This window comes from Pteronotus mesoamericanus, unplaced genomic scaffold (genome assembly GCF_021234165.1).
Source record: "Pteronotus mesoamericanus isolate MK-2021 breed Mesoamerican mustached bat unplaced genomic scaffold, CSHL_Meso_final scaffold_174, whole genome shotgun sequence".
In the NCBI taxonomy this organism is placed as follows: domain Eukaryota; kingdom Metazoa; phylum Chordata; class Mammalia; order Chiroptera; family Mormoopidae; genus Pteronotus; species Pteronotus mesoamericanus.
In genome coordinates, this window is record NW_026555309.1 from 21,343,917 (window position 1) to 21,416,005 (window position 72,089).

General features: G+C 41.2%; 1 protein-coding gene across 5 annotated transcripts; it reads right to left on the minus strand.

Moving 5' to 3' along the window:
- Positions 1–18,334: 18,334 nt before the first annotated feature.
- Positions 18,335–48,129, minus strand: AZIN1 (antizyme inhibitor 1). 5 transcript variants are annotated; one of them, XM_054590350.1, is made up of 13 exons: positions 47,784–48,129; positions 43,554–43,691; positions 35,703–35,844; positions 30,543–30,740; positions 27,966–28,139; positions 27,273–27,445; positions 25,535–25,669; positions 24,318–24,399; positions 23,881–23,955; positions 23,164–23,326; positions 21,376–21,491; positions 20,867–21,081; positions 18,335–20,656 (listed from the first exon to the last, which is right to left on the minus strand). In XM_054590350.1, exons 4-13 carry the CDS (start codon positions 30,642–30,644, stop codon positions 20,545–20,547), a joined length of 1,347 nt encoding a protein of 448 aa, XP_054446325.1. In that variant the 5' UTR covers positions 30,645–30,740; positions 35,703–35,844; positions 43,554–43,691; positions 47,784–48,129; the 3' UTR covers positions 18,335–20,544. The 5 variants fall into 5 exon arrangements, with proteins under 5 accessions (XP_054446325.1, XP_054446326.1, XP_054446327.1 ...); XM_054590351.1 differs by having other exon boundaries at positions 35,703–35,865; XM_054590352.1 differs by lacking the exon at positions 35,703–35,844 and having other exon boundaries at positions 30,543–30,722.
- Between the last annotated feature and the right edge of the window lie 23,960 nt (positions 48,130–72,089).

Consider the following 72,089-nt stretch of genomic DNA (forward strand, 5'->3'; position numbering starts at 1 on the left):
TAAAGGCCACATAATATCCCCTCATGTGGGTATTCCTTATTTTAATAACCATCCCTAACTATTGGGCATTGAAGTTGTTTCCAGTAATTAGTTATTACAAACAATATTGAGATGAATCTCTCTGGGCATAGTTTTATCAACATTTTGATGACTTCCTAGAAGTGGGTAGCTGGATTAAAGGATATGCATGTTGAGCCCTGGCCAGCTGGCTCAGTTGGTTGGAGCACTGTCCCATACACCAAAAGGTTGTGGGCTCAATCCCCAGTTGGGGTCTGTACGGGGAGCAAACGATAGATGTTTCTATCTCACATAGATGTTTCTCTCTCCTCCTCTGTCTCGCTCACTCTCTCCCTAAAATCAATAAAAACATATCCTTAGGTGAGGATTTAAAAGAAAAAGAATAGGAAAGTTTTTGAGGCTCCTGATCGATGGACTGTCAACTTGCTGCCTCAATTTGCCCCCTCACAGGCACACAGTGGAACACCCCTGTATTGACTACCCCTCAGCCAGTGCTACAGCCTGTCTACTCTTACCAAGTATTACGTGTAAAATTGTTTTCCCTAAAAGAGACGTTGTGAAGTCCTAATCCCTAATCCCTAGTACCTGTGAATATGACCCTCTTTGGAAACAAGTTCTTTGCAGGTGTACTCAAGTTAACAAGAAGTACTTAGTGTGCGCCCTTATCCACCATGACTTGCGTCTGTAAATGGAGGAGAATGCCATGTGCCAGCCAACAGAGGCAGAGGTTGGATTGATGTGTCTATAAACCAAGGAATGCCAAGGGCTGTCAGCTGCCTGAGGTTAGGGCTCTAGGAAAAGACAAAGGGTTCTACCCAGTCTCTAGAGGAGCATGGCCCTGCTAATAGCTTGATTTTGGACCTCTAGCCTCAGTACTCTGAGCAAATACATTTCTGTGTTTCAAGGTACGCAGTTTGTGGTGCGTGGTTACGCAGTCCTAGGAAATCAACATACCATATGTTCCCAAATTGGTGTCAGCTGGGCCAGAAAGAGCTGCGGTGCAAACAGTTCTTCCTCCCTCTCTGAGGGGAGTCCAGTGCAGTTGGCTGATGTGTTCTCCTCCTCCCATTCACAAGAGCAAGAGCCCCGGGCCTGGCCCAAGGCTCTGGGTCCCATTACCCATTACAGTAGGGTTTGGTTTAGTGTCTTCCCTCAGAGTCACATCTCACGTGATGGAGGGGCCCACAAAATCTAAACTGTGACTTTTTCTTCAAACTGTTGGATTTGACTCAATGGAATAAGTATTTATTAGGCTCTTTCAACACCTCCTGGATTAAAGCTTCATTCAAGATGCTCACACATGCCTAGTGTCTGGGCAAAGGTCATCTTTGTCACTGATTAGGCCACAGATTGATACATATCAGGTTTCTCTCGGGCCCTATTGGTTGGTAGATTTGCTGCTATTAAATTCCTTACTTCTAGAAATGTTGGGGGTTTTTTTTGGTAGCTTCTGAAAGAATGACTTTTTCTTTCAGGTTGAACTTCTTGACCCTGGACAGAATCTGGATCTAAAGAACCCCAAGTGGAAAAAATTATGTAAGTGCAGGAAGTTGTTACCCGCATAGTTAGAAAGTCTAAAATATGTTAAACTACTTTTTACCGTGTGCCCACTGGGAGTCACCCCCTCTGGTCCTCACACGAGCTCTAAGAGGTAGGCATAGTGATCTCTTACTTTATAGGTAGAGAGACTAAGGCACAGGCAGGAGGCAGGTGGCCTCAGGTAGCAGAACTCAGGCATGGCAGGGCCAGAGAGGGAGCCAAGGTTTCCTAACAGAGTGGCCCCGCTCCCTGCTCCAAAATGTGCTCAAGGACGGCCCAAGGTTAGCTTCTCAGTGAAGCAGTAAACGCTGTCAAAGGGGTGCCAGGTGTTTGAGGGAGTCATGCCAAACCATTGAGGCAGATGTGCCCCGTTCAGCTCACTTTCATCTCCAACTTTTTTTGGCCTCTGCAATAATCTTTATACATGCCAGAATTTTATGATGGCCCCTGAAAATAATCTGATCCCTGCCAACTCATCTCCTAATCTGATATCTCACTTTCATCTGTTCCCAAAAAGTTGCAAGGAAAGTGAGCCCTCTCAATGCATATGAGAAATCTCTTTTTCCCCCACCTGAGGACATGCTTATTCATTTTAGAAAGAGGGGGAGGGAGAGAGAGAGGGAGGGAAGAATTAATTGGAGACTGAACCCACAACCTAGGCATGTACCCTGACTGGGAATCGAACCCGCAACCTTGCAGTTTATGGGACAATGTTCCAACCAAGCTGCACCGGCCAGGGCCATACGAGGAATCTTATAGTCACTGGTATGCTCTGAAAAAAAGTTCTGTGAAGCCCCTAATTTACTTTTTGCATGTATGAATATTTACACCTGATGCATTAGGTTAGCTTTAACGAGATCCGCCTGTGTTCCTGAGTGAGGATTTACACATAACAGGTTAGTTGTAGTGTGGTACACTGCTATTCCATCGACCCTCTGCCCGTATTTCAATTGCTAAGGAAGGGAATGAAGGCTCTTCCTGCTGAATGGCTGCCAGGAGTCAATCAGGATGATGAGCCAGGGTCTCAAAGGCTGGGCTCAACTGTCAGGCAAAGAGCAGGCTGGGCTCATACCCAAGAGGAGGCCTTCATGGAAGTTGACAGAGCAAACAGGAAGTCCCGGCAGACAACAAGGAAGCCTATCAGGCCACACATAGGGCAGAAAAGGGCAGAACTGACAGCTAATGCACTTCCCCAGGAGTTCCACCAAGACCGAGCTGAGAGATGAAACTATGGGCCTCCCGGGGGGCCTGTGGGTAGAGTGAGAAGTTGAACACAGCACAACTTCTCAGGCCAAGCACAGCATGGTAAGGCTATGCGGGGGTGCCCAGGGCCAAGTGCACTCTGGGATGGAAGAAAGCAGCTTCACAGAGAAAGTGGTAACTGATCTGGCCCAAGCCTGAAATATGAGAAATCAGAATTTGAAACAGTAGAGGAGGCAACTCCCACCAAGAGAGTTCGCAGCCTGAAAAACAAATATGAAAGTTGGGGATTGTGGCGTCTGTGGCTTAAGTATCTGGCCACAGCCTCCTCCTGCACCTGGCCTTAGCTCCCAGGATAATCCTCCCTGGTCCAGGCCACCAACTTCCCAGAAGGGCAACCACACAGGGCCACCGGGGACCTGCCACAATAACTAACACTTTCCATACCGATCCCTCGCCACTATTTTTGCCCTCTGATGTCACAGGGCTCTGCATCTTATCCCATCTCAGCAAATTAGAACCTTCGGTTTCCTAAGAGCTGTCATTTTTCACTCTTTTCTACAGAGGCCTGTAGAACAGGGCTTCCCAGAAGTCTGGTTCAATGCTATTTTGAGCTGGATTAGATTGGCAGAAATGAGCCACCCACCCGAACACTTGGGAATAGGCTGCCCAAGGAGATGGGATGAGAGCTCTTGCTCTGCATGTTCGAATGAGGGTCATATGGGGCAAGAAGCAGTGCGTGTAGTCTCTGTGGAGGCTGTGCTGACAAGTAGCTCTGGACAGATCCGGATGGGTTTTGTTCATCCAGCTATTGTGCTACTTCTGCCTGCAAGATGAGACACGGACACCCCCTCCCTGGGCTGGCATCACTTGTTGAGTCGTGGCTTTGGAAAGAACAGCCAGTCAAATCCCGGAAGGAGATTAAGACTGAGAATGAATTCCAGCTGGAAGCCCACCAACGACAGTTGTGTCTTGCTCATCGTGGGGGTCACGGGATGGTGGATGAGGTGGGATGGAGTGGGAGGGGTGGCTACCCAAGTGCCTTTGGAGGTTGGCTTCTGTTCTGGCTGTTCTGTCCTGGCTCCTCTCTCCCTTCCTTCCTGACTAGGGCAGGGAAACCTGGTATGGCTCAAGACGCTTCCAGGCACCCATTAGGCCACATCAGGTGGGTGCTCTTTAAAGGGCTTTTTTGCCCTCCTCCAGCACCTTAGGATCAGAGGATGCAGCCTCCCCAAATTGGTACTGAGGACTGACTCAGTGGCAGCCCAGGGTGCGCACAGACCTCATTTTGTTACCCACAGGAAGAAGCCCAGACTCCTTACATTCCTTCCATTTCTTTTTCCTCAGGGGGCTTTGGCCTCATTTCTCAGGTGGTAGGAAACTCACGTTTCCAAGGAATCCACTTCTGCCCTTCACAAGTGTTTAAAACTCTTCTTCCCTCTTTTTATGCCTGCTTCCTTCCTTCTTAGACACCACCCCCCCTCCCCCGCCCTTTCACTGGACTGGACTCTTGGTTCGCTGAGGCTCTCAACTCCTTTATCCTTGGACAGACCCTTTGAAAGGTGTGAGTCTGGGGGCGGGGAGAGGGATGGGGCCTCTGGAGTTGGGTTAGGCCAGTTGATTTCTCTAGGCCGCGCAAGACCCCAGTGTAGGCCAGAGTAACTCCTGTCAGAGGGAACCAGCCGAATTATCCACACAAATGTTCCCCGGTGCCTGGAGGCCAAGGATGTGGACCCTCGGTTATTTTCCTCCCCCAGACACTTGGCCTGGGGCCTTTCCCAGCAAGGGCCTCCCCCTCCCTCTCCCTTCCAAGTCACCCCAGGGCGGTCCAGCCACCCACCCACTGCCGGCTTCAGCACGTGGCTCCCAGGCTGCAGGTTTCCTCCCAGCTCCGCAGCTACGCAGGGTGGTTTTCACCCGCCCACACCTCCCCCCTCTCGTGACTTCTCGTAAAACCTCCACTCGTCCCTACCCACCCCCGCCCTCCCGAGGCTGCCAGACCTGGGCCGGCCCCCACAGCACCTCCCCCGTAGGCCGCGCGTTCTCCCCGCCCCTGGCAGCAGGCTCCGCTTCGGAAACTGTTGACTCAGAGGGTGGCCGGGAGGCCAGCGTCTGATGTCAGCTTGGAGTCGGGCCCAGGGAGCGGATGGGCGGGGGGCCGTGGAGGAAAGGTGCCGCGGGCACTGGGATGAAGGGAGGACCCGGGAGCGTGGTGCGGGGCGCCAGGCAGGGCCCGGGGGGCGCCGGGCCACGGCCAGGGTCTGCGGCTGCCTGGGCGCCCGTGAGTCACGCTGCGTCACCGGACCAGATGCCCGGAGCGGCTGGGGGCTCCCAGCTCCCGCTGACTCATAGAAACCCTTGCTGTGCGTCCCGAAGCGGGGGTGAAGGAGTGCGGGCAGAGGCCAGGCAGACGGGCCCTGGTCGTTTGAGGCGCTTGGGGTTGGAAACTCCCAAGAAAGTGGCTGCGGCAGGGGCGCAGCGGGGACGGCTAGCAGCTGCGGAGGTCACCTGCAGGGCTGACACGCGACAAAAGGAGGGAGCAAGTCCTGCACCCCGGCCACCGGCGACCGGCGACCCGCGTCTGGGCCCTACGCCCCTTCCGCAAGTGCTGTGCCGCGAGACCCGAGCCAGGGGGTAACGGGGACTGGGGTGCGGGAAGCTTCCTCTCCCGGTGTCTCACACGTCCCGCTCTCGGGAGAAGGCGGTTCCGAGGCACTAGCACTGGCCTAGGTAGCGCTCTAGTTCGCGGGGTCTCCCCCTCCTTTTAAAATTTTGGAACCGACTGTGGGAAGAGGCTGCACCAGTATGTGGAGCCTGGACATTTTCATTCCCGACCTCACTCTCTCTACCCCACTCCTCATGGTGGAAGCGGCACTGGTGCTGTAGACACCACGTGCTAGGTCAAGGCCAGGTCCCAGCTCTTTCCTGTCACTGCTGGCTGACCACAAGGCCCCCTGGCACTCAGGAAATGGAACCAAGCGCCAGAGAACGATCAGGAAGGGGCAGGAGCAGAGAGGATTTCTCTGTGTGACTGCCCACCCTGTCCTGGAACAGGGACAAATTCTATAGCATTCAATAACTGCGTAAGGCTCCTCTCTGCAAGGTGCCCCCACCTGCAGTGAGAGGTGAGTGAGGAAGGAAGAGTTGCAGAGGGGTCTGGTGGGTCCTCACCATTCCTGCCTCTACAGCCTGGTCATGGAAACAACCCAGAGCACTTTGAGCAGGGACAAAATGGGAAGGGGGCAAGGGGCGGGGGTGCAGGCAGACACAAGTCCTGGTGGAGGCTTCCTGGTGGAGCTGGCATTAAGGCAGAGGCCTTGAAGAAGAATGATTTGAACAGTTGGGGACAGGGCAGACATTCCAAGTGGAAACAAATGCCTGGAATCAACACCTAGAGGCTGGAAAGAGCAGAGTTCTGGGAATGGCAAGCAATCCGGTAGACTGGAAGAATGGAGGCCCACAGGATCCTCAGTGGCCTGGCCCAGCAGCACAGATGTGGATTCCAGGAGGCACAGTGGCCCAGAGGGACCTGGAGCCACAGGGTTACACCCTCTGCCCTAGGGCACTGAGTCATGCCAGTTCCCAGACAAGATGAGGTCCTTCCAAGAATTCCACAGTCCTGCTCAGTCACTCGTGCCAGATCCTCCTTGCCTTTCATGGTTTATATTAGTTGGTATTTAATGCAAATCCTCTTTTGTTCAGATTTCAAATACTTTCCTATTTTGTCCTTTGATCACGAAGTGTTTCTCCTTTAGTGTTTCTCAAGTCCAATGGCACACTGCAATTACCTGGGGGGGGGGGGGGGGGAGGGAGGCTTTAGAAAATAAAAATTTTGATGCATGGAAATGTGCTATTATTGGTGTGGGGTGGAGCCCAGGCAGCGTTCTTTCAGTGGGCACAAGGACGAGGACCCCTAATGCAGATGGTCACCATCGCCAGTGCTGGGGTCAAGCCCACACTCTAGCAGGGCCTCCTGGCCTTCACACTGCCCTGAAGCAGCCTTGGCAGCCCTCCAGGCGCAGTTGGACTCCCGGAGACTGGACTTAAAATGTGTTTCCCAGGCATCCGTTCTGCAGCTGAGACCAGTTTCCAACAGGAAGGGAGGGAAAGGCTTCTGTTTGTTTCCCAAGAGCCTAATGGCGTTTCAAGCCAGCGATAACCACCATGAACCAGGCATCAGCAGGAGCTGCAGCCATTTCCGATGGACTCTGCATACCTGGAAGGGGTCCTGGGTGGAGGGGGCACAATCTCCTGCAACACTGGCCCTTGGAAAGGGAAGAGGATCCAGCTAAGGACAGATTGGGAATCTGGGCATCAGGTCCTCTGCTTTCTTAGTGGCAAATGGAGGTGATGATTCCTGCTGCAAAGGTTCTTGTATGTGTCTTGAGATCAATCCCTCCTACATGGAGATAGTTTTCAGTGAGCTGTTCCTCATTTTGCCAGTAACTCCTTCCACAATTTGAAGGAAAATCTCCAAGTCTAGCCCTTTCAACTCTCAGCATTTGTCCACCCCCACCTCCCCAATCTACAGGCTTTAGGGAGGACCCTGAAGCCATATATGAGGCCCTGTGTAAAGGTCAGGCTGAGGAACTTGGCAGTGGCTCCCGTCAATTAACAAGGGGGTGACCAGCTGTCCTCTCCCTGGACTGAGCGGAAATAGGGCCTTCAGCCTGGGGAGGATCTAGAACTGTAAGAATTTCCTGACAAATGTCAGTATTGCCTAAAGGACTCATGACAGTCTGTGAAAGTCGGAGATTCATCCTGAACACCTGACCCCGACATCGCCAAACAGTATTGTTCCCATTTGACAGCTGAGAAAACTGAGGATGAAAGACATCCAGTAACTTGGTGAAGCAACCCCAGTGGCAGAGCTGGGATTGGAATCTGAAAGAGTAGCAGTTAAAAGTAGTGGGGACTTTTGACTCTAAGACACTGGGATTTTTAGTTTTTCATCTCAAAACTGCAATCAGAGTCCTAGAAAAGCCACACCTAATCCTAGGGTTTGGGCATTAAAGGGAAACCAAGTCACTGAAATGTTTGTGTCCTTTTCTCCCTTTGAGCCCCCATCACAAAAAAAGATACTGAATGCATAACCAGAGTCCACCGGAAGGTCTTTCCTGGTCAAAATGATGACAAGCAAGAGATGTCGGAGGCCTTGGGAAACAGAAGACGTGCCATGAGACGGTCCTTTCATGGATTTAGGGATGTACAATTTTGCTCTCCCTTGTAATCTCCCCCCCCCTCCCCCGCCCACCCAGTAGCGACACAAACTTCCTCGCGGGGAAGCCTGTGGAGCTACTGGTTCCCCTGGGATTCAACTGTGGCTGGATAGGGCTCCATAAACTCTCCCTCCAACCCCTCCCCCGCCCTGCCCTGAGCGAGGCCGGACCACCTACTGTGGACAGGCCTGGTAACCTAGCCGCCCTCCAGAGTCAGGCTCTTCCCCCGGCGCCAAGACACTGAGGAACAGAAGGCAGGCGGTCGGCGCGCACGCACACGCCGAGGCCAAGGGCCAGGGCCCAGAGCACGGGGAGGAGCCCATTTCCCGCCCCAGCCTCCCGGGAGCCCGGCGCCGGGGGCGGAGGCGGCCGCTGCCCCCCTCCCCCCCCTTTCCGCTGCGGCTGCCAGGTGCCTAGAAACGCGGCCTCCCCTCCCGCCCCTGTTCCCGGCGCGGCCCGCGTCTCGGCGGTCACGTCTCCCCATCCGGCTCCAAAGTACGAGTCAGCCGCGGCCCTGCCAACCCCGCGAAGGGCGGGGGCAGGGGGAGGGCGGCGCCGGGGGCGAGAGGGGGCAGGAAGGGAGGCGGCCACCTCCTCCCTACCGCGCGGCGCGGGCGGGTCTGAGAGGGACCCGGCCCTGCCCGCCGCGCCCGTGGTCAGCCCGGCCCACTGGGCGAGGCGCGAGAGAGGCCGTGCCAGCTCGGCCACCGCCCCTGCCGGGAGCTCCGCGGGCGGGGGAGGGTGGGGTGGATATAGCGAGGCGGGGCGAGGGGAGGCCCGGCGGGGAAAGCCGCAAGGCCGCACCTCCCCGGCGGAGCGCGGGCTGGTGTTGCTGGGGAGAAAAGCGCCGCCGCGGCCCCGCCCCAGCCCCTCGGGCGCAGCGCCCTCTGCTGGTGCTACCTCGGCACTACGCAGAGACCCACCCCCAACCCGCACCTTCAGCGAAGACCAGACTGCGGGGCAGGCCGCTCAGAAATTGCTAAAGATTATCATTCTCTTTCTGCTTCTCTCTCCCTCTTACTCCCCTCCTCCTTTCGTCCCTCCTCCGCCTTTTAAAACTAATTAAAAAATGATCCCTGAGCTTTGCAGGAAATGGAAAAGGAAAAAAAGAACAAAATCGCTCATAGTGCTTGTATTTATAAAGAAGCAGTCTTAGAATTAAAAGAAAAAAAAAGATTAAAAAAATTCCGGAGGGAGAGAGAAGCATCAATCTGTTGTCTCCCGGACGGGTTCGGGGACCTGAACTGGTACCTAGGCAGTGCCCTGACTGGGAATTGATTCAATTATCACGGCCTTTTGTTTTACAGGATGCTCCAAGGCACTGAGCCACGCCAAGGAGGGCAACATTTCAATGTTTGTCTGTCCTTTTCATGTTTCATATCTGCAAGCCTATGTGTGTGCGTTCTTTATAGAGTAAAAAATACAATATTGTCAGTTTTGTGAGTGCAGAGGCTTTTCTTTTTTCATTGCTTTACCCTCGGGGTCTAGAACACTACCTGGCAGTGCTCCAGGTGCTCAAAGCCATTTGCTGCCAGGATTATCATTTTTAGCAGGCTTACATTTTCTTTTATGATCCACTGACCCCATATATAAGAGGTTGATGGTAAAATGGACCACTAGCCACTTTAGCTGGAATCTGAAGGCCAGATGTGTTTGGCATTCAGAATTATTCAGCATATACATATAAGGTAACCCCCGCTTTGGGGTCTGGACAACACCCTGTAATCAAACATGCCACATTCCTGCTGCAAAAAATGTATGACTAGTCACACTAAGTAGGGTAAATAAACACTCAGGTCAGGTTTGCAGGCCAAATGAGTTTTCACCAAACTGAACAAAAAACTTTGGATTTCCAGAGCATTTTGAATTTTGAATTCGAAGAGACTGTGGGCCAGTATGAACCTCTGGGACATCCAAGGGTCTGATGATGTGATTGAGTTTCTGCTACAAGCCGCGCTTTTCCATATCTCAGTCTTTTACACACTTGGGGTGCATGATAACTCTAGGTAACTGCTGAGGTGCTGGCTGATTAGATGTGAATGAATGTGGGGCAGGGGGTGTGAAGGGATGGGATTTGGGTGGGTTAGACCTTTGGGTGTGATCAGGCCTCCTTCCCGACTCCCAGCCGGAAACCACAGACATCAGCACTTCCATGGCTGAGCCTTCCTCTTCCCGGATTCACTTCCAGGTCTGTGCTTGCCCCCATGAACCCCACCTGGGTATTTTGAAAGGAAGTTGCTAAACTCCCCCCAAAGACACCCAGAACACTGCTGTGTCCCAAAAAGTCACCACTGTCACTTCTTGAGCAGGGTATGGGAACCAAGACATTTATTCCACTAGCAGTTGTTAGATATGCTGTTACCCTATGCAGCCTCTCCAAGCTCTGGGATGAATATCCAGCCTCCCGCTGATATCCCCACTTGATTCCCATCCCAAATGTATCTCAAGTACAACATGTGCAAGATCACACTCACAAACCTCCCCTCAAACCTGGTCCTCTTCCACTGTGACCCATGTCAGTGGCTGAGCCCATCATCGATCCAGCCACACGAACTAGAAACTCAGAGGCATCTGCCACCTCCTTCTCCATCCTTATCTAACTCATATCAGTCTAGTCTTGCCCATTTACCTCTGAAACAGCCCCCCAACCCTTCCCTCTCTCCACCCCCACCCTTGCCTATCCAGTCCCGATGCAAGAGCCCAACCAGCTTCCACTTCCAACTCTCACTCTTCTCAGGTCCTTTCTCCACAATGAAGCCCGATGAATCCCTTTGAAACACAAAGTTAATTATGTCCTACAGACCCCAGGGGCCACCAGGAGCAGCTGCTCAGGTTTATGGTCTCACCTAGGATTCTACAGCACAGGACCTGCAAAATTGTGTGACAGCTGTGAAACACACCCCACCCCTAATTATAAAAACAGTAATGCCTCCTTCATCTCTCTTAAGATAGAAACAGAAATCCATAAAAAAGGCCTGAAGAGCCCTGCCTGGTCTGGCCCAGTCCTGCCCGATGCTTGTGTTACGAGCCTCTAAGATTCAGCAGTGCTGGCTTTCTTTCTCAGGCCCTTGAATTTCCATCCATGGCCTTTGCCCAGGTGGTCCCCCTTATGTGGACCACTCTCCCTCTGCCTCTTCATCTAGTTACCTCCTGCTTTTCATTCACATCTCAGTACGCCTATCATTTTACCAGGAAACCTTCTTGATCAAGCTAAATAACCATCCCACGCTCTTCAGCACCACATGCTGCTCCTTCACAGCTGCGACTCCTGGTAGTCTTACAGGTGTGGTTGATTTGATCCATGCTTGTCTCCCTCAGGACACTGTCATGTCTGGTTTGCCCTTTGTGTTGTGTCCAGCCTTGTTTGCTTGCCCCTGCAGTAATGTCTGTTCTGCTCAACCCCCTCAGCACAAACCTAGGAGGAGAAGTAGAAGCACAGAAAAGAGATGTTTGTGAGTTTGTTCATCCCTCCTACAAAGAGCGTCTGTTAAATACAAGGCTCTGGAAATATGAAAAAGATGCAGCACCTGTCCTCAGGAGCTACCAAGACAGCAAATTGAGAAGCCAATTGACTGCCTTCAAGATCTTCACTTTTAAATCACTAAAACAGACCCATTGACCTAGCAAAGAAACAGCCACACAGGGCACTTTCCCCACAGATAAAGTGTCCCTTCTTTGAGCCTGAACCAATCAGCAAAGGTCCCTTTACTCCCAACCAACCAGTCCAAATTCTTCCTTTGCTATCTGCTTCGACCACCTGACCCTTCAGAAGGTCCTCCCAAACCCTCTCAGACTGAGAGGCTCCAAAGGCTTGCCTGGTGTGTGGGTTCCTTTCATGCATCCAACTAAGTAAACTTCGCTTGGTGTGGCCATAGACATGTCCATGGTGGGCCTGGAATTCCAACTTGGAGTTCAAAACCCACCTGGAAAAAGCCACATCCCTTGAGCATCCAGGTGTTCTGGCCTTTGGCTCCACTGTCTCACACCCAGGTTCACACTGGGCTCCAAGCTCTGAAAGGTGTCATGATAACTGGAATCCTGTACTTTGGGATTTGCAGTGGCACATGTTCTTTCTGCTAGGAGTGGGTGAAGGCTGGGTGCAGGGAGTGAGGCAGGAATCCCCTCTTCCTGCTGGGCCCACCCCCCTGCAAAACTCACTGCAGCAATGTGAAGGACAGACAGGAAGGGGTGTGTGTGACCTTCAGAAACACGATAGAATATGTCATTTAACACCACCTGAAATCAGCTAAGTACACTGAGAAACAGTAGGCTGCGACTTCCGGGGCACTCTGAGCAAAGGTAATCCACAAGCTCCATCTAGTGGGAAAATAGGCCATTGCTGCCCACTCCCGAGTGAGCTCTTTTTGAGGTGCAACCCAGGAAGCCTGGCAGGTCTGAGCTCTTCCCACCATCAGGGAGGTCAGCAACTGCATGGAGCACTTGACAGAGAAAGCATTTTGAGTTTAATAGCCTCTGGCATTGAGAAATAGCCTCTGCACTGAGAAAGCAAGCTTCACTCATATCATCGGAATGCTTTGTGTTTTGTTAACATTTTTTTAAAAATTCAATTAAATGTATTTTTCTTTAACCCTGGCTGCCAGAAACCTCAGGCCCAAAATGGGGTCAACGTTTTAGCAGGACCTTATGATCGTCACTTTTGTACTAACTTCGCCTCTATTTTGTCTAATTTTTAAAGTTTTCTCCCACTTTACTGACCTTTTTTTCTTATCTAGTTTCTATCTTATATGAAAGATATTTCAAAGAATTTTTGGAAGTGGAGTCATCAGTATTTCCATTCAGGGTCTCCATTACCTTCTAAAACGTCTTTGGGAATCATCCGGAGCCAGAGGGTTCAGAGCCCAAGGACACATCAAGCCAAGATTCAGTGAGTGGAAGCCCGGGAGATAAAGTGGCTAACATGAGTTGAACCGTTACCATATGCCAGGCACTTTTCTAAGCACTCTAAGTGTAAAAACTCATTGAATTGTTGCAATCTTATTTTTATAGGTGAAGAATGGAGCTCAGAGTTTTGGGGGCAATGTGTTACTCAGCAACAGATAATACACACCTCTTATGGAATAAAAGGTAACTGAGTCTCAGAGATGTTAGTGACGCATCCAAGGCCACACAGTTAGTAAGTGGGAGAAACAGAGCTCGGATGCCCCAAGCCCATGTCTTAACCATTAGGCTCTGCTGCTCTTTCACTAGCCCTGAGTCAGGCATCAGTCCAGGCCAGAGTGGGGAAAAGAGGGGCTCTGTTTCAGGGTCACAGACTACAAAAGGAACTGGCCAGGAGGCAGAGCTGGGCTGGTGGCACAGAACTACCTGCGGTTCAGTAACCACCAGATGCCTGGGCTCCCGGAAGGCTGCCTTGATCTGGGCAGTGAAGGTTCCAGGAGCGAAGCGGCTGGCAATAGGAGTGGCTCCAGTGGCGACGGCAGCAAAAGCTGGTACAGCTTGCTGGTCAGTGTGCCTGGACAACGTAACACTGACACTGGTAGGATTTTCCATCGAGCTGCCAGCAGAAGCTGCCTCCGGGTTCTCTTCAAATTTGTGATGTAGATGCCATCACCTTTCCTTCTGTAGATGTACTGTCCCTTTTGGTAGTCAAGGTGGGTGCCACATAAGTGGGTTCCTGCTGCAAGGAATTTGAGGACATCCTCTTCCTTCATTTGTAGATTTCTGGTGGTCACCGATCCCAGGGCTGACCACGGGCCTCTCACAGAGGCGTCTTATGTTAACCTGGCTACCACTGCTCTGTGTAACACTGACTCTCCTCTGTGCTAAGTGGACATTGCCATCCCTGGCAACAAGGGAGCTCACTCAGTGGGTCTCATGCGATGGATGCTGGCCCAGGAAGTACTGTGCGTGTGTTGCACCATCTCCTGTGAGTTCCCAGGGGAGGTCATGCCTGATCTCTACTTCTACAGAGACCCTGAAGAGATTGAAGAGGAGGAATTTCAGGGTGAATAGACTGCTCTGGCTTGAGGTCACTGCTGCTCAACCTGAGGTTGCAGACTGGTGGTCTGAAGGCACGGGTGCCCTCCCTGCCTGTTTAGCAGTTTCCTACTGAAGCCCGGAGTGCCCAGCTGCCTTGTCTGCGGCCCCCCATGTGCAGGCCACTGAATGGGTAGGAACAACCACTGAGTGATCTTAAGCTATTTTGTACATTGTGAAAGTTTCCCTTTAAGTTCTGTGGGAACCGCCAGCAACATGGTATGGTCCCATCTGAGTAGCGTGGAAAAGGTTCTGGCCTTCTTAAATAGATGTTAAACATGATACAGAGCCTTTTTATTTTAACAACTGGATACAGAGGTACTACTCCACTCAGATTCTCTGCAGAGCTGATGGACCTATTCCCTAGCTACCAAGAGTACCAGCTGCTCACAACTTTGTTCATCGTGGAGCATTGCCCTTTGCCACAAGGAACTGCTTGTCCCAGGTTAAGCCTCCTCACAAGGTGCAGCCTGTAGCCAACAACTGGCCGATACTGGGATCCAGAGTCCCATCCCCCACTTCTCAATCTGGCTCAATTCTGAAGGGCCAGCCCAGCGTCAGAACTCCGTTAGGATCAGGTACGGCCTCCATTGGAACCTTGTTGCGGATTAGCTTCTCCCTCTGCCTGCTCCAGCCTCCCATCTCCCCAAGAGCACTTTCAATCAGCCTGAGTGCAGTTGTCTTCATTTGTGTGCAGGAATCACAGTCAGACACACAGACTTACCAAGTCTTAGGTTCAAATCCCTGCTCTAACACACCCAAGCTGTAAAGTTTGGGGCACATTTCTTAACCTATCTGGATCTCCTCTTCTTCAAAGGTAAAAACAAGGAAATCAGATGCAAACATCTCTAGGACACTTACAACTCCTTATTTCTGACCAAAGACTCATGAGGCTGTTGAAGTGTTGGTCCACGACTAGGTAGCTTAAGGCCAGGCATTTAGTTGCAATGTCTACATCCATTTTTGCTGTTTTGGCTCTATCGCCATCCAATTGCTGTCATTCAAGAGTTCGGGTTGCTGACAGTGAAGGGCTGAGTATAATATTATTGATATACTCAACTCTCCTCCCAACAGGGCGAAAATAAATGTTATACTACATTTATGCATTTAACATGTGCAAAACTGTAGTTCTGTTTCATCAATATTTTAATGTTGTATTGGCAAAGTTTGAGTGTTTTGCTCTGAACCCCATTTTTCCCCATCAGCCCCTTGTGCAATGGGCATTTCACACAAAGACTTTTAGGAGTGATCTCAAGTTATAAAGAAACTTACTGTACTTAAAAAGGAGGGGGCAGTAGCATCATGCCACTTGGGAAGTTAAAATTTTCCTCCTGAATGTGAATTTGTCCTATGTTCAGCTCTACACTTGTATACCCTTCCCTGACCTTTCCATCAGCCTAAAATACTTCTAAACCCAATCTTCAGAAACATTTTTAAATGATGCCTTTCTTTTGGGAACAACTGAAGTTCTCTTTCCTCTCCCAGTAAACTTTGTGTTGTTTATATTCTTGTAATTAGAGGAAAACTTTGAAAATGCTCTTTATTTTGGTGAGAACTTAGCAGTGAAGAAGAGAGGTAGGTTTAAGTCATGGAAAAGAATTAATGCAGGCTGCGGGACTTAGCACAGAAACAAAAAGTGCCTAATGTGCACTAAAATTGGTGTGTAGCCACAAAAGCTGTGTGTGTGACTAAGTATTGCAAAAGTTACAACTTATAAGCATGTCACTTAAACTTAAATAAATGCAGAAATTAAAACTCTACCATAGTATGTCACGATGGTAAAGGGCTGTTGGTGTAGCTGTACCAACAATCCACAAGATTCAAGTCAAATGTAGAATGTTGCCATATACTATTCCTGCAACCTTGTGCAAAAACTTAACCTTCCTCTATTTTGGATACCAGGATACCTTTAAAATTCCTCCCAAATAGGTTCCATGAGGCAGATGAAGATAGTTTGGTCTCCTCAAATCTGAAAGGTCTTTTGACACCAAGGTTATGTATTACACACCAAGGCATGTGGTTATGTATTAAGGGACACAGTAACAATGGTAAATGCCTATCTAGTCTTACGAGAGCAAAAACACAATAATGGATCAGAAGACATGAAAAATGGAAGCTGGAGAGTGGAGATTAGTAAATTATTTAACAGCTGGAGAAAATGAAGTCCCAAGAAGGCAGTGGGGAAAACAAAAACAGCTCAAATTCTAAAAGATGCAGGGATCAGCTAGAGCCCTGACCTCTGGCAAGGACAGATTGCCTGGAAGTGTGGACATTCAAATCCTTATTCCTATGCTGCACAGTTGGGTAAAAACCCTCATTTGAAAAGACTGAGCATTCATTGTCTAGGGAGGGTAAACAGGGCTCTGAAACGATGGACCCTAGGCACTGTTGGGGGTAGGGCTGTCCTACTGTACACTGTAAACAGAAGACCCCCTTGACCCTGACCTCACTTGACTTCTGAACACTAGCAGATGGCCCATCACCCTTAAGCAGAACATATGAAGGTAATTCAGAGAATTAGCAGACTTCAAAATAAAAGTTCCCCAACTAACCAGGACACATCAGTTTCAGCTGACAAAGCTGTACCCATCGCTTTATTACTTATTAGCTCCTTTGGTCCTCAGAAAGAAGGGTTACCAGACACCTGAGGAATACTTCTGATCATGAAAGACAAAGAACAATTCAAAAACAGAAAAGAACAATTTGGAGAAAACACTATCTAGACCTTGGGGGAGGGTTAGGAGAGAATGTCTTAAAAATGAGTATTCTCAGCTGAAAGATCCTGCACACTTAGCTTGAAAACTAGAAGTTGCAGAAGTGAAAAACAGACTTGGAATATGAAGCTGAAAGTTTAGCAATTTGAGAAACAGAAAATAGATGGAAGGAAATCAATGAAATGTCAAAAATACGAATTCCAAAAACTTTCCCCTCCTCTGCACGCTGCTGTTAAAAACTGAGTGGTGACAAAGTTGTAGGCACAGGGAGACACCAGATGAAGTCTAGCAACATTATTTAGGAAAAGCTTTAACTAGAATTTAGGACTACACTTAGAATACGATCATACTATTTTTCTGCAAGATTTTCTTTTCACTTGGCCATAACCCTCTTTGCTCTATTGTCAATGCACACTTCATTTGTCAATGGCAGATTCTTAACAATTTCCTATAATCGATCCACTGATGATTTCCTAAGCTATCAACTGCAAGAGCTGTTAACAGGCATGAGGTATCTCGGTAGAGTCAGAATTTGAAAAGGCCATTAATGGAATTGCTTTTGAAGGCAAAGTCCAAGACAACATACAAAAAGAGCAAGTTGGGTAGATCGGTCCTTCCTATTCGCTGCCATTAAAGTTTGCCGAGCCCTAGTTTCCAGCAGGTGAAACCCAAATCCTTTGACTGTGTGACGGAGTCAGAGGGCCTTGAGCCTGGAGTGGTTTCATGTTCCCCTACCCATACTCCTTTCTGAGGGAAGATACATATACTATGGCTAAGATACATGTAGCATCCACAATCTGTAGTAAGCAAATAAAACACTAAATTCCTCAGGACATTTAAGACTAGGAACTGTTCATTTCCAGGTTAGCTTAAACCTAAACTGCTTTCCCAACTTTGTCTCAAATTAGCAATTACAAAAAGCCAGGAAAATGTTCAACCCAAACAATCCATGACTCAAATTTGATTCCAGTCCCAGTAGAAAAAAGCCCCAGAAATCGTAGGTGTAACTTACTTTTCTATCAAAATACAGCCACTTTAAAGCTGGGCATTAAAGACCAGAGTTAAGGCCATTATGAAAGCGTGTACCTTTTAATATTATACCATACTTCCATTTTGCCTTCAGGATGGACAGAATTAAAAGTACTCGTAGGACTTATCACAACTTGAACGTGGAAGACTGTTACAGTAAGTATTTTTCTTCCAATTTCATACTTTCAGGCCAATCGAGCAAGCATTCTTTATTAGTGTTGGTTAAGTTGCTAACAACTACAGTGAGGAAATGGCGTATCAAAAGACAAAAGATTGCACAGTGTGACTTTTCAATCCAATATTTGCACCAAATGGTGTATCAATGCTCACATTTATTTGGATTATCTAGTTCAGTTTAGAGATTAATTTCATTTTGTCAAAGTTCAAAGCTGTCTGGAGACTGGTGAATTAACATGTCTAAAAAACATGGCTCTAAACACATTTTAGTGCTTACATCAAAACCTTCACGGTTCCATATATACTGCCCAGAATTGTTTTACTAAATTCAATTTGTTGTTTTGTAATAAAGATTCTTAAAGAATGCTTGTTGGGAAGCTAATATACAAAGCTGACACGTGAAACTTCAACTTTCACAATAGAAGCCATCAAAATAAAACGTGAGGAATAAAAAACATTTTATCTGTGTATTCAGAATCACATACAAGTTACCTTTACAGTTCAATTTACTATATAGAAATCATTTGGGTTTTATATTCAGTTAAATTCTGAACTGAGATTACAATATTGTAAATTAAAGAAAGATTGTTACATTAATTCAGTACTTTTTTAGCATACAAATTGAAATACATGAAGTTCAAACTTCAGCTTTATGGCAAACAGTCTTCAAATACAATACAGACATTTCTTAGTTACCGTATCATTCACATGTGAGTTTGCAATTCTGAGCTGCTTATACATAGAACAGCTCTGTTATGAATATGGCAAAATTGACATGCCATGAAGCTCAAAGCTGTATAGTCAAGCCAAAGACTCAAAACTGTACCATTTTTTAAAAGACCTGGCATTTCTGGACCAAAGCACAACACGTAAAGAAGATTTGGAACAATTCCTCCTCATTACGGTTAAAAAAAAGTTGCATGGTAGCTTGGAATTTTGCATAAAACCCCGTATTATATCTTGGGAAAGTCCAAGATACAAGATGACAATGGATTGGGGCCCTAAATGTTTTTTATTAGTAGAACCCATAAAATTCAAACGGGCATTAATCAAATCAAAAAATATCAAGCACCTACTGGTTTAAGAGATTGAAATTTATTAAAGAGATTCAAGATCAATTTCTTTCCACCTTGAAATCAAGGTGTAAAAACCAGCTATTAAGTGCATTCCAAACTTCTCCTATGTAGCACAGGTAGAATTTTCTGTCCATTGGCACCAAAGTGAAGTCACATTTCCTCTTGGGAGACAGAAATTCCACATCTGAACATAGAGTAAGTTAGGAAAAAATGACCCCTGGTGTTTGTTTTATTACTATTGTGATTCTGAGATCTAGGATTACTAATGTACTAGCAGTGAACAACACAAATTCCTGGCAACAATGGTCAGGTTAGTGACACTAACTCCCTCCCCCACAATCACCATAAAATTTTAGTATGCAAAGAATTAAAAGCAATTACTAAGTTGAACAAATGGGAAATAAGAAACTAAGCAATTAGCTAAGTAACAAAACACCTTGAAGTTTGAAATCATTGCAATTGAGAAATTGAAAATAAGTGTGTCTCACCCCCCTCCCCAACTCTGAAATTTAAATAATATTCCGTGCAAAAGAGCATCAGGTTTCTGGATATAGATGTAGCCCTTCTTTAAGTTTGTGCTGCAGAGTTTTCTGCTATTTTTATTTCCCTCCCCCCAGGTTTATTCAAAGTATTTAATAGACTCGTCCATCTCAGCCAAAAGATTTGTGATTCAAAGATTTACTAAGGTACTCTATGCATTCTATCTATACAGAAACACCTATTATTACAATTGGTTTATGCAGGATTAACATTTTTGGTGTTAAAATTGTTAAACATCATGCTTACTGCACATCAACTCTCCATGATGCATCTGAACTTCACAATGATTTACCAAACATTTTATTTAAATTACTAATTAAATAACTGAAAAAATGTACTGAAGCAAACTAAATTTAAGTGGGCTATAAAGAAAAATAACCTTCAAAACAGTCCATATACACATCTATTTCAAAACTACCTTTGCTAGCTAGCCCCTTTCCCAAAGTTTTAGCCTGAAAAAAAAAACAGTAAAATCTACACAAAATTTTATTGCAATCATACAAGGGTTACATTAGGTCAAATACAACAAATACTATGATGCAATTTTACATTTATTAAACTACAGTTCAAAGCACAAATTTACACATTCTAAATACACTAAACGTATCTAATGAAGTCACACTGGTCTTCCACTGACATTTGATATATCTGGGTGAAAGACACTAACTTTACAAGACTTTAAACACGAATCCTTAGTATAAAAACTGTGTACTTGTATGTAAACGATTTAATGGGGGAACCCAATTAATGGGCTTCCATCTCCACTAAGTCATCCATTTTGTTGCATATTTTAAACGCTTAAGGGGCAGAGCAAACTGGTAAGTTTAAATCTGGATACATTATCTAAATCTCCCAATTAACCCCCAATGAATTATAGATGATAGCTGATTTTGCCTGGTCCCAAATAGCTATTACTAATAGTCTGTTTCCAAGAGAATTAACAGAATAAGATTGTTTTAATTTTTCCCACGCTGGAATGTAGACCAGACAAGCTTAACTTGCAACTTCAGATCTAAAGAAGCGTTAAATGCCTGTTTAAGCTTCAGTGGAAAAGCTGTCTTCCTGGCTCAGCTGAATGCAAGAAGGCACAAAGAAGATGTTCTTCATCACTGTGTCTGCAGCAATTCCAGCATCTTGCATCTCATACCTACAGTAAGAAAAAAGGGCATAATTCTGAATTTATGTACAAAGATCAAACAACAATCTAACAATTAAATATAACTGTAAAATATCTTTCAATGACCCTTAAAAGATGAACATTTTGCTATTACTTGTAAGTTATGCATTCATTACAAAAATAAAATTAACATTCTTTCACTTCAAATACCTGATCTGTTTTAAGATAAAAACACCTTACCAATCGCTGAATGACATCATGTAATAAATAGCTGGCCTCTGAAAATCATTAAAAGCAGATGGTTCGTGGAAAGAATCTGCTCCCATGTTATCAAAGATAAGCCAATCTCCTACATTCAGCTCAGGAAGAAGACAGTTTTCCACAATTTGATCAAGCTCATCACAGGATGGACCCCAAAGGCTGCTTGTAAACAGAGGCTCGTCGTCCTTGTATTTCTGTAGAAGAGGAAAAATTTTACTCATATAGGTACTGATTTCAAGGTAGGTAAGAGCTTTTTTCACTATCTCAGACCTCAGTGCCAGACCCATGGAAGGCATGTCTAGAGCCAGGAGCGATGGTGCTCCTTCCTAACTCCATGTAAGACAATAGACTAAAGGGATTAGACTAAAAAGCCAGAAGAATGCAAAGCCTCAATATCACTCCAAAAATTGGGATGCATCTTAAAAATAAACACTTAGTTTATAAACTGCCAAATAAGCAGGTTTGGTATTATTTGTGCTAGAACTTGCCTTGTGAACCTCTGGAATGGTATTTAAGTCCTCAGACAATTTACTTGCAAAAGAACCATAAACACCATCATTCATATAGTACACGAAGGCTGGTTCATCACTTCCGGTTTTTTCTGCTGACAGAAAGAGGAAAATGAAGGTAAATTTATAGTAAAATGACTAATATAGTTATTATGCAAAGCCTATCAAATACATTGCAAGTTTACAGAACTGACTCCTGCTTTTCACATCTCAAAATATTTTTTAAACGCCCCCCCCCCCAAAACCCACTTACACTGAAATATCTTAAACAAATCCATGAGCCTAAAAAACATCACAATTCACAAAGGAAGATAACCAAAGAACAAGCAAGAAAGTGCTCTACATCACCAGGTAAATACAATTTAAAACTACAATGAGCTACCACCACCACACACCTACTGAATGGATAAAGGATAAAAGACAAACAATATAAAAAAAAAAGAAAAAGAATTCAATGAAGGTGGGAGAATAACCAAAACCTGCATAGTCACACTGCCAGTGGGAAGGCAAAATGGCAACACGACTTTGAAATCTCTGAAAACATCTATTCTGTGACCCAGCAATCCTTAGTCATTTACCCAAAAGAAATGAGAAGTGTCCACAAGACTTACACAAGAATGTTAACAGTTGTATATGTAACAGCCCCAAACTAAAACAACTAAATATTCATTAGCAAGAGAATGTAACTGTATATTCAGAATATTAACAATAAACATTAAACAAAATGGTTCAATCAGGTATTAACCAGGGCTTTCTTAAACAAACCAAAAAAATGCTATGATACCATTTATATGATGTTCAAAGGCAGTTCAAACTAGTCTATGTGGAAAATAATCAGAATAACACTTGGCGAGGTAACAAAACTGAGAAAGAATAATCCTAAAACATGAAAATTATATTTTGATAGAGATGTCACTCTATGCCTTCATTAACTCATCAAATTATATACTTAAGATTGTGCTCACTATATATAAACTTGGGTGTAAAAAAACACACACACAAACAAAAATCCTAAAGAGATACTGAATCTAGTTAAATGGTTTGCTGTTTTGCAGTGTTATGAGTTAGCTATTCCAGAAACACCCGTGTATTCTACAAGGAAGGCGTGGGGGGGGGGGGCGCAATGGGAGCTAGTTTTTCTGTTGGGAAGAGGGAGAAAACCAGAATGTACCCTGTGGTCTCACAGCTTTTGATATACAGATATGTTTAAGAAATTTTAAAAAATCAAAGGTAAAAAATACTAACTCTTGCTCATTTAAGGGAAAAAACTATAGGACGAAATAAGTCTCCTTATTGCAGAACAGTACTTCCTACACATTTTCCTAAAGTGATACTCCTATACTGTCTAGTGCTTCTTTGTTGGTTTGCCTAGAGAACAGATTAAAAAGGACTTTGTTGGCCCTTGTTATATAAGAAAGTATGGAGCAGAGTCTCTCCATGACTCATGTGACTAAGAGAAATTTAAGAGAGAGAATCACAATAAAACACTGCTTCTTAACAAGGGATGAGAATACCTGGGGGGAGTGTGTATAAAATATGCGTATCTAAACATCAGCATGAAAGAGTTGGGATTCAGGAAGTCTTATGGGATTGGCCCTTGGCTAGGACATTTTGAAAAGCTTCCTAACTGCTTATAACTGGCGGAGAACCATCCACAACTTTATAATGTCCTACAGTATAATTATACTTTAGTATCTCATAAGTCCATTTTCAAAATAACTGGAATTATCTACCAACAGGGATAAACTATGAACTTTGTTAACTTACCTCCAGAGGAAAACTTATCACTTTCAACAACCTTCTTTGCAATGATATTAACTGCAAGTGTAAATGCAGAAGACACGTAATAGCTTCCAGGTTCTGAAATTATCTTAATGCCAGATCCTTCAGGAAAGTAGACATCCAACAAAGGGCTGATAACATGATTGACCTGTGGATTTTAAATCCCACATTATGGTATCAATATTGGATTAGATAATTCAAAGTATAGACCCTGAAGCTTAGCTATTTAGCTGCTATTTTTAAGCAATTAGGCAGGCTTTTAAGTCATCCAAGTTTACCAAAATGGCAAATACCTACTGGTGATTATTTAGCCATGTTTCTGTCTAGCAACAAAGGGGCAAAATTTCAAATCAGTTTCTAGATAGTATAGAGTGTGGGGAGGAGGGCAGAGCAGGAAGGTAGAAGCGATATACATCTGGAGCTTAGGCTATCTAAGCTGTGAATTCATTTGTGCTATCAAGTAGTCCACAAGGGCACAACAGAAACCTTTTTGTGAAGAAGTTATTATGCTAGAGTTAAAATTTTTTTATTAAACTTATCAAAACTAGCTAGGTCTTCCCACTGCCTTAGAATCAAATTTTAAACAGATGTTATAGTCTTTTAGTTCCTGCCACTGTAAAAACCCTACTCTACACATCTATCACTTAATCATCAATGAATAAGAGATTATTCCAATATATCCATCCACTAAATAATGTTTACCTCTTCCAATTGAAATTCAGTTCCTGTGAAGCCTCCACCAATGTCTAAGATGTTCATTGTGAAGCCAAATTCTCCCTAGAGATGAAAAAAAAAGTACTTTAAATGTTTTCCCAAAGTGCAACAAATATAGGGACATTTTGAAAACTCACTTCTCCAGGGAGGTAAGTATCTGTTCTAACCTTTAATACAGCAAGTTTTTTGGTTTCCAACAGAAGCAGATTAATTCAATGTTATATATGTTAGCTGCCTGATGTTGTCTGTACTGTTTTGTAGACAAGTAAATTACTATTTAATCCCTTCAATCACTTAAAAAAATGTGACTGTATGAAACTCTGCTTACAGTGTAAAAAACTAAGATGTCAGAGACAGAAAAACACTGTATTGCAGTCTTAAACAACATTCTGGATTTAAATATCAAAATATAGGAAAAAACTTACAGCCATGTCAAACACACATCGAGCATCAGATAGAGCATGTACATATACTTGAGATTCTTTGCAAGCACTTGATACATGAAACCTGAAAGAAATAAAGTAACAAATTTAAAGCAGCAGCAAGTTTGAGAGGACTATTAATTCCCTTCAATTCTCATTCACCATACTGATACTATAAGTATTTACCTTAATCTTACCAAATATTTCAAGTATTAGAAGCACTAGCCTCAATTACAATATTTTACTATGAAATTAAGAGTCATGATTCATGGCTATCAGATTGGGGGAACCATGCCTTTTGTATGTTGTTAGTAAAAAAGCTCCACCAATAAAACTGGGTCACAAAACCTTTTTGAATGTATAATTTTATCTGACAAAATATAAAAATGTGTCTAATTGTGAAACACATACAAATGAACATCAGTTCAACTGAGTTATTACTTATGAACTGATATAGATTCAGAAGAGAATACTTTTTGAAGTATAATTCTGTATCCTGACCATGGCAGTGATTATATAAATCTGTTAAAAATCATAGTGTATACCCAGAAAGTCAATCTCTCTCTGTTGAACTTAAAAATAAAATTTGGTCAAAATACGGGAACTTAAATATATGTCAGTACTGCCAGCTAAGGTAGTGATTTAACAGTGGTTATTCTTTGCCCATCTTTATGAACAATTTAAAATGCAAGACCTTTTACTGTAGTAAGACTAGCAGTGAACTGGTAGCTCAGAAAATCTGGAGCTTTATGCTCCAATTTGACTGAGATCATAGTTCTGAGACTATGATTAAATCATCTTTCTGGGTCTCAGTTTCCTCACATATACAATCAAGAGGGTAAAACAAAGTCTATTGAATTACTGAAGTGCTCCCTTGAAGGATTAAAAAGATGAAAGAGTCTTAGATGGGAAGAAAAAAAATAAAATAACACAAGTTGCAAGCTGCCTGCCATTTTGGCAGCAATTAGAACTCCAGTAAACCCCTTCCATTCGATTTAAAGGAGATTTAAATAAGTAACTTATATTTATCTCTTTACTAGGTTATAAGAGATACTGGCACAAAATAGTATGAAGGATAAAACATATTTAATTTTTCTTAAACTAGAATATACCTAAAAACTGGAAGTTGACTATGAGTTCATATAAATGAGGTCTTAAATCAATAATCTTATTAAGACAAAGATGACTGCCATAAAACAAAATTTAAAATGAACACTTACTTAACCCCAATAATTTGGACATCAAGTTCCTTAGCACATTCCAAGATATGCCTACAGTTCTTCAGGGTAGTGCCAAACTTCATGTTACCCTCTTCACCTCCAATGTTATCTTCTGTTGCAATATGTAGTAAGACCCTAAGAAAAGGGGAAGATGATTGGGGCAGAGTTGGTTTACATCATCATCAGCACATGTGAAGCCTGAAGACTGTAGGAATTGTTTTCATTATGTTGCCAGTGCTCCCCAATCCAACGACGGATGAATCAAGTGAACCTAATGAAAAACAATCCTGTATAGAGAAAAAACTAGCAATTAGGGCCTAAAGCATGAAGCTTTACAAGGATGGAATTTGGAAAATGCAGGAAGCTAAGACTCTGTTGTAGCACCAAGGGTAGGTAGGGCTCTGTAATGAAAGACATTACTTTCAAATGAAGTCCATCAGTCCATAAATCCTCCTAGAAAGACTAAATTGAATAGCAATGTCATCATTTGTTTTTTTCAATAAAAAGTATCAGGGCGTCCAATGTTTCAAATTTCCTAAATTACTCTAGCCAACAAATCTTCCACCCACTTACTCTTAACATTCCTTCTATTAATCTCTTATAGCCAATAAAAAATGGGAAGCGTTGAATTATTGTGTCTAAAAAGAAGCCTGTTAAACTACTGATTCCAATCTTAGTATTTCCTTCCAAACCATGACAATCTAGACAAAATGATCAAAAGATCATTAAGTAATTACAAAACCACTAAAAACTGCAAATATAAAAGTGCTGTTTTCCCAAGGAAGTCCTAGTGAATGACTGATGATTAAGAGAGGGGACATCTGATAAAAGCAAAATTATTCTCCCTATGGGTAGAATCAACTCTCTCAAGAGTGTGCCATTTCATTCACTTTACAGTTTAATACAGTAAACACTCCATCCAAATCAGGGCTTCTCATCAGAAGATCATGAAACAAATTTTTTAGAGAGACAGGTTCCCTAGAACTTTCAAAAAGAGCCCTTTATCTAAAAGTTTTCAAGGTAATCAATCCTATCAGGATACCTTTCTCAGAATACCATTAATGTCACTAAGAAAATTACAAACACACAAGAAAATATACATTTCCCAAGCATATTAATATGCACAATAACTCATTCAAAATAAGCAAACAATTTTGTGCTAATACAATGTATTTTTATGAAGTCCTCTTACCAGTCCATGACATTAATTTCTGCCTTAAAACTTTTTGCTTTTAAAAAGTAAACTTTTTAATTTAAAAAGCAATCTTGGAATGAATGCAGGAACAAGTAAAAAATTACACTTCCTTTTCAAATAGAAGTGTGGGCTTTAAAGAAACCTTTCTAGCCACTACGGGCCATTCAAGAACTATGGCCATGGGCAGGTTTACATCCTTAGCTAAGCAGGAAAAAAAAATGACCAAAATACATCCTCTTCCCCACATGGCAGACACCTAACAGGGTTAATGTGGTTATAAAAATATAGCTGTGGCCCTAATTTGATTACCCCACCAACCACATCTTCCTGGAGTTAAAGATTATAAATTTATGCTCCAAACTGCCAAATATCTCATCCCCACTCCACATGGAGGGTCAGAAGTAGGCAGCCAATAAAATGATAATAGCATTTTAAATAAACTGAAATAATTACAATACACACCACTGCTCTACAGAAATCCCTCCTTTTCCCAAACCCTAAGTAAGTAAGAGAATCCTCCCAGGTACTTAGTGTTACACTTACTTGGCATTTGGGTGATTGCGTGCAATTTTCTTCAATTCAACTTCACTGTCACATGTCATGATGTTCACTCCAACTTTTGCTGCATACTTTATATGAGACACTTGCTTGCAAGGACTTATGTAAATGATGTTTTCTGGAGAAACACCCAATTCTTGCACTAATGCAATTTCAGTCTGTAAAAACAGATTTTAAATATCATCTAAAAGGCAAAATTTCTATTACTTTTCAGTTACTGTATTTTTATATTTTGGTTAAATTCAAATTACTTTTAAGTAAAACTAGGATTACATGTCTCAGTTTATATTCTGATAATGCTTACTACACTATGCTGTGTTTAAAACCTTTAAAACGATATAATTAGCATCAGAGAATTTCATAGTTTACTTTACATGTCATCAGAAGTAGCCTGTAACTTCGTCTAGCTAACTCTAGCCTGAGTGAGGAATAGAAAGGTTTTGGCTTAAAGATAAAGAAAGTTTTTTAAAGTCTCATCTCACTAAGATTTTGTGCACTTGAAATTTGTAAATCACCATTAGCCTGAAAATCTAACAAGTGTATAAAAACCCATCCTAAAGTCAATCCTCCTTGCAGGATTTCTTCTACTGTGGGTAACCAAAAGTTACAAAGCGAATTTTCAAATGTTGCAGTTTAATGACAGAATAATGAAAAAAAAACACACACACAAAAACTTACTTTACTGGAACAAGCAAATCCAGTTCCAAGAGCCGCCAAAATCTCAAGTACAGCTGGAGTGGAGTTGCACTTTACCGTGTAGAATGGCTTTATTTGAGCCACTACGTTCTGCCACTGACTGTGTTTCTTTACAATCTTTCCAAGATCTCCCACAAAAAATGCATTTTTCCCTGTCTATTATGATTATGGAAAAAAGAGAAAGAATTCAAATACTGAAAATAGAATTCCCTTTACCCTCCACAAATGAGCCAAAGCGTATACTATTTACAAATACTATCAAAACATTTTTCTTTTAAACTTGACTTTTTGCTGTGCTACACTGGCATATAAAATATTCTCTATTTTGGTGAAAAAATATAGTGACTTTCTATTTCAGAATTACATCAATTTTACTTATTTAGGAATAGAGAGTAAGGAGATCAACCATTTCCTTTCATGGTACTGTTTAAAATAGGCATAATTTGGCAGTTCAGGATCTAATTTCCTAACAGAGAGAGCAGAACCAAGAATGCTAAACAAAACAAGCTATGTGTCTCCATTATAAATTGCGTCCAGAGACCACATGGTAAAACAAGGAAGCAACTACAATGGGAACCCATTTTTAAGGAGATAAAGTTGGTAGTCTATGTTCATAAAAAAGGCAAAATAAAATTAATCATTTTAGAAATATACTAAATATCAGATAAGGCTGAGTAAAAAATACTCTTCCTTCAAAAGAAAAGTGATGTTATTAGGGATTTCGGAAAGATCTGCAATGGTTTTAAAGCTATGCCTATTCTAAGGGTAGAGACATAACTGTACATGTCAGCCAGAGTGCAGATCAGTCAATGTTGGTTGGTGGACAATATAACCTTTAGAATATGTAATATCCAAGTATTGTTTTAAAAGCTATGAAGCCATTATTACTGCTTCAATTTTTTAAACATATTTTTTGCAAATGTATACTACTGGAACATACTGACCAGGAAACAGACACGACTGGAAATGGTGAGGTATGTGTGGCAGAGGAGCTGTACTGAAATTATCCCATCCTTATAAGACATGGCATTTCTAATGTTCTGAAGACAGAAATTTTATTTTTACTTTAATGTGAAAAAAAAGAGGCAATTTTGGGTACCAGCAAGAGAAAAAGGATATATTCAGTTGTAAACAACCCTTCAGCCATATAATTAAGTAAGATCATTAGGAAAGAACAGGGTTGAGGACTAACCCTCACTAAAGCTTACTAAATGTGGGATAATTTAGACTGCAGGACAAGAATGGATGAAAGGAGTATGTCAAAGGTCATATATGACCCAAGAAGAATGTTGTGAAAATTAAGTGACTAACACAGAGGTCAGCACACTTCCAGGAGGAGGTTCCTGGTTATGCAAGAGAATTTAAATAAAGAGTTGACTTGGTTGCAGAACAGATTAAACAGCATGACAAGTTTCACTTCCCCGCCCCCCTCCAAGAATTTTGATGGCAGGGTGAGAGAGACATAAAGGAACTGTGTTGGGGTATGGGGGGGGGCGATCACATTCATAAAAGTCAAGAGAATAGTTTTTTGGTTTTCTTTTTCTCCCTACCCCCAAGAAGAACAGTTTTTTGGTATCCTAGTAGTGAACACTAATAACATGAAAATAATCAACTAATTTGGGGATGTGGGAAATTAGCTCCAATAAAGGAAAAAATTCTACCAGTAAGGCAATAAACAAAAATGATTCTATCAATAAGCACAAAACAAAAATAAATGATCTTAAGTAGTAGTTAGTATGGATCTATAGAAAATGACACTTGGGGCAATAGAGCATAAGCATTCAGTATAAATTATCCAATTCTCAGTAAATATACATAAACAAAATTATCTGAAATACAAATTAAGATCTAAAGTATAAAGTTGAGAAAAATGAGTAAGAAGCCATGTACTGATGAGGACAGCTGACAACCTATTAAGAAAATAAAATATACAAGAATCAGGTGCTAAAAGGCATAGCAGAGAAAGGGCTGTCAGAGGGAGGATTTAAAAAAAAAAAAAGCGGGCTGGAAAATAAGACCAGCAACACTAAAAGGAAAAGAAATCAACAGAGACAAGAGGGAAGGAGGGAGGGGGGGCGGGGGAAAAGGAAGGGAAGGGGAAAGTCAAGGAACATATAGCAAGGACTCATGGACAAAACCAAAGGGGAAGAGCTGAGGGAGGGGGGGCGGGGGAAAAGGAAGGGAAGGGGAAAGTCAAGGAACATATAGCAAGGACTCATGGACAAAACCAAAGGGGAAGAGCTGAGGGAGGGAAAGAGGGAAGGGGCAAGGGAAAGTGGTGGGGGGTAGGCAGAGACAAATGTATTTGAAAAAATAAATAAATTAAAAAAATAAATAAAGAGAAAAAAAAGAAAAAATAAATAAAAAAAAAGCAGGCTGGACAGAATACCTCATCACTACTCAAGGTGGGTGGGGAATGGTAAGACAACCTAGGAAGAAAAAGAAAACCTGGAAAAGTTAACATTTGAAGAAGGCACTTTTATTAAATAAACATCTTGGAAATAAAGCGCTAACATTTTAGAATTCAGAAATTTGAGAAATGTAAGAAGGCACACTCACCAGGGTATGTTCATTAACATAGTTATCAATAACATTTCCAAGGTTTGTTCCTTCATCCAACAGGCCAACGAAGTAGTTTGCATCGTCAATAAATCCTTTCATCTCAGCCGTATTCCACAAAGCCGAAAGTCATAAACCAGGAAAAACAAGAGACGGGCCACGAAGCCTTATGTCTGGGTCCTTAGAATATGCAACAAACTGTCAAAACAGAAGTTATTTCAAAGTCTGTGTATTTTTTCACTAGTTAACCTTAATGTATTAGTTGTCAATGAAAGTGTGCTAAGTCTTATTTAATGAGGAATCTGTGTGATAACATGTTCAGAAACATTTGATCATTAATATCCTTAAGTGCCCATTTAAAAGTGAATATGTACTTTATATTTTTTAAAAATAAAAGCTCAATATAATACAATTTTTGAGAAGATAATCCACGTATGTGCACAATTTATTACAAGTCAATATGGTCACTTTGTTTATATAAAGTTGCAGACCATGTCTGTATTAGTCATCATCTTATTTTGTAGTTCTTCTGTAACACATACAATTTTACTTATTTTAAGTAAAGAAAGCTAGTGAATAAGTGAATTAAGTTTATCTGTAACCAAGAAATTAAAATACCAAATTTCAATATATTGTCAGCCAGATACAGCACGCACGCACGCACGCACACACACACTACCAGGTAACTCATATAGACATCTTCTAAATAAAATTTTAGAGTAGATGAAAGTTAACAGAAATCAGTGGGAGTGGAGGGTGACGAGAGGATAATCTGTAGCTTTGTTACAAACTGACTAGGTCAAGTTAGCAATGTATGTCTCTTATGAAGTGAGCTCAGTTAATGGGTGAAACCAGTAACTAAACTAGAAGCCAGAAGACCTGGTCCTGGCCATGTTGTCATCTAGTGGATGTGAATACTAGGTCAATTTCTCTAATCTTCAATTAATTCTTCCTCGAAAGGTTGCAGTTGGAAAAAAAAAAATCATATAGCACATGAATAAAAACACTTAAGTGTTGGCTCCAAATAGAGCTAAGATTAAGTTGCTAATAGCAGAAAACACAAAAATGCCATCATAATTCGAAACTAAGTTATGTGCTAAGTTTCCTGTACATCCTAAACCATTTACTAAGATCTGATTTTTAAGAAGGTAGCAGACTAAATCCAATCTTTCTCCAATCAATCAAAGAACCCTTTTCTCTACCCTAGACTACCCATTCTCTGGGACAGCATGTACTGACATAAAGGTTTAACTTTTTTGCTGAATTTGCTGGTTACATTAGGCAAGAATTTTTTAAACATGAAGTGCATAAATAAAAGAAGTCCTCCATACGGGATACTACTCATTCTCTTATACTGATTTCTGGTTGCCAAAGTATCAATGGACAAAGACCAACTCTTGGCAGCCTACTTAAAACTTGTACAGCCTTTCTGGTGTCTCACTCCTTTTTATCCCTCCAACCCTATTCTATGCTAGTCTTCACCATGGATGCTGCCCCTCATCCTAGAAGTATACTCTACCTTCAATGGTTCCCAAGGGTCAGCTTTGCGGTTGCACTGAAACAAACTCATCAATAAGCTGTAATACTAGTCAAATTTCATAAAATATAAGCAACACTTAAGTTTTAAATTTTAAATTACTAACAACTTCATCCCAAGAAGTCAATTACATTCAGTTTAGGTCATCAAATCTTACTGAAATGGTATAAACTGAAATATTGAGGGTATATTTTTATTTTACCACAGAAGTTAGTAAGACATATTCACGTGAGATCTAATGCTTATGCAGTAAAATCAAATGTAGCCTGAACATCCTCTGAAGTTTGTTATACCAGGACTGGTATAAATCCGTGCCCAAAAAGTAGACATTTCAACTTGAGGATACATGTTTAAGCAATGTAACTCCAGCTAGAATTTCAATTTTAGGGAGACAGTCAACTATGCACTAAGAGAAACAGAAATAAAGGCTACTCATTCAAAAAGATCAGTGCAAAATTTAAGTGTAAAGAGCACGGTAGGAACTTCCTGTTTATATCACAAATCTTTCAGGCAAAACAGCTTTCATTAATTTTATTAATGATGCAAAATTATTTAACCAAGATCTTTAGCCTACCATCTCAGGTCATGTGATTTCTAAATTCAAGAAGCCTAGCTTTTATTTATTTAGTCGTTCATTTGTTTATTTAAAGAAGCCTAGCTTCTAAAGTCAGGATAAGATGAACCCCAATTTCTTATAGCAATAATGCTTATAGAAAGTGTTATTTTCCTGTAACATTAGGATCCTTAGTACTTACAAAAAAATCAGGCCCTTTCTACCCAGTTTTACTTGCTGAATGCCCATATTCTTTGGAGCTTTTTCTAGAGTAGTATGGTTTTATGGATAATTCCTCCCCCCGCAAATTATTTTCAAACCACGTAAGCTATAGGTTCAACTATCATTGCCTGCTAAACTAGCTGAAATGTAAAAGCAAACATTTCTTTACAGTAGTGTGCCAGGCACTGTTCTAAGCAGATCATCTAGACAGTATCAATTCTCTCAACCCATAAAACCATCATGTTATTAACCCCATTTTACATTTGAAGACAGAGGCATGGAACAACTAATTAGGCTAGCTCTAGAGATGCAGATCAAAGTATGTTTATTTTTTTAAAGGTTTTATTTATTTATTTATTTAGAGAGGGGAAAGGAGGGAGGAAGGGAAGGAGAGAAACATAAATGTGCAAGAGAAACATCAATCAACTGCCTCTCGCAGGCCCTCAACTAGGGAACTTCCCCCACAACCCAAGCATGTGCTCTGACTTGGGCCTACCTTTCTGTCCATAGGCCGGTGCTCAACCCACTGAGCCACACAAGCCAGGGTTTAAATTATGTTTAAAATAAAAAGGAAATCCTTTTCAGTACATAGGATTCCTTTTCTTAGAATTCTAGCACCACTATCAGTCTCTTTGATAGAGTTTTATCATATCCCCATAATCAAGTCACGATTTCTCACGACTAAATTCCCATAGTTGTTAATAAACTCTTGTTTATCAAATATAGTATAAACACCTGTCATCATTCATAGCCTTTTAACCTTTCCTAAGATAACTATTCCCTACATTTTAAACTTGCTGATTCTTTATCTTTTGTCCAATTCTCTGAAAACCCCAAAGTTCTTTTCCTTTTTTCACCCACCCTATCAATAGTTTACATGCAATAATGTGTACCCAATTTTGACAAGTGTACACCTGTGTAGTCACTACTACCATAAAAACTCCCTCATAACCCTTTTGCAATAAATCCCCAAAACTGCTGATCTGCTTTCTGTTTAACCTGACTTTTGTAGAAGTCAAATAATTTTAAACATTAACTGAGGGTACCAAACTGAAACAGTTGACAAATAATGGCACTGCCAACATGATAAAAATATTAGAAAGTATCTCCTGCTCTCAAGGGAAGACACAATGCTTATAGAATGACTACTATCTTCAATGAACTGACACTCTCATTCAGAAGTAACCATAGGGCAAGCTTACCAATCCCTAGCTGACTCACAAAAGGACTTTGATGGAAAAATACTGTATTGGAGGTACCTGACAAAAGGATTAAGGGACCAAGTTACTAAAACAGAGATAGTGCATGTAATAGTATTGTATTTCCTTGAGCACTACAATGAAGTCATTGATTAAAACCAATACACACTAATAAAGCCTATATATAACAGATGACAAATATGGAAGTAAGTGGGCTCTATCTCAGTGTATGTTCTTAGATGCTCCCTGAAGTTTATGGTATTCCCATTAATTTCTAGCCCAGAGTACATGCTCAGAAACGGATGGGACAAAGCACTTCACAACTCTTAAACTTAGCAATGGTGGTGACAGCAATACACTCCTTTGAGGTATGCTGAAAATATGGTCCATCTTTCCTTAAAAGGAGTCCAAAACTTCGATACACAAGTGACCCGCATGTAAATGTCAAGATCAACTATCAGTAACTGTTTAACTAAAAGCTATGCCCAGGAAAAATGAAATCCTCAAAAGAATCTGCAAAATACAAAACCTCCAGAAGAGAGGGTTTCAATACATTTTTAAGACAACAATCCTTTCTGTTCAAATGAAAGGTCACTTGGAAGCACATATTTCCAAAACTAAAAAGGCTTAAGTAGTTGGGTAAGGGTGGGCTGAGTCTTTCCTACCCCCAACCTCACTGAAGGAGCCCTAAAAAACAGTTCTTGGTCATATCTTCAGGAGTCTGCCTACAATTTTCTTAACATGTTAGCAAAAATCCTTTAAAGCTTCACTGTTACACAAAGGAAGATTAATGTTCTTCATTTCTGTGTTACTTTAAAGCACTGAAGAAATATTTCCTAAAATGTTTTCAATGGGCATTTAAAGTTACATGGTGATGCTGTGTTAAACCAGAAATCTGTGACACAAGCATGTTCTAGGAAGCCAAAATGAAAATAAGTGTGCAGTACTGGGGGTATGCAGAGTTTATACCATGTGCCAGATCTGCCATGTTAATTGGCCTCAATTTTAAATACTATAGGGAATTTCTGCCAAACTCCCCAGTGCTCCAATCCTGGGTAAAATTCCTAACAGGTTAAGTCAGAAACGGGAATGATTTACTGGCTCCAATACATTATAGACCACTACATACTAGTCTGGTGCTGCTGGATATTGAATTATTTACAATAAAGAAAATCTACCCTATGTAAATCTTACATTCTCTCCGAAATGCTTTAGAACTTAAGAATGAATTTATTTTTAATGAAAGTTCTAAAGTTTATTTTTATCAACAGCTACTGGGTAGGAAGTGTTCTCTCACAGGTCTTTAAGCTATTTTCACAACCAAACACCTTATCATTATATAGTGAAAGAAAGCTCATCTTATTTTACACTAACACAACTGCTGTAATCACAACTCTACTTTTATAATAAGTAATTTCCTCTTGGACATCACAGCTTGGGAGAAAAAATATTTAACATTCCTTATATACACCTTCACATTGGTGCTTTTTTAAGAATACATTTTTAATGAAGAGCTGCCAAGAAAAAGCTCCAAAGAACTGTACACTGCTCTCCCTGGAGCCTTTCATGAGGCAGTTGAGTCCTCATGTTCATCGAGAAGGTAGCTCCAAGAAGGGCTGCAGCAGCTGGGCACTTGTCTTGTTACACACCTGCTACAAAGGCTTCTACAGTTGATTGTACTTCAGAAGAAACTGATACATCTCTCAAATAATCACAAGATAATTCTGGCAGCAACAGCCCACTTGACACCAGGCTGGATATGAGTCTTGGATTTCTGAAGTGAAGACCTCCCTGGAAGTAGAACAGGGAGAGCTGAAAGGTTGAAGGGAGTACTGTTTCAGAGACATCTACACAGGAAACCCAATCTTAATACATCAACCACTTTTCTAAAAAGGACTTTATTCATTACAAATGAGAATGTGAGGTATTTGGAAATTTACACTATGACTATTACTCTGAAGAAGCCTAAAGACACTTTTACTCTTTTACTTTTATTTCTTATTACATTGGTATTTGATAATTTAGCACTCAACTTACAGCTTTAAAAATAGATACGATGCTGTTAAAGACAGCTCTGTATTCTACCTCTGAAAGAAAAATGTTACTTACCACACAGAATATCTTTAGAAATAATTGAGTGAAAGAATATTAGAAGACTTCTAAAGGACGAATTTGGCACTATAGATTTGAAGCTTGGAGCAGGTAAACCTGCTAAAAAATAGTAATTCCAGGAAGCTACATACTGGAACTGATAGGCAAGATATTCCAATAAATTATGATAATCATAAGACCACATGAACTTGGGCCATACTGGACCCGAAATATATGATAGATAATAACAGCCTACATTGAGTACTCAGAATAATTAGCACAGGGTTTGCTTCAATTGACAGTAAGAAGGAGGCCAGTAATGGCAATAAACACTCTTAAAAAGTTACTTTTCAGCCCTGGCCGGCATGCTCAAGTGGACTTTGGTTTGCTGGCTTGCAAACCAAAAGGTTGCTGGTTCGATTCCCAGTCAGGGCACATATGCCTGGGTTGCAGACCAGGTCCCCAGTTTGGGGCATGTAAGAGGCAACCGATCCATGTATCATACATTGATGTTTCTCTCCCTCTCTCCCTCCTTTCCCTTCTCTCTAAAAATAAATAAATAAATAAATAAATAAATAAATAAATAAAATCTTTAAGAAAGTTATTTTTTCAGGTGGTGAGATTGAAAACTGAGAAATCCTAGAAGGACATTAAAGGTGACTGCTGAAGAATTATTTTAAGAACAAGAATGAGTAGAATATACTTAAAGGGAAAATAAAAACCCTAAAGGAAATGAACTTAACAGGCTAAGTTTGAAGTACCTGTATAAAGCTGCCCAATGAAACACCTCATGATAAATCCTAAAATACATCTCAATGAGAGAAAACAGAGGATTTTCATAGCAATGTTTCCACACATGGAACTAAAAAGATTAGACTTCCTTAAAAAATATGTCTTGACTGATGTGAAAACTAAATTTGTTTCTGGAGGGAATATCCCTTTTGTTAACTTAGATGTGGTAACATTAAAGGTAACTATTGTAATATAACAAACAGGAAATACATAACTATATTATTATCAAGCTTTCTAGCTTTCCCTGTATAGTATAGGGAATAACCTGGTAAACAAACGCACTTAGTTACTATTTTGATTACCTTGGAGCAGATCTAACCGACCCCTCTCCAAGAGAAAAAAACACAGTGTGCAATACAAGCATTGCAGCAAACATAAAATTAAGAAATAGACTGAACACTGTAAAAGCCCCTATAGAGTTCCCCCAGGCGGCAGTGGTTGTACCTTTCCTAGAATAAAGATGTTCAAACTTTTCTAATCTTCACTCTCTTGTTTATTTAGTTTTATTTTTCTATATGCCCCAAAACATTGGCTTTACTGGTTTTAAACTAAAAATGAAATCACTATTGTTTCTCTACCATGACTAACTTCTGCTCAGCTTTGTAGTTTTAATTCATCTATGTGGACTGATGTGACTGCAGTCCATAAATTTTCATTGTGGTGCAGTATTTTACTGTATAGGGATATCATTTATTTATCTGAACTGAACCTATAGCTTACTTTGCATTTTTAATAGATTAATATACAAATATTATTTATTATGTAACTTCTTGCTATTATTTATGCACCCAAGGGCAATGCTAGTCTAACTGTGGTCTGCAAACTAGTTAACCTACAAGTTAAGAACCAAGCAGTGAGTGCACTACTTTACATTCTGGTACTTCAATCTAATCTTGTCAACAGGCAGTTTAAGTAGCATTGGTCTAGGCTCAAGAGTTAGGGCCATTAACCTGATAGGAGAGTTGCTAGGTTGTCAGTGAAAAATGGTTTTCAAGTCTTTTGCTTATTTTCCCTTTATTTTAATTAACTTATTAATTTATTTAGCCTTTTCCTATTTACCCATAAAAGCTCTACAGGATAGCAAATATATTTTATTTTAAGGATTGGTTATTTATTTGCAGTTTCATTACAGTGCAAATGTTGAACCTAGATGATGAACTAAGAAGATATTATACTTATTTAAGAGCCCTTTATAAACTGGGCATCAGAGGACCCTTGCAGTAAAATGCAAGACATAGACAAAAATAATTTAAAGTCATATAGTCAATATAAACCTTGTATTAATTTCAGTCTGCATGAGCACATAAAACCATAGTATGGAGCTGTGCCCTAAGAACACGTAGGCAACTAAAAAATTGAATATAGAATATGAAACCAAAAGTTTTTTTTTTTTTTTAAAAAAGACAGTTCTTTTATTAGACAAATCTAAGGAGAAAGAACAAAGAAAGTGTTATTCTTATGATTCTTAGTAGATGTTTTAAGATTATTATGGCTAATACTACTCACATTCACAATAACAATTATTTTAGAGTGATGCTGTCCAATAGAACTTTCTGCAATTAAATTTTCTTTCTCACGATCCAAAACAACAGCCATTAGCCACATATAGCTCCCAAACACTCAATGTGGCTTAATGCAACTGAGGAACTGAATTTTAAATTTTATTTAGTTTTAATTTTGAAAATTTAAATAAGCTACCTGCCTAGTTGCTACTGCACTGAACAGAGCAGCTCTAAAAGATGTTCTTTCCTTGCCACTGGGCCAAGACTAGAAGATGACATTTTTCATAATAAGTATTTAAACTAAGGACCAAGTCCACATACATTACAGATTACCTGTCCCCAACAACTTTACTCAAGATAATAAAGGCCAATTCACAAGTTTACAATGCCAGATAGTAAGGGAACAAAAGGTGACAGAAGTCCATAGCAAGTAAATCCTGAAGAGAGATTTGAAATGTGTGCTTACATAAAATAAAGGTACAAACGTTTTAGAGCATAACATTCCAAAAGAGTTTGTTATCTTGACTTCTGCTGCAAGTCAGTCAGTTACAAGTTAAAGACCTCATGATTGCTGGGTATGCTCTGGGCAGGCTAAACTTCATCAGCCTAATCCTTGCAACTCTGTGTGCTGTGCAAATATTTTCTATGTACGCTGTAGTGTTATTCACAATATTCCTTGCATTAAAGAAAAAGATGGCTAATGATGGATTAGCCAAAATGGCCAAAGCTTTGCTACAGTTAGGCTTGCGACAAATTGCTTAAGTGTGCGTGATGACCCTGAAATGGAGTTGAAGGACAAAAATCTGTGTTTCCTAAGACTTACCAGTATAAGAACGCTTCACTCAAAATTGCTTCCTTAGGCTTGTCTTAACAATGGAGAGCCTACCATTTACCCAGATTTTATAGTTTACAAGTTAGAGTTTACACAATACTTCACTCACTCCTAATTGGAATTAAGTGTTTCAATTAAAAAAAAGAAATTTTTTTTGGATGGGGGAGGAAACGTCAAAGTTAAAAACTCTGAAGTAAGACCAGGCAGAGTGTAGTAAACACAGATTGACTGTCACTATTAACTTTCTAGGCTCAACTGTCTCCTGTAATAAACTAAGATCTTACCCCTTTAAAAACTGGCCAACACTACTTTTCAATCTTCTTGGCCCTCCCAAGAAAGATTCTAAATTGGCCCAAGGACAGAATACCACATCTCTCAAACCCTGTTTTATCCACTAACATGTTATTATTCACTGTGCTTGTACAGAATATGTTTTGGCTACTTTTTTTTTACAGAAGCAATGAAGTATCATCAAATACTACTTACTCTATGCATGCCAGGGGGATACACTTATTTTTTTAAAAAATGGTCCCCAATTTTCATGATGATAATGCTTTTGTTCAGCTTTTTGGCCAAAGAGCACCAACAACCATTAATGAATGTGCTGTTTAATTTGCTTGCATCATCAAATCCTTAAATCACCAAAACTAAAATTTCTTTTCTTCACGAGTCAAAATTTTGCCTTTTCTACAGACAAGTAACGGTGATACATGAGGAAATAGTAGTAGTAAACTGATAAGGAACATTTTATTCCCCAAGTTAAAATAATACCAATTTAGGTTGGACAGGACCTATAATAAGGCATATGTAAACAGACAATATGAATACTTAAATTGCTGATGTTCATATGAATTTTCTACATGAATATACACATACAGAGCCAACTAATTACAGGTAAAAAATTTTAAACACATTTTAGGAGTCCATCTGAACAAATCAATTAATTGAATCCTTCTCTACTTAGATACAATGTATAAGGTATATGCTAATGGTTAACTCAATCTGACTTCACTACCAGATCTACTAATAGAAGCAGTCAGTTAGGAGGAAATTTAGTTTTCTGTAATAGTCTTTAAAACAACGTGAAAATCTAGTCCACTGGAAAAAAACCACTCCAGCATAAACCCCTAAGGAATTTTTTTAAAGGCATGAAAAAACTTTTCCACAATTAGAAGTCCTTCATTAATCTGAGATATTATTGTTGTTAAAATATTTGTCTAGGTATTTTTATAGTGATCATATATTACATCATACACATATTCTAAAGAAAAGTCTTGAAAGAAAACTTTATTATGCAACTTCCAAAGTTTCCAGATACTTAATGTAATGAACTATCTCAAAATTCAGATAGTTATCTGATTTAAAAACCTGATCACCTGTGCAGAAATCCTATTGGGACTGCTGGAGTATCAGATAATTCAAATAGACGTCATATAGTTTGGTTATACATTCTGCAACGTTATGTGCCAAGTATTTTCCATAAAGGCCAGCGTGTTAAGTGCCTTTAATAACTTCTAGTTTTCCAAACAGTACTGTTGCTTCACAAAACTTTCATCTCAGGATTTCAATATCCAGTATAACAAACTGCTATAAATATCTAAGGACACAACCAGAATGTAAAAATTTCTTCTGCCATTTTTACTAATTCTAGTCAAGAAACCCTCAGAGCCAGGTATCTTTCTGAATTTAAAACTTCTCAGATTTCAGAACGGCGGTATAGTACATATACTTCGTATAACACTTTCCAGGCTATTATTCAACTCCCTGTAATCACAGTATTTCTGCAGAAAACTTCAGAAATATTAGCATCACATGGTAATAAGATAAAAATGGCTTCAAATCAACTCAGATTCAGGCCAGGTTTTTGTTCCCAAATCAGTATAGGTTTTATCAAGGAAATTGTAAAATGTTTTCCCTTAAATTTTAGATTTCAAAACTGTACGAGTAAGGAATCATGGACTGTTGCTTTAGAGCACAGCACCAAGCACTCAAGTTTTATTTAACATAATGTACATTGTACCTGGGCTTAAAAGTCAGTCACTCTGGCTGATAGAACCTGCAGAATAATAAATACCTTTATCATATTTTATCTGTGCCTATCCATCCACACTCCCCCATCCCCAAAAGAGAGAGAAACTATGGATTCTCCAAGTTCTACAACATTATTAATTATTCTAAATAAAGACTACTCCCCCCTGATTTGGCAGCATCATTTATTATAAATCAGAATCATTTATTACATCAACTCACTGATATCAGTTTCTCAAGAACAGAAACATCACCAGAAATGTTAAATACATAAAATCACTGTTAAGTTTCATTATAGCAAGAGATTAGAACTAAAAGCAGCCTATTCTTTGATAGGGTCTTCCTTAAAACACAACGCTTGTTCTTTCTTAAATCTCCACTTTTGAATCTAGTCACGATGATTTCAATCAGATCCACCCGCAGAAAAGTTTTAAATATGCAAGCCAACTTGGGGAAAGATATAAAATATATTGGAAATAGAATAGACGATTAACAAAAATTAAGAGAACTGACTTGATATTGAGATGGTGGCAACAGCGCTTCTCTTTAATATGCATACATGCAGCTTGTATAAAATGTATAATCTACCTGGCTGATGTGGCTTAGTGGATTGAGAGCTGGCCTGGGAACCAAAGGGACCTGGTTCAATTCCCAGTAAAGACACATGCATGAGTTGCATGCCAGTTCCCCCATTGGGGGCATGCGAGAGGCAACGACATACTGATCTTTCTCTCCCTTTCTCTTCTCTCTAAAAATAAATAAATAAAATCTTTAAAAAAAAAAAAAAAAAAACAAACACAACCTAGTAAGGACTGAAAGCAAGAGAAAGCCCATCTAATATTTCAAGGTCTGAAGGAAAATGGTTGGGGGGCCCGCTTCCTTCCTACTGCAGGTTATCACCAAGGCTGCTACTCTTCAAACCTTGATACCAGATTGCTTATGCCAAATATCCCCCAGTGCTTAGAATTAAAAAAATAAAATAAAATGCAGATTCTGATGAAGGTCTGGGTGAGGCCAACATTCCACATTTCTATTCCAGCTTATGCTAATGCTGCTTTTCCAAAGACCACACTGTGTAAACAAGGGGGTGTATACTCAAACAGAAATCAACTTATGATTTTGGGACTAAAGGAACTTCACATAAAGTAAAGGGACTTTATATAAAAATCACAGCTGCAAAATAAGCAATTTGTTCAAATTCACACAGCTAAGAGAAAGCCAGAAAGCCAGTATGGAAAACCCTCCAGTAGGGATTCTAAGTCTCTCTTAAACTTTAAAAAAAACCGACTCTTAAATTGTAATTTGAGGTTAATATCAAATGTGTTGAAAAGGTTTGCTTTGACACACTCTACCTAATTTGATAGAGCAAATACTTTTGATAGGCTCTGTTTAACAGGACAGACTAAAAAACCACTAAATTGATACCCTAACCTTTCCTAAAAATTTCAAGTGTTCTTTCCAAGTTTCAGACCAACTTAAAAACATCCCAACCTCAACACCAAAACCCAAATCTCAAATAGCAAGAAATCTATAAATAATAAATTCTAAAAATGCATCACACATATAGCAGCACAATTCAAACAGGTTTACGGTAGAATTATATTTTTCATAGAGATTTAATTCAAGTCAAATCCACATAGAAAAAAAGTATGGTCAAAACCAAACTATCCCTGAAAATATCTGTTTGGAAGGTATACATACAATCAGTTCTTCCCCACCAGCTAAGTATTAATGTTATTTTATGAAAAATAATATAAACTCTGGAAATCACTTTGTGTCTGGTAAGATGCTCATAACTAGAAAAACAAGAACTAAGATTCACCCCTCATATCTCATGCTCTGGGATAGAGATGCAGTGAGTAGAATGGAGAACAATTATCTTCTACTCTATTTCAATGGTGTGATAAACTACTGCCCACATATTAAATTTAAAAACCTCTCTCCAATTTATATTAAACCCCAGACTAACAAGGTTTCCTAAAACTTAGCCTACAATAATATATACTTTAGTTGTAATTGTCATGTATTCAAAGTAAATGCTGAATGATGCAGTCATTGGTAAACAAGGCCTACAACTGAATCAGTATACAGTATCTCTAATGTCAAGTCTCTATGTTAGAGCTTTTAAAAAGTCTTAAGGGGTCACTGCATTTTTAGAGGTAAATACAACTGCAAGTTTTGAAAAAGACTGAGCAACAAGAACTCTCCTTTACTTCTATTTTACAATTACACTGCACAAATGTAAAAATACTTACATGGACAAGTTAGGAGATGGAACCCCCCTATCATCAGCTAGGTTCCCAAGGTGGCTCAGCGTTGAAGTCGAACTGCTCTCTATACAGCACTTCTCCTAGGCCCTCTGGGTAGTTGTATACTTGGTCAGAAAGGTCGCCCTAAAGAAGGAAATACAAGTAGTAGTATATAATCTGATATTTAAAAAATATTAGGTTGTGCTTCATGCAGGTTAAATTGACTTAAAGGTTAAATGTAGGATTAAGTTTTAAATGTCACATTACACAAAATGTTTTCAAAGGGTCTACCATAGTACAAGTACTTTTTTTTTTTAAAACATAGTAAACATTTCCAAGTTGCTATAATACAAAAGTCACATAGTCTACTCAGTCTCCAGGCTTTATTTGTCCTCCAAAACTGAAATTTCTAAGTGTCTTAAAATTTAAAAATTTCCAGTGCCCTTACCAACCTGATGTGTGTGCAAGACTTAGTACGCATAATATTCTAGCATAGCCTATAGTCTGGGACTACCCAGACTGCTTATTTTCCCAATTCCAAGTTCTCCTTTGCTTAAAGTACAAAATCCTATTATATACCAAAAAGATGAAAAGATTTTATGATTTAGCTAATACATTATGTATATATGTAAAACAACTTTTGAGAACTGCATTATATATTGAGCAAGTGACCTCTAAAGTTTTACCTCCTTATACCTAGAGCTTGTCTAGACTTAAGTCACTAAGTGACTTAACTAAGAACAACATATGAATGTGAATATGCTCAGCACACTACAACATGCTAAATAAGTTTACAAGGTATTTAGGGATGCTTATTACTTATTATGGTTTGATAGGATGGATGTATATCATCTCTAAGGTAAACTGCTGTTACCTATACGTAGATCTATTTGTAACTTAGTGGTTGTTACTTTAACCGTAACCTGATAGCATTTGCTGGAAAAAGGATAAGAAACCAGAAAAATAATGAAACTAGAAGTTTTAAAGGCACGAATCAGAGATTTCAGAAGCACTCTAGGGATACCTAAAGCATACCTAATTTCAGCCAGGATGGCTACCTATGTAGGAAGTAAAATGTTACCTTAATCTACTAGAGTCTGTTCATACTCACAATGACGTTAATGGATGATGAGGCAAGATACCAGCATGTAACAGTGATTATAACCTTACATTAGACTCCAAAGAACATACTCCAAAACAAAGGTTCCTATTCTTCCCCCATCAAGAAAATTTTAAAAATAAATCAAAAGACTTATGCTGGACACATCTTTTCCCTGCTATATTGCCAGGTATCTTGCTGCTTACTGCAACCGAAGAGCAGTAATGTGAAGTGTTAAAGACATTAAACTTCAGACATTCAAGAATGTTCTTCAGCATGACCTCTAAAACATTTCCATGTAACTAAAAGATACAAGTAGGAAATGAGGCCCTAAAATATGAAAGGTGCATGTTAATAGAAATAAATGGGGTATACAGACTGAGAAGGCCTTTACAACAGAATAGAATGTTTATTTGTACAGTTAACATAAACCATGAGAGATTATATTAAAAATGTGGAGAAAAGGAGTTATAGGAAGATAAATTATTCTCATTTAGAATGGTGTGTGTAAATCAGTTGGAACATGTACAACATTGCATTTAAGTTCTTTAAGAATTGTTTGAAAGAGACCCTCTCTTTACCTGGACAAATAGCATAAAGAGAACTAGACAGTCAGCAGTAGGCCAGTAAGATACAAAAACCTTCCCCCAAAACCTAGTATTCCCAAATTACCAGTATTTCTCTGAATAATTCACACTGCCTTATCAATGACTTTTAAAGTTACTCTGTGGTACTTTATCCAAAATCCCCCAACCCCAGTCTAATCATTAAGAAAATATCAGATAAACCCAAATTGGAGGATACTCCACTGGATATCTGGCCAATACTTCCCTAGCATGTCAAGGACATGAAAAAATAGTAAGAGACTAAGAAATTGTCACAGATCAGAGACGTGTGGGGAAGACATGACAACTAAATGCAGTGTGGTACCTTGGAGTGGATCTTGAACAGAAAGAGAACATTAAAAACTGGTGAAATACAAAGAAAGTCTGGAGTAGAGTTAACAGTAATATGTCAAAGGCAGTTTCTTAGTTTTGACAAATGTACCATGGTAATATAAGACACTAATTAGGTAAACTGAGTGAGAAATACACAGTTCCACCTCCTGTACTATCTTTGCAACTATTCTGTAAATCTAAAATTACTCCAAAATAGTCTATTTTTTAAAAAAAAAATCAAGGAAAGTATTCATATAATGGACTGCTACTGAGCAATAAAAAGGAAAAAACCTGCTGATAAATGCACCATGGATGAGTATAAAAAATATGCTGAGTTAAAGAAGCCTTTTAAACAGAACAATAAATACGGTATAATTCCATTTATATAAAAGTTCTAGAATAAACAAAACTAGCTTAATGTTATAAAAATAAAAAAGACTCATGGTTGCCTCCATGGTAAGAAGGGAATGGAGTGAGAAGGGTCAAAAGAGAGCTTTCTTGGGTGATCACAATGTTCCACATCTTGATAGAGCTGGATTACACAGCTGCATTTTTGTCAAAACTCATCAAATGGTATTATTACTTAAGACTTGTACATTTAACTGTTTCATGATTTTTACCCAAAGTTTTTTTTTTTTAACAAGAAAAATAAACAGTATTAAACCCTGATATACGCATACTTAAGTTGGAGGGTGAAGTGTTCAGGGAACTCCAACTTACTTTGAAATACATCGAAAAATATGATGGATTGATGAATGGATAGCGGGATGGCAAATAAAGCAAAATATTAATTAGGAGAGGGTATAATTCCTTCCCTTTCTCTGTTTGAAAATGTGTAAGTTAAACCTGGGTGGCAAGAGAGAAGGTACTGATTACTCGATTACTGAAACTTAACGATACCACCCTAAGTCATTAGAAGCCTACCTATCATACAGGGTTTATTTGTCTTCATGACCAGCATATGCACTCTTATATTTGTAAAACTAAAGGATTATTGAGGCCTTGCCCGAAAATCATTAGCCTCCTTAGCCCTGTTTCTGCCAGGCTCGTCTACATCAACCTTTCCTGACCACAGGGCAACTCTCTCCCCTTTAAGTGTCCTCAGCTTCCCACCCAAGCTGCGAGCTCAAAGGTGGAATCAGGCCAGGGCAGAAAAATATCTTAACTTATCCAAAATGTCATCCCCAAATCCAGGTAAACCTGCTGAAACATCAGGGGGCTGTATACTGTTCACCGGTCTTTTCGGGTTCCCGAACCAGCAGCTTAGCCTAAGACACCTATGCTCAGGGTATATACTGGGTAAGGAGTTAAAACACGTCACCACCATTAACTGGTGGCAATCTAACACTCGATAAGCCACCCAAGCCTACGGTTCTACCTCCCTGTCCACCGTTCTCCCTCTCTGCCCAGGAATCGTGGCGCGGACGGGAACAGGAAGCCATGGTGACTAATCCTCAGGCTCCTGGAGGTGACTAGTGTGAGTGAAGGCGACATGGCCCAATCAAGAGCGCCGCAGAGGGCGGAGCAGCAGTCCCGAGGCTTCCAGAAGGGGCCAAAGGCCTCTCACTCGCTACCTGACACCGGGGCTTCCCCGCCGTCGGGCCCCGCGTGGCGTCAACTTTCCTCCATCAGAGGGGGGCCGCACTCCCAGCACCCGTCCTCCGCCGGCAGCTGTCACAGAAGGCCGGCGCCGGGTCCGCCCCGTTCCATTCATAACCTAAGGCCCCGGCCGTTGCAGCCTGTCGCGCCGCCCGCCCGAAGGCGAAGGCGCCGCGCCGCTCAGGGCCAGGGCTGCGGGACCAAGGCCCCTCGGGGCTGCGGCCCGGCCCCCTCCCCGGAAACAGCAATGCACCACGGGAGAGAGGTGGGGGCCTCACGCCGCCGGAGGCGACGCTGGCCCCCGGCCGCAAGACCCCCGCGCGCGCTCCCACACGCACACGCCCCCTCGCCCCAACCAAGGCGGCTCGGGCTCCGCCGAGCACTAGCGACAGCCTGAGGGCCCCTAGGCGTGCCCGCCGCCGCCGCTGAGGCACCGACAGCCGCCACACACACCAACGTCCGCCATGTTCGAGGCGGCTGGCCGCGGGGCGCCGCGGGGACGCCGGCCGGACGGCGCGGCCCAGCCGGAAGGCACCCGGCCGCCCCCCGAAGCCGGCTATATGACCCGGCCCCGCCCGCATCCCTCGGATCGGTACTCACGTGAGATAACGGCCCAAAGAGTCGGGTAAAGCGTCTTCTCTTTTTCGGCGGAATTTTTAAAGAGGGATGTGGTTACCTTGAGCAGAAATACCCAAGGCGGCCTGGGCCATAAGCTGCGGGGACGACGTGGGGGGAAAAGCGCGGCACCGACACCAGCTGTGCAGCAGTGGCGGCGGCGGCCGATGGAGAGAAATAGAACAGCGCGGGTACAAGAAAGGCGAGGGCTGGGTGGGGAGAGGATTCGGTCTCGTCACACTATAGAGCAAAAGAGCGAGAAAGGACGAGGAGAAGCAGAGAAGGAGTAAAAAAGAGAAGCCCTGCAGCAGTACGAAGAGCCAGAGTGTGAGAGGGCGGTGCGGACGACGCCAGTATTTATAGTAAAGGGCGTGGCCTGTGACGTAACAGCCGGCCGGGCAGCCGCGCGAGCGGGGCGGAGTACGGTTAGGGCCGAGGAAGAAGGCAGGGGGCGGAAGAGGAAGGGGGAGACGCGAGGGGAGCTAAAGGGAACAGGGCAGGGCGACTCAGCGGTGCAGGTGCCAACCTCCCGGCGACCTCCCGCCCTCCCGCGGTCTGCAACTCCCCGCCCTGCAGAAGGCCGGCGGCGCAGAGGGGAGCGGGCGGGGTTGAGGGGAGGTGGCCGGGTGGGAGTGCGGCGTTCCCCTGCGTCCCCGCCCCTGGTTCGCCTAAGGTCTAGATCGCAGCGGGCCAGGGCTCTTTGGGAGCTGGGGCTGGCTTTCCGGCGCCGAATGAAGTTCTGGGCCAGAGGGAGGCGGGAAGCGTACACTGCCTGGAGGGGGTTTAAGGGAGGCTTGTGAGGGCCATCGCCTGGGCGTCCCCTATCGAGAGCACTTCACGTTGTGGGGGTTCGGCAGGCAACGCCTGGAAACTGCCCTCTCAGCGTGCGGCTCCAGCCCGCTACGGCCGTGGCGCTCCTTCCTGGAAGCGAGTCTCTAATGGTCAGGACCAGTCGGGCCAGTGTTAGTATTAGCAGAGACTAGTGACCGCGTAAAAATGTTACCAGTGCTCTAAAGTTGCAAAAGGGGTGTGGCTTTTAAGTTTTAATTTGAAAAGGTGTTGGTGCAGCCCTTGGCGGGGTTGCTCAGTTGGTTAGAGCGTCCTCTCATTCGCCGAGATTACCGTTTGATCTCCAGTCAGAGCACAGAACCAGAAGCAACCAATAAATGCATAAATCAATGTAGCAATAAACCAATGTCTGTCTGTCTGTCTGTCTCCCCCCTATCCTCCCATCCCCCCCGTCAATTTTTTTAAAAAGGTGTTGGTGCAGTCAGACCCAGCCCTTATTAACAAAGAACAAGTGTTGGAGAGGGGATCGCTGATGTTACAAGCTCAAACTCCCATTGCTATAATCCCCACGTCTTGTTTTCGCGGTCATTTTAATGTCGTTACTCCATAACAAACTTTTTGTAACTGGCAGACCTAGGACGACCTACATAGCTTTTAATTTATTCTCATCTTTTAAAAATTTCTTCACACTAGTGAACAGAAACCTTGTCCTAGCATGTGAATGCCTTGCGTGCAACTCAGATTCAACAACACAAATGTAATGCGTATTGACACACCCCTCCAAATTAAGATTTTTGAGATTAAGACCCTGAGCTTTTTCTTTCATTCTTCCCCACCGTCTATTTACTTTGTGAACAACACACTGTTTGATTAATAAATTATCAAATGAAAAGAAAGGGAGCCTTTCTGGGTGGAAAGGTAGCAACACTGAAATATGGGCTCTTGGATGAAAATATTCGGTAAAAATTAGGAGCTGTGGACCCTGTTCCTGATTTTGTTTTTCTAAATTTCTCTCTGCTCTCTTGGCTTTCTCTTTCCTTTTAAAAATTCATTTTGGCTCAGAATATTTATAAGCACAGAACTTTACTAGACCCCCTGGTGGAGGGAGGTATGAAGGCAAGAAATGAATGCATCACTTGAAATCTAGCAGGAGAAAATAAGACAATGACACAAAATAACTAAATTGTTGACAGATAAATAGATAAAATGCCACATGGTACCTAGTGGAAGGAGGAAATGTTGCAGCTAAGTCAGAGAAGGGCTGCTGGCAAAAGGCAGAGATGGATTTTGAGAGCAGAAATTCCAGACACTGGGAACAAGTGATTTTGAGAGCAGATATCTCACTGAGAACTGGGAGTGGACTACATAGAGGCAAGGTTGCAAAAGAGATTGAAAAGGTAAATTAGGGTGAGATTAAGAAGAGATCAGAGTTTGAACTTTATTCTGGAACCCTTAAGCAGGGACATGTTACACTCAGATGTTTCCAAAAGGTTACTGTGACATGAGTGGGATTGAAAATAGAAAATTTGGAAGAGAAACATTGAATAAGACTCTTAAAGCAGTTAAGAGTACTAAAGGATTCAGAATGGATGGGAGGGGAAAGGCATAGGAAGAGTAGAGGTAATCTTGAACATTGAGGAAGATAAATTGTTAAATGATTTGGTGATATTAAGTTAATCAACAGGGAGAATTCTGGACTCATAATAGGTAGAAATAGAAGGACCCATTTTGGAGAAAAGAAGCTGAGCCTATTTTGAGCATAATTTGAGCTGTTGATGAAATAGCCATGTAAAAATGGTGCAAAGACCCCTGGGAATAGGGAGATCTGGAGCCCTTTGGGTGTGAATTTGGGAGCCTCTCCTACAACATGATGATTAAGGAAATGTTGGGGTCTATGGGAAAAAGGGTATCAGCACAGGCCCTAGAGAAATGCCAGAAAGGAGGGAGGCTAGCAGAGAAGAAAAAGAGGGCCAGCCAAAGAAGTAGGATAGTCACAGTAGTATACTGTCAAGCCATTCAAGATGGAATCCGGATGCCATATCCCTCAAACAGGATGAAAGGGGGTTCTGATTTTGGCAAATGGCAAATCATTAGTTAATCCAATCTCATGTTAAGAAGTTTGGATTTTTATCCTGAAAAAGTTTCAATTATGTGACTGGCTTGAATTTTAGAAAAGGGGATAATGTGGAGTTGGGGAAAGAAAGGACTGTAAATGTGTGGCCGGGAGAATACTTGAAAAGCTACTGTAGTGATCCACTGAGAAGAGTGACAAGAAGTTATCTGTGACCTTTAATTGAACAATTTCAGCGGAGGAGGAGACACAGATGAGTTACAGAGGTTTGAGTGATGAACAGGGACACTCTTTGAAGTGGAAGTTAGACTAGAGCCTAATCCAACATCGCTTATACCATGAAGCAATTCAACTTTTATTATTCAAACTATGTGTCCTCATGATTAGTATTGCTGTATTCAAATTTAAAGAATAATGCTAGCTTTTAATGAATATAATAGAACCTTGAAGACTGTACTGCAATGAAATAGACATCATATTATTACATACAATAATATGTAACTTTGTCAGAATGATAGCTTCCTAATGAGAACAGCATATTATGTTTGGGGTTTGAGGTTTTGGGTTTTTTGCCAAGTTGGGTTACTCATACACAAATGCACACAGGTAGTGCCAGGGAAAGTATTACCATTAGATAGAGAGCCCTAAGATAAAATGATATAACCATTCACACTTAGGTCATCCTGGTACATTGATTCAAACTTATTTTCTTTTGTGCCAATAGATATAAAAGATTGAATGAATTAGATTGTTGATAAAGACAAGTCACTCAAAGACAAGAGGTAAACCTTAAATCGCCAGCCTGTAATAGAAATATTTTGTAGTCACATATACATAAATATGATGTATGTGAAGAGTCCAATAATAATTGAGAGTAAAAATCCTAGTTTAATGGGTATGTTTAAAGAGAGTTTACTAAGAATATTTTATTGCTGAGTTACATTCTTTAAGTACTCCTTACCATATAGAAAACCAAACTATTTAGGTTTTAAATAGTTTTTAAAATTCACATTTTAAAATGTTATGTCAGTTGTCCATCACATATTTTTGTTTACTGGTAACCTTTTAAAAAGCTAATTTGCCTATTAAGAATCTGGTGCTGTGGCTTTTATGGATTGGTAAAAATGGGGAAAAGTGTTTCCAATTTACTTTGTTGGAGTACAGAGTTTAGATTATATACCATTCTCCTTTATTTGCTGAATATCTGTTGTTAAAATTCTTTAGAGTTGTAAACTCTTTACCTAGCTTGATTTTCACCTCAGATGAGAAATCACTTAATTTGGAAAGAGACTTTTTATTGTTATCTCTACTTTTTTCTCTCACACAATCTAGGACCACCCCCCCTAATTAACCCATATGGTATGCCTGGCAAGTAAAGAGTGGCAGAGCCCAGATTGAAACCCAGGTAGAAGAGACAAGAAATTATTATTTTTTTTCTATTTTCATTCCAGTGGCTGTGTATGTAATTAGATATAGGTCAGCATTCTACCTCTATCTAGTAACTTGGATGGTTTCTGCGATAAGCGAGTCATATGCAATACACTGACCTCTTTTATTACTTAAAGAAATAACAAATTACCCAATTTAAGAGGACTGCTTTCGAAACCTGCATAAGAGGGCAAAGCAGTAATCAGATTTTACAAATTGAATGTAATTTATGTGACTGGAAGAATCACTGGCCACGACCCCTAACATATCTTTGTCTGATCCTGGAAGTTAGGAAATCCTTGGAAAATTAATTTTACTTTAACTTTGCTGCAGGCATTATCTGATAACCAATGTTTGTTTATTGGACAATATATAGCAAGGTAGGTTTATATCTCTCTATCTTGAAACAGCTGCCTGAAGATATACTAAACTTTTTCAGTTTGAATTATGGTTTGCTCTATTTAAGGTTGTATTTATTATTTTTAAAGAGATGGGAAGGGAGAGAGAAAGAGGATGAGAAACATTGATATGAGAGAAAAATAATCAGTTTCCTTTCATATTCACCCAACCAGGGACCAAAGCTGGAACCCAGGCGTGGGCCCTGATATTTTTTTTGATATTCAAGCCTGAATATCCTCACCCTTTTGCCTTGTGGGACTACTCTCAACCAACTGAACCACACAGGTCAGGGCTACTTTATTCTCTTTAATAAATACCCTAACCTAGGTGCTGTAACAGAAGCACCTAAATGATTGTTAATAACAATGCTGCAGGCTACATTTTACGTAATGCAGGCTACATTTTATGTAATGAGAATTATTAAATGAATTTGTCACTTTTATTTGAAGTTTTAAATACAAATTCTCTTGTAAACATTTGTATCAGTTTAAATTTGCTTTATCTAATATTAACTGGAAGGAGAAAAGTCCATGCAATAAAAACAATAAAAGATTACTACTTTGGCAAATAGAAGAAACATTAATTAATTATTTTTTTGTTATTCAGCTATGTATAACAGTAGTTAAAAAACTTTCATTTAGGCTCTGGTCAGTATGGCTCAGTAGGTTGGACCATCAGGTCACAGGTTTGATTCCCAATCAGGGTACATGCCTAGGTTTCAGGTTCCATCCCAGTTGAGGCATGTGTAAGAGACAACCAATCAAAATCTATTGATATTTCTCCAACATCCCTTCTCCTCTCTCTAAAATCAACAAGCATGTCTGCGGGTGAGGATTTAAAAAAAAAAAAAAGATTTAAAAAATGCTAGAGGCAGATTGTGGGGAAAAGATGGAGGAAAAATGAAAAAGAGCAAAAACAAAAGCTACCATTTTTTGAAAAGATTTTATTTATTTATTTTTAGAGAGAGGGGAAAGGAGGGAGAAAGGGAGAGAAACAGTGACCAACTGGGGCCTCTCTCACACCCCCAACCAGGGACCTGGCCTACAACCCAGGCATGCGCCCCGACTGGGAATCTAACTGGCAACCCTTTGGTCTGCAGGCTGCCTCAACCCACTGAGCCACAGCAGTCAGGGTAGCTACCTTTTTTTAGTAGTTTATTTTTCTTACTGTATTTTTTTCCATTACTATTTAGTCCCCGTATACTCTGTTTCACCTCCACTCTCCTCCCCACCCACAACAAGCTACCATTTTCAAAACGCCAACTGCCAGTCACTATGCTAAAGACCTTTATATTATTATTTAATCCTTCAATAAGCTTGTCAGATACTATGCCCATTTCCAAAAGAGAAAACAGAAGTACAGTGAGGTACAGTGAAGTTAATTAACTTGCTCAAGGCCACCCAGATAAAAAGAGGGTGTCAAGATTCATATCCAAAGATGCCTAATGCTCCAGACCCAGCTCAAGCCCCTCAGATATATTGCCTCTTGGGCACCTTTTGTCTACAGAATATGTCAAGCTGTATAGGTATATGAGAGAAACTACAGTGTCAGTCCAGACAACAAGTTAGGACCAGTGGGTTTCCTAGCTAGACATGCTACCTTGTCCCTCCCCCTTAACTTCCACAAGGTTTGGTTTGTGCCTTTCCATGGCCTTTCTCATTTCTTGTCTTATATTATAATTATTGTCTGCACTTTTTAACAAGATATTAAGCTTCTTTAGTGTCACGGGCAGCACTGCATGGGGTGCTCCTGGATCTGAGGGTTACTGTCTGGAGCCAGCTGAGGAGGGAGTGGAGCTCTGAATCCTGCAGAGCCCGTCCTGGCGTTGTCACGGGTGGGGGGAATAAATACGAGTCCTCACAAACACTTCTCTGTTTGCCAGCAGAGGGGACAGGCTCTTCCTTCTAGTGGAGAAGGCTCTGAGCCCCTTTGCCCAAAGGCTTTTATTGAGAACTATTGTGCAGGGGTATATAGCAAATCTCATCAATCAATGTCAAAAGGCTATGTTTACAGAAAACAGATCATAGATAACAGTTGGAGGAACAGAAGAGATCTGCTTCAGGTCAGGGCCTATGAATAATGTAAATCTCCTTCCCTGTATTAGCCAGTTATCATAGCTTTTGAGGGAAAAATAAAGCATGCTTCGAGGAACTTCTAGGCCTGATTACCCCCACCCCTCCCCGGCCCCCAGCTGCCAAATCGAGTTTAGGGCTGTACCTGCCTTTAGTATTGTTTCAAGCCTGACCCAGGTGGGCGGTGCAGAGCCGCCAAGAGATAAGGAGACTTCTTTCAGACAGAATGAGAACGCTGGCCATATCAAAGCCAGGGGTGAGGGCCTTTTGCCCTCTCTCCATGTCCCCTGAGTCATCCTCCTGCTGCCCATGCCAGCCATGTCTGTCTTAGGTCATCCCTCCTCATTAGAGATCTTACCCGTCTTTGACTAACTGACCACCACGGGGCCAAGCAGGGTGATGTGAGGGAGGCAGAGGCTGTGCCCCTGCCAAGGGGACAGGTTTTGTCTTCTCAGTGGCCTGTTTTCCCAAGGCCTCCTTGCTTATTTCCAGCCTCGGGGCCCTCTCGCCTGTCAGCAGGGCTACAGTCCTTGAAACCAGACAGGGTGTTTTCCAACACTTTAGGGTAAGGATTTTTATTTTATTTTTTCCCCTACTCTAACAGAACGCTCAGTACAGGGCCTTGCGCATAGACCTCTAATTACTTCCTGACAATGTGGTAACTGACAATGCTGTGGGATGTCTCACAGACCACAAAGCTGTCTTGTCACTGGATTTGCTCAGAGATACAGAGGGGACTTCTGCCCTGGGAGGATGGTGGACCAGGAGGACCTTGTAAACATTTTGTTTTCTTAACCACAATGTAGAGGTGAAATATATTTATTGCTATTCATTATATACTATATTTTTAAGCCAGCAAAATTTAGCATTATTTTAACTTTATTTTTTTATTTTTATTTTTTTAGATTTCATTTAATTATTTCTGGAAAGAGGGGAAGGGAGGAAGAAAGAGAGGGAGAAAAACATCAGTGTGCAGTGGTCTCTTGAGCATACCTCACCAGGGACCTGGTCCACAACACAGGCATGTGCCCTGACTGGGAATCGAACTAGCAACCCTTCAGTTCGCAGGCTGGCAATCAATCCGTCGAGCTACACCAGCCAGGGCAACATTATTTTAACTTTAAATATGATTGCATATTAATATATAAAGAAGTTATTCATTATATACTATATTTTTAAACCAGCAAAATTTAGCATTATTTTAACTTTAAATATGATTGCATATTAATATATAAAGAAGTTCTATTTCTTTTTTTATTTTTTGAAGGTTGTATTTATTTTTAGAGAGCGATAGAGAGGGAGAGAAACATCAGTGTGTGGTTGCCTGTCACACATCCCCTACAGGGGAGCTGGCCCACAGCCTAGGCATGTTCCCTGACTGGGAATTGGACTGGCAACCCTTTGATTCACAGGCCGGCACTCAGTCCACTGAGCCACACCACCAGGGTGAAGTTCTATTTCTTTATAATTCTTTACTTATTTATACTGAAATTAGGATGCTTTTTGTCTGTGATTGAACATTTTATTGATTCTTCTTTTTCCGCAGGGAAATCAATAGCCTATAATAGAAAAATATTTAATGCCTGTGTCTAATTTGAGAGGAATAAATAGTAGTACTATTACTTCTATAAGTTTTAAATTGTGATTATGAAAGTGGGAATGAACTGTCAAACAAAAACTGGAAAGTTTCATGTGTATTTTCCTGATTACCAAGAAAAGAGTGTTTTTTATTCAAAGGAAGTGAATGAATAGAAAATGAGGGACACTATAATATTGTAACATGAAGAATGTTTAAAAAAAACAATTCAGTCATTGTTCTTTGTACATAAAAACAATGATGCTTAACAACATATTGATTCCTAAATCAAATTTCCAGCTATCAGCAGCAGCCTTTGAGTGGGAGATGATTGAAAGCAGAGGGTCTGTGTTGGGGCGTGTGTCCTGTTTCCTGGGCACTGCACCCACCAACAGCGGAGTTACATAACTATCAAACAATGAGATCCAATGTCTGGTGGCTAAAACCAAGGTAAAATGATGGACTACACCTTTTAGTTGTTAGAGAGCAATGATCAGAAAAACAAAACTAATAATTCTTCCACATACTAAAAGCTGCTATTGGTTAGGGCTTCCCATTGCTGCTTGTTCTGCCCTCTGGTTGCTTAGATCCAGAGTAGTCTGATTAGCCTGGGTAGGAGCCTGTGTGATCAGGCAGTCCCAGAAAGCAGTCCAGACTTGCAGGAAAAAATACTGGACAAGCTATTCTATGGTGATGGCCCTAGTTATATGGAGAGAAGCCCTTGGAAAATCTACTCAATGTTCTGTCATATTTGCCACTTTAGGAAACTGCCAAGCCAGTTTATTTGAAGTTTAATCATATTCTTAATCCTAAACATACAGAATACCAAATTTATAGGTGAAGAAAGCAGGAAGCTACTAGAATGAGGGGCACTTATACAGGCCTACACAGCTCATAGAATTAATAAATCCAACAGTGGAAAATAAAACTAAAATTTCAGCTGTATCGTAATAGAACAATAACCTTGAAAATGGGAGAATAGCCTTTATGTTTTTTCTAGGTGCATTCTAAATTGTAGTCATAAATAACTATTTAATGTTTTTAATTGATCAGTGCACTCATGAAATACTTTTAGAAAACATGAAATTTAGGAGTGCTAATTTAGTAAAATGACTATCAAGATCTGGTAAATTGAGTTAAACTATGAGGATTTCTAAAGATATATTTGAAATCAAATGATAAAATCCTATGAATTGCTTATCATTTTATGTTTTAATAATATTGGAGAATTTTCAAGTTACAAATTATTTTTTACATATTTACCATATTTCCATTCAGCTTTAAAATCAATACATAAGAACTCCTCAATCCAAATTATAGCCATTGAATAAACTTAACTTGGTCTTCTTGTTTCCTGATAAATTGATGTTTATTCCTTAAGAATCAGTGCAAGCAAATTTCCTCTCTGAAATTTTTATGGCTTTTTCCCTCTAGGTAAAGTTGTTTCTGGCTTCTTTGTGCCCCAACTGTGTTTGTGCCCCAACTGTGTTTGTGCCCAGCTTGTTGCATTCAATATTATTTAATTGTTAGATTTAGGTGAATTAGCTACAAAAATTAAAAAATGAGTGTCTAAGAATGTAACTGTTAGATCTTGTGGCAGGCAGCCTCTAAAATGCCCCTCAATAATCCTGCCTCCTGGTGTTTACATCCTTGTATAATCCTTTCTCCTTCAATGTGGGTTGTATTTACTACTGACTTGTTTCTGATGAATAGAGTTTGGCAAAAGTGATGAGATGTTATTACTGAAATTAGGTTATAAGAAGACTCGGGATTCATCTTAAGTGACCTTTTTGACTCATTCATTCTGAGAAGCCAGCTGCCAGGTCGTGAATGCCCTTGTGGAGAGACCCACATGGCAAAGTATTCCAGCCAGTAGCCAGCAAGGACCAGAGGCCACATGAGTGAGCTTGAAAGTAGATCCTCTCCATCCCTCCCTCCAACCCCCATCAAACCTTGACAGGACTGCAGCCTGAGACCCAGGGAAAGTCAATAAATTGTCAAGTTCATTTAGCTAACAAGTAGCAAAGCCAAAATTCCTCTCTCTTCCTTGTCTCTTGATTCAGTTCTGTCTCCTCCACATCTTTACTCTTATTTTCTCCCTCCTCTCTTGGATAATTCATTCTTTTATTTTTTTCCTCTCTTATTTAACTTATTCATTTTTACAGAATTATTTGACAAGGCTATTATTATATGAATCCAAAATTGGTATCACTAGTTTTTTGTCATTAACATACAGCTATAAATGGCCAGCTGCCTCTAGGACATCTCTACTAGGATGATCTGTATCATCTCAAGCTCAAGATTTCTTCCTCTATAAGATAAAATAATTGTTCTACATGGCCTGATGCAAAGTTTAATTTAGCTGTAAGATTCAAAGGAATCTAGGGCCCAAACTAAATTCATCATTGCCCACCCCTTCCCCTAAATTGATCCTCCTCTCTCAGGTTCCTGCCCATGTTCTTGCTATAAGTCTCCCATCAGCCAGGTTCAAAATTTGGAAAAATTTTCATCCTTTCTTTTCTTCACCTCCCCCATATATAAAACAAGTTCTGGACCTGGAGAGCATTATGTTAAGTGAAATTATCCAGTCAGAGAAAAACAAGTACCATATGATTTCACTCATATGTGGAATCTAATGAACAAAATAAACTACCACACAAAATAGAGACAGATTCAAAGATAGAAAACAGACTGACAGCAGTAAGGGAGGGAGTTGAAAGACTGAGTGAAAAAGGTGAAAGGATTAAGCAAAAAACAAAAAACAAACAAGCAATTAAAACAAACCTCATAGATACAGATATTAGTATGGTGATTACCAGAGGGAAAGGAGGTGGACGGAGTTTGTAAAAGAGGGTAAAGTGGGAATAAATGGTGATCGAAGGAGACTTGATTTAGGGTGGTGAACACAACATACAGATGATGTATTATAGAATTGTATACCTGAGACCTATATAATTTTATTAACCAGTGCCACCCCAATAAACTCAACAATAAAAACCCAACTCCTGTTTGTTTCTATTATGAAATTATCTTTTTTTTCTCCCAGTCCAATCCTATACCACATCATGTTTGGATAGTTGCAGAGTCCTCAACAAGTCTAACATTTTCGCCCACAGACCACTTTGCATGGATATGTCTCACACTAATTTTCCTTAGTGCTGTTTTCATCTATCCCTCCTCTGGTTAAAAAAAAAAGAAAACAAAACATAATGGATCTCTGTTTCTTACAAATCATGCCTTGACTCCTCTGCTGGCTTATAAAATAGCCCCACCCTTGGGTACGAGCCTTCTAATCCCCGACACAAACCTTGAACTTTGCTGTCTGGTTTGCTCCTGGGCCCTCAAGTTACCTGTGCCAGTATCTGCCTCTGGGACTCTACTGTTTTGTCTACCCAAATTCTATCATCCAAGGTGTCCCAGCTCAAGTCCAACATCCTGTTCAGACCCAAGAAGGCCTGTTCCACTGTTACTAAACTTGACATCAGAGGCCTCTCTGGGCCCTTAAGGTCACTATTCCCTACTGAATCCCTTCCCCCATTCCTATACTATAGAAACACCTAAAATTTAAGTCTACTATCATCCATCTCATTCTCTTCACTGGTCCCCAGCCCACTTTGTGTCTGCCGCTATTGCTCTCCTGTTCCTTGTGGAAGATCCATTTCATGGTGAACAAACCTTTTTATACCCGCAGCCTGTCTCTTACACCTTGCTTTAACTTAGAGTCTTGTATCTTATAAGAACATAGCTTCCTCTGCCACCGTCTTGAATTGAGGGGTGTTTACTCTACCAACCCTCATACACTTGAGTGTTGGGAGGCAGGGCTGGCCTTCTCCCAGCTCCGCAATGCTATCGCCAGACCATTACACTGAAAATAAGAGATTAAGCCAGCTGGCATGCCCACCCCCTATCGACGCCTGTATCATCTAACACCTTCCTGACGCTCCCACGATGAGAGAGAGAGAGAGAGAGAGAGAGAGAGAGAGAGAGAGAGAGAGAGAGAGAAGGAGGCACCTTGTTCACTGTCTTCTTAAAATAAATTTTCTGTGTCACAAGTTTAAAACAATTTTCATTATCCCTTCTTCTTAAAAAGGTACTACTAATAGTAAAAATCCCGTATAATCCTATACTCCACTGATGACCATCATTCCCACCTGCACATGTATCCCTCCAAAATTGCAGTCAAGTTTCCCTGTGAAGTGGGTGTCTTTGTAGATTACCTTGGAGTACCTTGGCCTCTCAGCTTTTTTATCAGCTCAATTCCTTCACCTGCCCTAAACTATTCCATATTAGAGGTTTGAAAGCCCAGCTTTGCTCCCTATGATTGCAACCTCCTTTCCCTTTCAGCTACCTCATGTCACCACCATACCTGCCCTTCAGGTGTAATTGCCCAATCTTTTTTTTTAAATTGAGCTAAAATTCACGTAACATATAATTAACCATTTTAAAGGGTACAATTTAGTGCATTCAAAATACTGTGTAAGTACTACCCAAAGCAGCCTACAGATTCAAATGTAATCACTATCAAAATCTCAATGTCTTTTTTCTTTTTTTGCAGAAATAGAAAAACCCACCCTAAAATTTATATGGAATCTAAAGGGACCTTGACTAGTCAAAACAACCTTGAAAAAAAAACCAACAGGTTGAAGGACTCACACTTCCTGATTTTAAAACTTACTATAAAGCTATAATAATCAAAACAGTGTGGTATTGGTATAGGACAGACATATAGACTAATAGACTAGAATAGAGAGCCCAGAAATAAACCCTTACATATATGGTCAAATGATTTTCAGCAAGGGGACCAAGACCATTCTCTGGGGAAAGGATGGCCTTTTTCAACAAATGGTTTGGGAAAACTGTATCCACATGCAAAAGAATGAAGTTGAACCGTTACTTTATACCACATGCAAAAATTAACTCAAATAGATTAAAGATGTAAACTTAAGACCTAAAACTATAAAACTCTTACAAAAAAAAGAAATAGGGGAAAGTCTTCATGACATGGATTTAGCAATGATTTCTTGGATATAACACCAAAGGCACAGCAACAAAGGAAAAACCAGACAAATTGTTATGAAAATGTAAAACTTGTGCATCAATAGACACTACCAACAGAGTTAAGAAGCAACTCACAGAATAGGAGAAAATATTTGCAAATTCTATATCTGTGAAGGAATTAATATCCAGAATATACAGATTATTTTTTTAGGTTTGCTTTATTCTCATTTGAGAGAGAGAGAGAAACATTGATGCAAGAGAGAAACACTGATCGGCCACATCCTGCACATACCCCAGATGGGGATCAAGCCTGCAACCCGGGCATGTGTCCTGACCGGGAATCAAACCGGTGACCTATGCTCTGGTCAGTGCTCCACCTGAGCCACACTGGCGAGGGCTACAGATTATTTTTCAAAAGAAATGTTACCATACTATTTTGTAAGCTAAAAGATAATTAAAATTTTAAAGTTTACTCTCTTGTTATAAATACGTGTGTGTGTGTGTATGTATGTATGTATGTATGTATTATATTGGGTTGGCCAAAAAGTTTGTGTTTTTCCATAAGATGGCTCTAGTAGTGCTTAGTTGTCTTCAACTTCATTCAAAACAATTTTGTTATATTGTATTGTGACAGCTGTCATATCAGCATGCATTAAAAAATCAAAACTGGTGAATTTTTGTGTAGTTTTAATATTGCAGATGGAAGAAAATATGCAACATTTTCAGCACATTATGCTTTATTCCTTAAAGAAAGGTAAAAACAACTGAAATGCAAAAAAGATTTGTGCAGTGTATGGAGAAGGTGCTGCAACTGATACAACGTGTCTAAGTGGTTCATGAAGATTCGTGCTGGAGATGTCTCACTGGATGATGCTCCATGATTGGGTAGACCAGCTGAAGTTGATAGTGATCAAATCAAGACATTAATTGAGAACACTCAACATTATAGAATGCTGGAGATAGCCGGCATACTTAAAATACCCAATTCAATAAAGTTATTGGTGAAAATGAAAAATGGGTCTTTAATTTTACAGAAAAAAACTAAATGGGCTTTTTGGCCAATCCAATATATATGTAGGGAAAGGCATATATAAGCTATGTATTATTATATATGCAGACATACAAAGAGAGAATGTAAACTTCATGAGATTTGGGGTTGTGTCTGGCATATATAACTTCTTTCCATAGTGCCTGGTACAAGATCTTGGCCCACATTAAATTTTCAGTATTAATTTTTAATTAAATGAATGGAGCTAAAGAATGCTCCGTTTAATCCCCACATCATCACCAGCATTATTTTTCTCAAATTCAGATCTGATCATGCCATTATTTGCTCAGAAGTCTTGCATGACTTCCCAGTGCTTTCAGAATCAAGTGCTCCCTGTGGCCTCCTTGCATGGCGGGTGGATCTCCCTCTCTCTGCTTTCTGTTGGGCTCTTCACTTCTTCCCCATCATGGTAACATGGAAGGAATGGCTTTGGCCTTTGTGCAACCTGGTAAAATAAGACGATACACACCACAACAAGGATGTGTGTTGAAAAGATTAAATGAGGTGACACCTGAAAATGTCTGGCATATAACTGATACCAATCAATTCATGGGTTTTTTTTTCCTCCCTTCTGCACCCTGCTCTTCAGCCACCCTACAGGTTTTGCCCTCTCTGTGCATACACATAATTTCACTCCTCCAGTTTTTTGCTTCATGCTATATCCACTGTTTCACGTGTGTCTCCCTGATCTCCCACCTCTTTCTATAGAAGTTAAATGAAGACCTCAAGATATATCTCAGATTGTACTTAGTGAAACCTTTCTGATTCCCCCAGGAGATTTAATCCTTTTTTATGCTTCCATGTAATCTGTAAGACAGTTTCTAAAAAACTGTCATAGACTTTCTTATATGAGTTATTTGTGGACATTACTTGAGGACATATGTGTGTATCTTCAGAGCTCAACATATTTATTACAGTGAATTGGTTTTTTGACCAGGAAATTTGGGTCTTATATTTCATGACTGAAATACATCATAAAATCATTCCAAGTACACTCTCCCTATAAATAGTTCCTCTCTCTATGTGACAACATCCAGCCTGGCAATTTAGCACCCTTGCCTCCCACAGCTCTCAGAAAGCTATTGCTGCACAAGATAATGTGTGACGATGTGACTTCTAGGGACAGGTGGCGATGATGTTGGTGGGTGTGGGGAAGCCCATAGCTGATTGGACCAGGGGTAAGCACACACCTGGCCCAGGGGGAATCAATCATTTGCTCAGAAATGACTGGTGTGGCCCAGTGCTCCCAGAGGAGCCAGGCCAGTCCCTCCCTCTCTAGAATGTCAGTGTGTGTTGCCTGTTGAGTGGGTGCTGGAGCTTAGAGGTCATGGTGTAGGTCCCAGAGGAGCCACCATGTTGTTCCTCATGCAAAATGAATGAGCAGAGGAAGGCAGCAAAATGGGGAAGAGGCTAGAGCTGCCTCAGAAACAGAAATAGGGACTCCGGAGAGAGCCAGCCCTGCTCCTTAGAGGTCCCGGTTCTCCAGCCAATTCAGTGGAGCCCAGCAACGGTTTATTTCCTGTCCTTGAGTCCTGTGAGAGCTCTGTGTATGCTCAGTAGGTACCCGTACCCCTTGTTACCTCAGAGGACTAATGTTTCTTACAGTCACATGCATCCTGACTGCAAAGAGGAAGTTGTGTGCCAAATCAACCCCAGCCTGTAACATGTTCAGTCACCTGAATTTATAGCTCATTTTTGGCTCTCCCTTATTAGCTAATTATGACTCTGGACAAATTTTTTTGTTCATTCTATGTCTCAGTTTCTTTAACAGGTAAAACACTATAATTTCATATAGTGCTTTACCACTTACCAATCATTTTCCATACATTATCATGAATTTTTAGAAAGTTCTTAGAATATGGGCAAAGAATTTTTATTCACCTTTTGGAAACTTTCTCAAGATTTCACAGTTAAGTACTAGTGAAAATGGGGCTGGCACACCAGTCTTCTGACTTCTGTCTGTTCAGGTCACCATCAACTCTTCCACAGAGATTATAATTGTTTAAATGATGATAAATTGCAGATTAATTGATTGAATAAAGGAATGAATGAATGAACAAACAAATCAATAAACTCCTAAGATCTCTTTCATGAGATTTTTTTGGTGAAAGACTTTTCAAGTCATTGGAGGTAACAGTAACTGCATATTTATATGAATCCTCTTTTAAAGTATATTGATACTAAATTTAATAGTAGGACCAATAAACTGAAGATGTATTGTAATAAACTGCTCTATTTCTAAAAATGTGCATAATACTCCTGCCATGGCTAGTGCTTCATGAAGGATTCCAGTTACCATCTGGAAGTTGAATTTCAAGGCTGTAGGCTCAAGACTTCGCCTAGACCCATGAGCAGGCAATACCTGGTATTTCCCTGCCTTAAAACATTATCTCAGGTTACAAAGAACTTTCAATACTAGGATGACACCACACATTCCAGTTCCCCAGAACTTCTTCAGTTTCTCCAAGGCCACTGACACGGCCTGACCAGGTCCCACTGCGGGAGCTTTCTTCCTCTCCTTCCTCCCAGCCAGGGCCACCTCGTGGTTGGGGAGGCTGATCTTTGCTGCTCCTCAGAGCTGCCCTGACTGTTCCATGCAGAGCGCTGCTGAGTCACCTTACTTTCTTCCTGCTGCTGACACCAGACCACATGGCCTCTTTCTCAATTCTGCCTGAAAGAGAAAAATACGTTATGCAAACTAGGTGCGAGCACAGAACACAACCCCCTTCCTCCCTCTAACCAAAAAGCACACTGGGGGGCCCTTATGTAATTTTGGGATCAACCGACAGAGCGTGATTTAATTGCACCTAAGTGATACAGAGATGGAAGGAGAAACCTGGGTGGAGCTTGTTCACTGCTGAGAGGGCTGACCCTCAGTTTGGTCTGTTGAATGTGACTCAGAGAAAGACACTGAGTGTGTGGGTTAGAAGTGATCATGATGTCAAGCTCTCTTGCTATAATGATTATAGCTACCATTATAGTGACATATCTTAATGTTAGTAACACTGATGTCTTTACTATATATGCTAAGCTTGTGTTAATTCCTTTATATACATTATGTATATAATACTTGTGAAGCCTTTAACACAGTACCTGGTACAAAGTAAGTGCTCAGTGAATGACAGGTATATTAATGGAATTACTTTATTTATCCTTACAACCACCCCAACATCTTTGCTAATAAGCCTTGCTCTTTGCATCATTTATTCCTTCAGGAAATATTTACTGAGCATGTACTGTGTATACCAATCACTACGTTAGGCCCCAGAGACACACAGAAGAATAGGCCTGTGCCCTTTCAGACTTGGGTTCCAATCCAGTTTAAGTACTATCTTTCTGGGTGATATTAGGCAGGCTCCTCGGGCTTTCTGAGCTTAAAGTTATTCAACTGTTAAATAAGTATAATTTCTATGTCATGGAGTGTTGATAGGCTTAGAAACATGCAAAGGGTTTAGCCCAGCATGTTACTCATAGGAAGCTCCTAATATAGTCCTTACCTCATTTAATTTGTAACTTTCACCTATCATCCTTGAAAAAGAATACTGAGAGAGAATCCCTTTTCGGGCTCACTCAGTGACCAGTGCCAGGGCCTGGGATTCCGCAGTCATACTGTCAGGCCACGTGAGGGGCCAATGTGATTCAGAGTTTGAAGTCGGGATTTCTCTGAGATGCTGGTATATCCAGCTTCCACATTTTTCCTGGACAGATGAAGCATCGATACATGTGGAAGGGAAATTTTTTAAAAATATAGGAATCTAACTGAAGCATAAATTAGAATCCTTTAGAAATTTTCTGACACTTGGCATGACATGAAGTTCAATACAACAGCATTCCTGTTATTTCTGTGATGTTCCTGATTTTTTAAAAAAAGGTAAGAAATGTGACGTTTTAAAGCCAAACAAACCTCAAAAAGCCCTCCTGAAAAAACATTTTTATTTGTTGATTATGATGCAGAGAACATTTTTAGAAACTTTGGAAAAAATCAATTTGCAAAGATAAAATACTTGCTCCTACCTCCCCCAACTTTCCATATCTTCTACTCTGAGAATGTTAAAAGTCTTCAAATCTGAATGATTTGCAGTTAAATGGGGAAACTGAAATCAAAACTGGTTTAGGGAAAAACTTTCTGAGCTCTTTGAAAATTTTTATATGCTCATTTATTTTCTTAATGTCTCTTGGTTAGGTTTTTTCTTGTTTTGGTTACGTATATGAAATGTTCCAACTGTGTTTTTCATTTTCTAGATTTATTCCCTAAAATTTTAAGTAAGAGACAGTTTATTTATGTATTTTTAAAGATTTCATTTATTTATTTTTAGAGAGAGGGGAAGGGAGGGAGAAAAGAGGAAGAGAAACATCAATGTGTGATACATCTTTTGGTTGCCTCTCACATGCCCCCAGCTGGGGACCTGGCCTTCAACCCAGTCATGTGCCCTCACTGGGAATTGAAACAGCTACCTTTCAGTTCACAGGCTGGCATTCAATCCAGTGAGCCACACCAGCCAGGGTGTAAGAGATAGCTTAAGACGATGTTTCTCAAACCCTCTCCAATCCACAGTAAAAAATATATATTTTACATTTTACCCTAAATACACATATATTTGCATATATACAAAAGTTTCATGAAATAATACTCATGCTATGAAATATGCACTATGATTTTTTAAAATTCTATGCTATTTTACATGTAAAAAAAATCAATCTGGAGGTCTAGCAGGTGGGGAGGGATGAATAGGTAGAGCACAGGGTCTTTTAAGTCAGTGGGACTATTCTGTATGATATGATAATGATGGACACATGACATGCGTTTGTTAAAGCCCATAGAATGTACAACACAGTGAACACTAACGTAAACTATGGATTTCAGTTAATAACCATGTATCAGTATTGGTTCATCAATAGTAACGAATGTATCTTCTTTGCAATTTTTCTGTTAACCTAAAACTGCTCTAAGAATGAGGTTTATTTAAAATATTTTTTAAAAGTAAAACAAAAAGAAATGTTGGTTGTAACTTATAACATTGATTTTACTACCCACTAATGGCTCACTCTCCACAATTTGAAAACCCGTGGCTGAAGGAGTGCCCTGGCCTTTTAACCAGCTCCATAGAGCTTTACCTTAGATAAGCCACCTGAAATGAATTGTGTCTCAACTTTCTCATCTGAAAAGTGGGTGTCTGACCAGAGAAACACCAACATCTTTCCAGCTCCAACATATTATAAGTATAAATTGCACTTTTAAAATGTATTAGGATGGAAAAAAGTCATTAAGCATGAATTGTAAATTATACATACATTATTTAGGCCAGCCTTATTTTTATAGGCATCTAGTGAACACTCTCATTCGATCTCTCTTATTTAAAAAAATAAAATGAAAAGTAATGGTTTCCAAGCAAAATATATAATTACATTTCTCCCTTGGTTCCTGATTCAAGATCCATGTGAAAGAAGCAAACAAAGAGTACTTAGGAATGATGCCAATGATGCTTCCAGTTGGGGCATTTCTCTGCCCTGCTGCCGTGGCCCAGCGAGAGCTTACGTGGCCTGAGTTCTCACTGGCTTCATTTGAGGTTGGCTGGGAGCCGACTGGGGACTAGGCCCTGTGCTGGGGCAGTGTGAGCTCAGCGGTGTCCCATGGGTTGTAGCTTGGGTCAGGAAATGGAAATTGGGCCACCTCATTCCAGATCTTTCTTGCTTTCCCTACCCCAGGAGAGCAGCAAGCTGGGAATATTGAGTGTAAGTTCTGGCTCAGGCAGATCTGGGGTGAATTGCAGTGCTCAGTGCTGCTTCTAAAGTGTTCTCAAGTGAAAATGGGGTAATACGCCACTGCATAGGACTTTCGGAGCGGAGCTGTCATCTTGGTCCTGCACAATTCTGCAAAGGTGACGAAGGTGCCTTGAAACACCCTTCCCATTTTTCATGTTTGCTCTGCCTCCTCTCACCTCACCCCTACTTTCTGCAACCAACAATATTGTAGACCCTTCCCAAACACCTAGTGCTTCCCCCCAACACCCCATCCATTTGACTTAACTGCCTTATTTTCTAAGAACTGATGACCCTAAATGACCTGTAAAAGAAATCACCTTGCGTATTTGCCCTCCCATCCCACCAAGTCCCTGTAGCGGAGCCCAATTGAAATTGAACTTCAGAAACAGCTTAGAGATGGAAAAGTATGTCACAATAAGATGGCAACACTCTGAGAGGCACAATTCCAGTCTCCTAGCTTGGTTTTAGTAAGGTTGCTTTTACTTTGATTGCATGACTAATAATATAGCAGCTAAGTTATTATTTAATGAGAGTCTATAAGTTTGGGGGGCATGTGCTAAATAAACAGTTTACATAAATCTCTCCAAGCCTCAGAGCCACCGTGAAAGCTAGATTTTCCCTTTGAGAAAGAGATTGAATCTCAGATTTATTTATCCAGGGAAAATTTTTAATTAGTGCTTACTACGTAACAAACATGGAATTAGACATGGGATAGAAAACTGAATAACATGTCCTTGCCGTTAGGACACTTGTGGTCTGGAGGAGAATTTGGTAGATCAACAGACAATTGCCATCTGGGGGTAAACCCAGGGAGGGTAAGAAAATACAGGAGACGGCACCTGTCCAGACCAGGGTTGGCAAGCGAGGAGTGAGGAAAGAAGCTGCAGTTCTTTCCAAGTCCCTCTGACCTGAAGTCTTTGCCGTCCTGCGCTCTTTTGTACTCCCCCCTTACCCCCCGCCCCCACCAAAGGAACAAACCTAGAGCAATTTCTCCAAGTCCCCTAAGAACTTTTCTGTGCCTTGGACTAGTAAACACAAGTATTTAGGGACCACATTGCATCTTAACAGAGAATGTACTAAAACTACCATCAGATAGCTGAGGCCCAGACCAAGACACATTGAGAAGGAAAAGGAACCTGTTAATAGTTAGGTCAGAATAACAGGTATGGCCTTGGCTAAGTAGCTTAGTTGGTGAGAGCATCATCCTGATATGCCAAGGTTGCAGGTTCAATCTGTGGTCTGGGCACATACAAGAATCAACCAATGAATGCACAAAGATGTGGAACAACAAACTGATGTTTCTCTCTCTCTTCCTTCCTCTCTCTCTAAAAATCAATTAAAAAAAAAAAGAATAACAAGTGTAAACTATGTGTGTCCTGGCAACCTAAAACATGTTTAGGCTAAATAGAACCTAAAGAAATGCTTGTAATGAAGGTATGCTTAGCCTGGAAGGCTGATCAGTGGAAAAGAGATTTGGGGTGGTAGTTCTTTGATATCCCTTGAGCCCTTCCACTAAGCAGTGACCTGTGCTAGAATTCTGGGCCTATTTCCCTGAGCTTAGGGAGGCCCTGCCTGACACTTGTGCGTGTGTGTCAGTATGGGAGTCGGGGGTTGCTTTAGCAACAATCAGAAGTCCCTGGGGAATGGTTACTGGGGTGAGGGTACAAGCCAGGGGAATACCTGAGAAAGAGCAGCCCTCAGCAGGGAGGGCGGCCAACTCCACTGGTGTTTGGCTCCAGAAATCCCACTGCCTGGAGGTGGTGAGCCAAGCTCACGTCGAGCCTCGCTGATGCACGGCTGGGCTGAAGAAAGAGCTCATTGAATTGTCCATGGAGAAGAGTGGTGCCCGTGAGGCCAGGCCTGGAGAACAAGGCCGCCCCAAGCACAGTGCTTGGCAGGACACCAGCCCTGGAAGGTACAGTGAAGGCCTCCCAGAGTCGGAGGAGGGCTTTGCATCAAAAACTGGCCACCGTAAGGAGAGATGGAAGCTTGCGGGATTTGTCTGTCGGTTTGTGACTCACTGCTGACGGGTGTGTCAGAGCCACAGCTCAGCCTTTGTGTCAAAGAGAAAATGCAGACCAGCCTGAGCAGGAGGCCTGTCAGCAGTTCTTTGCTTCTTGCTTCCCAGAATCTACCTGCACAACCAGAGGCCTTGGTGGCCAGATGACTTAGGTCTAATCCCAGCTCCATGGCTTCCCAGCTGGGTAAACAAGGTCATAATGACCAAAGAGAATTTACTGTGTGCACATGTGTAGCACTGCCCTGAGCACTTTGTGTCTCTTACCCACTTTTCACAGCAACTCTAGGTACTATTATCTTCCCCACCTACAGAAGAGGAAACCAAGGCTTGGTGACGGAGTCAGGATTTGAACCTGGCTGTGCGACTCTAGGAACTGAACATTGGGCCACTCTCCTAGATGCCTCTGATTCATGAACTGGGGCATCCATGTAATGCTTCCTTCTATTCATGTGGGATAATCGCTTTACAGCACCGGCACCACGCCTGCAGACAAAACTGTGAGCTGCTGCTGGTGTGATGCATCTGGGCCTCTCTGTGGCCCTTCCGCCCCTTCTGTTTCTTCTCACCCTCCTTCATACGATTTCCTGCTTGAACTTCACAAGACTTTCAGCTTCGTGGGTTAGGACACGCTATCTATTTGGCATGTGTGGAGGGGCCTGGCAGCAAAGATCAAACACCCAACGAGATGAGTGGGGGTTCCCTGCTCACCTAGACAGTATTCCAGGAATCCTTCAAGGACTGAAGTTCAAGTTTGGTCCTCTGAGCCAAGTTTAGAGAAGTTCTATGCCTTTGTTTAACTACAAAAAAAAAAAAAAAAGAAAGAAAGAAAAAGAAAAAAAAGAAAAGAAAATCTCCACAGCAATAACAACAACGCTTCTGGTTTTGTTGGTTTTTTTTTTAGTGGCGTCCTTGCACATGCAGAACAACAAAGAAAGCAAGTAAACTAAAATCACTCATTTCTAAGGCTCCTGCAGATAAGGGAAGGAAAGCCTTTTTAGGGGTAGGTATGGGGAGAGGGAGGGATTTCCCATGGTCCTGCCTTCCCTCCATTTCCAAAACTGAGGCAAGACCAAGTGGCCCAAGAGAACCCCAGGGGAATTCCAGGTTTTGTTTCTCTGTGTGCTTAGGGAACTTTTGAGTCTCCACTCAAGGTGGGAGATGCTAGGATGCAGCCCAGCCCCGTATGGGGAGATGCTTCTGCTCACCCACCTCGAAAGAAGATACCTAGGGGTTTTGGAAGGGGGGACTCTGGGGTTCTGTTTTGATTCCTTTCAAGTCCTATTGGGCTCAGTTATGTGTTGCCTGGTCATTGGGGAGCTGCAGGCCTAGGGGCCTTGTAACTTAAACTCACCCGTGGTGGTCAGCTGCTCCAGTCTTGCCGTCAGTGTTCCAGGACACTCCAGGTGCTGCTGAACCACTGTGGGAGGGACAGAGTCAAGTGGGCTGCTTCTAAGATCACCCCAAGCGACCTGCAGAGAGTTGGTGAGCTTCAGGATTAAAGACACGAAGAGCCCACAAGCCAGTGGTTCTCTTGCTGTTCTAGTACAGCTCTGTCCAGAGACACAGCTGTCGGAGAACACTGAGATTTAAGCTGTGGCACAGTTTGCACATCCAGCCATCTTTATTTCCATATTTGAGCTCTGTGATGGGCTGATGGACCCGATATGCCTTCCTCCAAAAATGTCCATGGAGGGGAACAAAGGAGAAGGAACTAGGAAAGATGAAGAGAAAGGGAAAGAGAAAAACCAATACCAAGGAGTTTCTAAGGAGATTTTCAGGGGAGGTTAATCAGGGCCCGAAAGAAATCCCCTGCAAGTTTTGTTTTTAGAGTAGATATGTGCTTAATTACAGCCCCACTTAGAAATGCCACAAGGAATTTTGCTTTTTCTCGGTTCCCCCTCTCATTCAGCAGAAAGCTCCAGTTTGGATTCCAAATGCAACACAGGAAGCACGATGCAGTCTTCTTGGCTGCGTTACATCAGCTTTCATGAAGCTGGGAGGCTGGGGGCTTAATGCTTCCTGGTCCTCAAAAGAGGAGTTTGGAGGTTCTTGGACCCCAAAGACAGCAGCCCCTGGAAACTCAAGGCAGAATGTTCTGATTCACTAAGCCATTCCAATAGCTTGCTT

What these genes read in the sequence shown, in the direction of transcription:
- AZIN1 (XM_054590352.1), bottom strand. Translation starts at nt 30,644, where the DNA reads ATGAAAGGATTTATTGACGATGCAAACTACTTCGTTGGCCTGTTGGAT. An exon ending in TGATAAGTTTTCCTCTGGAG is followed by an intron (nt 21,492 to 23,163) that starts GTAAGTTAACAA and finishes TCTTTCTGTCAG; the next exon opens with CAGAAAAAACCGGAAGTGAT. An exon ending in CCATTCCAGAGGTTCACAAG is followed by an intron (nt 21,082 to 21,375) that starts GCAAGTTCTAGC and finishes CCTCTTCTACAG; the next exon opens with AAATACAAGGACGACGAGCC.